This window comes from Callospermophilus lateralis, chromosome 15 (assembly GCF_048772815.1).
Source record: "Callospermophilus lateralis isolate mCalLat2 chromosome 15, mCalLat2.hap1, whole genome shotgun sequence".
NCBI lineage: Eukaryota > Metazoa > Chordata > Mammalia > Rodentia > Sciuridae > Callospermophilus > Callospermophilus lateralis.
In genome coordinates this window covers 42,092,404-42,163,204 of record NC_135319.1, presented here as the reverse complement: position 1 = coordinate 42,163,204, position 70,801 = coordinate 42,092,404, and the positions used below count along the sequence as shown (strand labels likewise).

The 70,801-nt window shown below is 53.8% G+C and overlaps 1 non-coding gene and 1 pseudogene across 1 annotated transcript; both read left to right on the top strand.

The window, feature by feature from the left end:
• Positions 1-10,764: 10,764 nt before the first annotated feature.
• Positions 10,765-12,082, top strand: LOC143382974 (vesicle-associated membrane protein-associated protein A pseudogene; annotated as a pseudogene).
• A 6,774-nt stretch (positions 12,083-18,856) lies between these two features.
• Positions 18,857-18,930, top strand: Trnaa-cgc (transfer RNA alanine (anticodon CGC)). Its single transcript has one exon. It is a non-coding gene; the product is annotated as a tRNA-Ala (tRNA).
• The last annotated feature ends 51,871 nt before the right edge of the window (positions 18,931-70,801 follow it).

The following is a 70,801-nucleotide window of genomic DNA, read 5'->3' as shown; positions in this document are numbered from 1 at the left end:
GGTATAGAAAGCCTGACCCATGTAGATTGGAACAATAAAGATTCATATGATTGAAAACGCCAGAGGCCGGTCTGGTTTCAGGCGAGGCTTGATCTAGAGTGCAATGGTGTCATTAAGACTCAGTTTCTTCCTTCCTTACCTCCCTCTTTTTCCTCTTTTCTACCTTTCTCCCTCCCCCTCATTTCCCCTCCTGCTTCTTCCTGAAAGGCACCATCACTTTCAGCCCCATTTTCCAGTGGTCTCAAGATGATCCCCACAGTTCCCAGAGCTGAAGGCTTTCCCACTGACATCCTGCCACCTTCCCTCAGCACCATGAGCAGAAGTCCTGAGAGCCTTCCAACTGGGCTAGCTCAGGTCCCATGTCCACACTAGACCAATCATTGGGCTGGAGGAGGGAACGGATCCCTGGCCTGGAACGAGGACAGGGCCCATTCTCCCGAGCCACTGTCCTAGGGCAGAAAATAGAGCTATCAGGAATGGGTTCCAAGGGACCACCAGTCAACCCTGCATGTTCCATGGTGCTGTGGACCCATGACCTCTTGATCAGTAATAACTCATTTAAATACCTCATTAATGGCCGAAGTTCTGTGATGCCTCACAGCGGAGGTACCGTTATGGAGGCTCCCAGGACTCCCTGCCGCCTGCCTATGGCTGTGGTAATGGCTGATTTTCTCCTCCGTGGTGTGGTGGGTGCTTTGATTTTCACTACACCTCAAATCTTCACACCTTGCTCCTGGCACGTACCCCAGATTCCCTCTGAGAATCAACCCACCTTCCCGCTCTGGCCCTGGTGATTTGAATGGGGCCACGTGACCTAGGATTAGCCAATCGGCGCATCCCAGTTTCTTGGCCTCAGTGATTGGTTCAGAGAGAGACACATGATCCGGTCTGGACCAATGACCGCCAGGCGCAGGAGGAAAGGTTCTTGCTCCCTGCAGCTGTGAACCCTGGAGGGAGTAGCCTGGATCTGCCGACAGCTTTGTAACCATCCTGTGAGCGTGGAGACCGCGGAAGGGAGGAGGGCTGAGAATGGACCAAGACTGCTCCCTAGTGACAGTTTGAAATCCTGGGACAAGCGTCACCTGAAGACAGAGCTACCCTGGACACCTAAGGAATACATTCAGGGATTTCTCTCTTGGCTAAAGCCACAGGAGCTGGTTTTCAGGCCTCGCAGAGGGCTGACAGCTGATTGGTCTGTGCACAGCCTGACTTCCAGCGAGGAGGCCTTTTCCCTGCCAAGTGCTTGTGCTTGAGCGTGTTGAAACTGGCGCCCGCTAAGAAGCAAAGCTGTTGTCTGTGGCGGGTCAGAGTCATCCTGTCTGGCCATCTGTCCTAGCCAGGGAGGAGCAAGGGTCCCTTCTGAAGAATGGGGAGAAGGAGGTGCTCCAAAGGGAGCAGAAGCCAAAGGCAGGCAAGGTCACCCCCTTACGAAGGCATCATGGGGGCGCTACGTAGGTCACTCCCTGGGGAAATTAAGCCAGGCTGTGGGGAATGTTTCCCAAGAGAATGTGCACAGCGCGGCTGCCCGTTTCCTCTCGAGTCCTTCCTCAAATGGCTAAATAATCCAAAGGGCTTTGCTGTGTGTTTTTCATTCCACATACTATTTACCCGGCCTGTCTGTCCAGCCAGCCAAGTTCAGCCCGATAGACACATTCTTCTTGTGGAATTCAAGTTCATGGAATCCCATAACTCGGGATGACCACGTGTCAACTGTCCCACTGATCAGCAGATGTCCCTGAGCAGCTTCTCCATCCAGCACATCCAGGAGTACCCAAATTTGTTTGGACACTCTTGGAAGGGTTGCATCCTGATGCGATGCTTGCTTCTCAGAGATCAGAACTGGGGAAATTAGGGTACTGAAAAACAAGCTATTATGCAGGGCCGAGAGGAGGAAGAGGAGGAACCTGCCCGTGAGGAGCTGGGGGAGAGGGGCCAGCGGGGGCTGGTCTGGCAGCATCCACAGGGGCCTGTCTTGGGGCTTACCTTCCAGAGCTGAGGAACTTCACTCCAGGGAGAGGCTGGAAGGCTTTCTGGGCAGAGGACACGGTGCAAGTAGAGACATGCAGTGATAGGAGGCCTGTGTTTGTCCTTCCCTGTCTTCCTCCAACTGTTTCCATTGCTAAGTTTCTACCTCTGAAGCTCACAGGGGGTTATGAAAATATCACACTCAAGGGGTGAATGGTTGAAACTGGGCCTTCACAATCACATTATGGCTCTTATCTTTAATTACGTTCTTGTTCTGGCCAGGATTCTCCTTTCTTTGAGCCAATCCAATAAGCTCAAAGCAAAACCGAGAACTGTATTTTTGGCAGCCACGCAGAGGTTTCTGAACCATCCTTCTAGGGGAAAACCTACTGGCAGCCCACACTTTATCTGTCACAATTGACCACGCTAGATTATATGAGTTCACAAGCGGGGCCTGTTAACCGTTTCCATGTTGGAGGGGGCTGGGGCATGAGCACAAGGGGTTTGAGAAAGGAAGAATGAGTCTGTTTCCAAAGGGAATAGTGGGGTGCTGGGAAGTAGGAGGCATGAGCTAAATGAAGATAAGGAAGGAGACAGGGTGCTGAAGAGGTGACGTGGCCTTAGGAGCTCTAGATAAGAGCATAGAAACGGAGTATTATATTGAAACCTGATAACTTCACTGTGTGACTTGGGACTGCCACTCAACATCTCTGTGCTTCATTTAGAAGGGATAAAAACATCGAAACCTCTATAGCGAAGAATGAGGTATTAGTGACTGAGAATTGAATCATGAATCACCCAAAACTTAGTGGTTTGAAACAGCTATAATTATTCATGATTTCTCATTTTCTACACAGGAGGAATTTAGCAGAGACCAGAGTTCCTGCTTGCGGTCTCCTATGAGGCTGCAGCCAGCTGTCAGATGGGACTAAATTTATCTAAGGCTTGGCGGGCTGGAGCCACTTCCAAGGTGTCTCTGAGGCTTTTGGTGACAGAACTTAGTTATTTTGTAGTGGGCATCTCCACAATGCTGCCAAATCTCTTCATGACATGGCTGCTGGCTTCCCCAGGACCGGGATCCAAGAGACCAAGGTGGAGGCTGCAGCATCTTCTGCAGGAAGATGATCGACCCTCAAAAGCCACACTGGTCACACAGGTCAGCCCCGGTTCCACATGGGAAGGACCACCAAGGCACGCAGATCAGGATGTGAGGGCTATTGGGCGCCATCTTGGAATCCAACTTCCACAGTGCTGCCCCTGGTCCCTGGTGGTGCATGACCTGCCCACATGCAAAAGAATACTCACCCTTCTCGAGTTCCCGAAAGTCTCATTACAGTGTGTGCTAGCTGGAATGTCTCTCAAAGTCCGCGTGTTCAGAGGTGGGGACTTGGGGAAGTGATTGGATCATGGCCTCATGGGTGGATTACTGCACTGATGACTGTGGACCACTGGAAGGTGGCACCTAGTTGGAGGAGGCGGGTCATTGGGAGCATGCCCTTGGGGATTCTATCTTGGCCCCTCCCTCTCTGTCTCTCATGAGATGGGGGACTTTCCTTTTCCATGCCCTTCCACCATGACGTTGTTCTCTTGCCTCAGGCCCTAAGCAATGGAGCCAGCCGTGGACTGAAATCATGGAAACCCTGAGCAAAAACAAACCTTTCCTCCCCCAAGGTCTTCTGGTCATGTGTTTTGGTCACAGCAACAAAATGCCGACTAACATACAGTGTCAGCTCTGTGCAGGATCTTGTCACCACCAGCAGGCACGGGGCAAGGACGTTCCCCATCTGTTTCTGCAGAACAGTTCAGCTGAGGATGCAGGGGCCTGAGCAGGTGAGGAAGGGCCAAGGACAGGGGCTACCATTGTCTTCCAGAGAGTGGCCGGCGAGGCGCCGAGTCTGAGGGGTAAGGAGGCCAGTGTGGCCCAAGAGGGTGCTTGCCAGCAACTGTCACCGAGTACAAAAAGGCACATTTTCTATCTCCAAATGGGTCTCAATTCACTCGTCTGTTTCAAGTTCTTTTTCGGAAAATGAGAAAAATGAAATAGTAACCCAAAGTTATTCCCTGAATGTACAGAAAATCACCCCACGGCCCCAAAGCCCAGAGGCTCTTGTGGTCAGATGCATTGTGCAGAATGTTGATACCCACCGTGCAAACCAAGGCTCACTCTCTAGTGTCAAAAACAAACAAACAAACAAACAAAAAAACCCATTTTTTTTTTGTTTTGTTTTTCTTTTTGTTACCATGGATTGAACCCAGGGTGCTTAACCACTGAGCCACATCCCTGACCTTTTTTATTTTTTATTTTGAGACAGGGTCTCACTGAGTTGCTTATGGTCCCGCTAGCTTTGAACTCATGATCCTTCGCCTGAGCTGCTAGGATTACAGGTGTGCATCACAGCGCTCAGCTAATTCATGGCCTTTTAAGGCAAGAAAATGGTCTAAGACATTTGAAAAAACACACTCAGAGGGCAGGTGGTAGTAGAAAGGACCAAAACATTCAGGTGAGTATAGGGTTCCTTTTTTTTTTTTTTTCTTTTATTGGGAGTCAGGGTCACTCTATGTTGCCCAGGCTGACCTTGAATTCCTGGACTCAAGTGATCAGTCCTCCAACCTCAACCTCCTGTGTGCTGGATTGTAGTGCTCACCACCACACTCTACTTAATACACAGTGCCTTCTCCAGACAAGCATCTGGCTAAGAACCAAAGAGCAGTGACCTGGGGACCCTGCGATGGGCTCTTTCCTACAGAAGGAGATGAGGCACGAAGTCCAAATGACTGGTGAACGCTGACAGAACTCCCCCCACTCTGGGTGGCCAGGGGCTCTCCCCAGCCTTGTCCCAGCCCACTCTGCCACGGCAGGTCCCCGAGCCCCACTTCTCTTCTCTTTCCCTGCATGGGTCCCACTCATCTTATAGTCCCTCGAGGTCCCCACTGCTTCCTCCTGCCTGGGGCAGCAGAACCACAGCCACCCTTCCCTGGGCCCTGCCTGCCGAGTGGCTCCTGTGCGCAGGGCTGTGGGAGAGTGGGAGGATGGGGACGTGACCAGGGCGTGTGATCCCTGAAGCCACCTCTGTTCTTTGTACTTCCAGGCCTCCTCTGCCACCGTGGGAGCAATGCAGTCACATCAGTTGGATTCCCTCTCCTTTTCCACGGTGGCATCCAGGCAGCCAGTCTTCAATGTCGTCTGCCACGTCTGTCACCATGGTGTCCTTGATCACAGATCCCTGCAGGTTGCTGTGGAGGTGGCCTTTGTCCCTTGGCGAGCTTGTTACTAATTTGTCCTTTTTGTCTAGTTTTGGGCAGATCTTGGGAGTAGCATTTGGGAAATCTCTGCAAGGCTGCCTAAGACTTTGCTTCTAGAACATTCTACAGAGCCATTCCTTTCCCTGTGGTCTTGGCACTCCCTAGGGCTCTCTGGATAATGGGACCCAGGTCTCTTCATTCTCAGATCCTCCAAAGTTGTCTGGAACCTTCTGCCTGAACCCATTACCGTCCACGCTCCTGTGGCATCTGGCCCTCCCCCAGCTCCCTGCCCCAACCCCTAGGAATCAGCTCCTTTGAAAACTGCGTGATGAACACATCTCCCCTGCTCAGTTTCCCTCCGGATTTTGCTAGAGTTCCTTCTGCTGCCTTACCCGCCCGACACTTTCAACTCAAAGCCAGAGACACCTTGCTCTGCCTGCTGGTGTCACACCCCTTCCCCAAGCCAAGACAAAATGTGGGTGGGGTGAGAAGGAAGGGGCAAAGTGTGGGAAGGGGAGATGTCACCCAGTGAAAATATTGATAAATACTTCAAGACTTGACCAGAAGTGCCCCTCAGTTCCCCTGAAACTCATACAGATCCTGTAACGATAACGCCACTTGTCACAGCCATGTTCCAACTGAGAATCTGGACCCTGGTTCTGTTTGCCAAAATACAGAATTGGATCACCTCTTTGATTTGTGATTCTGGACACGGAAAGGTATGGGGCGGCTGGGTCTGGAAGGAAGCCATCTCTTGGGCACACCGATGACAGCCAGGATGCCAAAGGGACCTGACACCAGGATGGAGGGGGGTGAAACTGGCAGGACCCCAGCGCCATCAGACGGTCCTGGGAGAGGAAGAGTGGCACGAGCCCTGGGTGGGGGCAGTTCGCTGAGCACCCTTCCAGGAATTGTGGGAAGCTCAAGAAGAAGGGGACCTGGGTCGTGGCTGAATCTGGAGGCTCAATTGTTGCCTTGGAGAAAATGTGGGAGGGAAAGTGACCCTGGGGAGGTGCCAGGAAACCCTACCAGAGGACAGAGGCCGGGAGAACCAAGAACACTTGTTCTAGAGGAGAGACTCATGTCACTGAAGGGCTGTAGGACAGGGGAAGGCCTAGTTCTGGGATGTCCAGTAGGACCTGAGGGACACGGAGTCAGGCTTCAGCGCCACCAAAGCAAAGTCTTAAGGATTTGTTTGAAAATGGAGAGACTCTGTAGGGAGAGTTCCCTGTGAGTGGTGCTGAGGCAGAGGATGGGTGAATCCTTGATGGTAAGAGACACTCCTGGGTAGAACATGGGATGAGACCCCGCATGTCCCTGGCTCCTTGGGATGTGGGGGTTCCTCTCGCCCACCTCATTCATTTCCATCCCACTGATTCATACCTTGTGGCAACTCAGACAGGTGCTGTCTGGAGACATCACCAACCATGAAAAATGAGCTTGCAGAGAGAGAGTACGTGGGACACGGGGGCCGGGCTGGCCCTGCTGCGAGAACACACTGTCTCCCGGCCTCCTTCATATGTAAGCAGTCACCTGGAAACTGACATCACTGTTCGCTCAGCCACTGCGACCTCGCCTCCCCCTCTTTCCAAGAAAATCCAGGCCTTCAGGTAGGAATTCTCAGTTCCCAGGCGTCCTCACCCTCAGGTCTTGACGCAGCCAGAAGCATCCCATCTCCCGCCCCCTGGCCTCAGAGCATGTCTTCCGTTCAAAGCCAACCACCCACCTGTGTCCTTGACCTCTGGTTCTCCTGCCTCCTCCAAGAGGCTGCCTCATCCATCATCCTTCCGCCCCTAGATCCTCACCTCTCCCAGCCCACAGGCCGCCTCTCCCCTGCCTCAACAGACACTCAGCCTGGTTATATCCCAAAATCTAAATCTTCCCCGTCTTCCTCTAGCTTCTGTCCAAGTTTCCCTTCTCCCTTTCTCCTCCAACCCTCTCAAAAAAGCAGTCCACACCTGCTGGTCCCACTTGCCCGGAGCTCAGCCGACTGCACACTGGTCCATGGGAATTGCTCTTCGTTTCTCTTAATGACCCCAGTGACCTCGGCTGATAAATACAATGGGCATTTTCCAGTCCTTAGCTACGGGTTCTCACTGTTGCATTTTTACAAACTCTTGACTGTTTCTCTTCTGGAACTCTCTCTTTTGACTCCTGTGATACCAGGACCTCTGGGCTCACCCCAGGCCTTGTGTCTTCTTTTCTGTCCACCTCAAGGGCTCCATCATAGCAGGTTCCACCATGTCCCCCAAAGATGTCCACTTCCTGGAGTTCGCCTCGCACGATCCCCTCCCACATTGCACCAGGGTTCAGGAATGCCACCAAGAGAAAGCAGTGGAAGTGACAGTATGTCACTTTCAAGATAAGGCCTTCAAAGACAGTGAGATTTCTGATCAAAACATCAGCTATGGGGGATCCAAGAAGGCAGGTCAGAGGGAGGCAGCGTTCTGTGTGGCTCTGTGACCTGCGACTCAAGTTGTGAGAATGCTGCTTCTCTGCCAGCGATATTCCTGCCCGGGCTCAGGAAGCACCGAGCCGGACAGGGCTCCAGGCTCAGGTCAGAGTAGGTCTCCCCACTCCTCGTCCACGTAGGACTCCCGGGTACCCAAGCGGGACCATCAGCGGTGGCAGCACCCGCAAGAACTATCGGCCACCAACCTGAGCAGAAATCACGGATGCGACTCCCACAGGACACTCCGCAGCTTCCCATGTGCAGGAACTCTGGCTGCCACTCCTGCGTGGACCCCCATCTACCAACATGGGGCTCCCCTGGCCGCTGCCGTCTTGGGACTCTGCAATGGAGATAGTCCCCTATGAGCAATGACTGCCTGCCTGCACCCGGGAGCTTCACACAGGCTCTGAAGTCAGCTGATAGCCACACACTGCACACCCCAGAGCTCCTCTCCGAACTCATAATCCAACACCATCGCCTGGCTCCCCCCTCCTGACCTGACCCCCCACTACTGAAAACAGTCACCTCCATCTTGGGCCACCTTCCTCACCATCTTCAGTGGGGAGCAACTCCTAAGTCAGAACTCCGGCTGGCCAGGTACCCAGTTTCCCACTCCCCCTCTCCCCAGCAGCCGCTACCCAGGCACAGTGACACCCTGGTAACCTTCACCACCCTGAGGGTAGAAATACCCCACCTCTTGGATAAGAAGGGAAGCAGGAAAGATACTGATCTCCAACCAAAACAATCTGTTTCCTCCTTCAAGATTTTTTCCCCTCTCCCTCTCTATTCTCCCACCTCACATCCCCAACGTATGTGAAACCAAGTACTTTGCATGAGTTAGGATTTTGAGGACTGGGATGTCTGAATAGTATATTATAGTTGTGTTGTGTATTCTTTTTTTCCCATCAATTTCTACTATTTTAACATTTTTTAAATAGATATGTGTGTTTGTTTTATGTTCTCAACTGCCTTCCCACTTACTTGTCTACCCAAAATTACTTCCTCTCTCTTCTCCTGCTACTAATCTTTCTCTTTAGATTTCTCTTTCACACTTCCTAAGATATAACAACTCTATATCCTCACCTCCTTCTTCCTCAGCATATCATCCTACTCCTCACCCCTAGTTTTTTGTCCACCATCAGAAACTATAAACCTTTTTACAAACCTACTGAGTATATTGTAGATAAAAATTGAATTTAAAATTTCTGTATATTGTGACCAAACTGTAAATGTATTATTAGCAAACATTGTTTTTAGGATGTATATTGTTTATATTGGGATCTAATAACATTCTCTTTTACCTCAAAGGAGAGGTATTGCATCCCTACAGGGGCACTTTAATCCTATAGGGTAAAAATGGTAAAAAATGCCTCAGATCTACAGTGCTATAAAGGAAGATACACAAGCAATATGAAAAGACAAGGGAAGAAAATCCCCCCCCCCAAATCAAGATACCACATTATTAGAATCCATGGCCAGCACAACAGAAGAAATTACAGAGAAGGAGTTCAGGATGTACACAATTAAAATGTTCTGCAAATTAAAGAATGATATAAGAAAGCAAATACAGGCAGCAAAAGATCATTTTGACAAAGAATTACATAAATAAATACAGGAAGCAAAAGATTACTTCAATAGGGAGATAGAGGTTCTAAAAAAAAAACAAACAGAAACTCTTGAAATGACAGAAACAATAAACCAAATTAAAAGTTTAATTGAAAGCATCACCAATAGATTAGACCACTTGGAAGACAGGACCTCAGACAATGAAGATAATATACATAATCTTGAAAAGAATGTAGACCACACAATGAAAATGGTAAGAAACCATGAGCAGAACATTCAAGAAATATCGGATAGCATGAAAAGACCAAATTTAAGAGTTATTGGGATGGAGGAAGGCATAGAGTTCCAAACCAAAGGAATGGGAAATCTATTTAATTAATAATATCAGAAAATTTTCCAAAGATAAAGAATGAATTGGAAAACTAAATTCAAGAGGCTTATAGGATGCCAAATATACAAAATCACAACAGACCCAAACCAAGGCACATTATAATGAAAATGCCTAACATACAGAATAAGGAGAGAATATTAAAAGCCACAAGAGAAAGGAATCAGATTACATTTAGGGGGAAACCAATTAGATTATGTTCAGATCTTTCAACCCAGACCCTGAAAGCTAGAAGATCCTGGAACAACATATATCAAGCTCCAAAAGAAAATGGATGCCAACCAAGAATCTTATATCCAGAAAAATTAAGCTTTAGATTTGATGATGAAATAAAAACCTTCCATGATAAACAAAAGTTAAAAGAATTTACAACTCAAAGGCCTGCACTACAGAATATCCTTGGAGAATATTCCATGAAGAGGAATTGAAAAACAACAGTGAAAATCAGCAAAGGGAGGTATTAACGCTAAAGAAAAAGCTAATCAAAGGAGAAACCAAGTCAAGTTAAATACCAAAAATAAACAAAAATGGCTGGGAATACAAATCATGTCTCAATAATAACCCTGAATGTTAGTGGCCTAAACTCACCAATCAAAAGACATAGACTGGCAGATTGGATTTTTTTTTTAAAAAGACCCAACAATATGCTGCCTCCAAGAGACTCATCTCATAGGAAAAGACATCCACAGGCTGAAGCTGGAGGGTTGGGAAAAATCATACCACTCTCATGGACTGCAGAAGCAAGCAGGAGTTTCCATCCTCATATCAAATGAAGTAGACTTCAAGCCAAAGTTAATCAAAACTGATGGAGAAGGATGTTTCATACTGCTTAAGGGAACCATTCATCAACAAGACATAACAATAATAAATATATATGCCCCAAACAATGGAGCATGTATGTTCATCACACAAACTCTTCTCAAGTTCAAGAGTCAAATAGGGTGGGGTTGAGTCAGTTGTGAGACTGGAGCTGCGGACCTAGCGCCGGCCACCGGAGCTGCGACAGGGCGACAGGCGTCGAGGCCCAGGCGCCTGGAGCTGGCCCCATCCTAGCGCAGCCGATGGGTGCCATCATCCTGCCCAGCAGCTCGCCGCTGCCATGGCGCACCCCCGCTCTGCGCTGCCTCCGATGGCGTCCGCCTCCGGGTCCATGGCGAAGCAGGAGCAGATCCTGGTCCTCACCCGCCCACAGACCTCAAATTCAAAGGCCCCTTCACAGATGTAGTCACTACGAATCTTAAACTCCGAAATCCGTCGGATAGGAAGGTGTGTTTCAAAGTGAAGACTAGGGCACCTCGGCGGTACTGTGTGCGGCCCAAGAGTGGGATCACTGACCAGGGTCCACTGTGACTGTTTCAGTGATGCTGCAGCCCTTTGACTATGCTCCCAATGAAAAGAGTGAACATAAGTTCATGGTGCAGACGATTTTTGTTCCACCGAACACTTCAGACATGGAAGCTGTGTGGAAAGAGGCAAAACCCGATGAATTAATGGATTCTAAATTGAGATGTGTTTTTGAAATGCTGAGTGAAAACGACAAGTTGAATGATATGGAACCTAGCAAAGCTGTTCCACTGAATGCATCTAAGCAAGATGGACCCATGCCAAAACCACACAGTGTTTCACTCAAGGATACCGAAACAAGGAAGCTCATGGAAGAGTGTAAAAGACTTCAGGGAGAGATGATGAAGCTGTCAGAAGAAAATCGACATCTGAGGGATGAAGGCTTGAGGCTCAGAAAGGTAGCACATTCGGATAAACCTGGATCCACCTCAACTGCGTCCTTCAGAGATAATGTCACCAGTCCTCTTCCTTCACTTCTTGTTGTAATTGCAGCCATTTTCATTGGATTCTTTCTAGGGAAATTCATCTTGTAGAGCGAAGCATGCAGAGTGCTATTTCTTTTTTTTTTCTCTTGACCAGAAAAAGATTTGTTTACCTACCATTTCATTGGTAGTATGGCCCGCAATGACCATTTTTTTGTGTGTACAGCGTCATATAGGCTTTGCCTTTAATGGTCTCTTACAGTTAGAAAACACAATAGAAACAAACTGTTCGGCTACTGGACAAATTGTACATTACCAGATCATCACTAGCAGATGTCAGTTGCACATTCAGTCCTTTATGAAATTCATAAATAAAGAATTGTTCTTTCTTTGTGGTTTTAATAAGAGTTCAAGAATTGTTCCGAGTCTTGTAAATGTTATTTTAATAATCCCTTTAAATTTTATCTGTTGCTGTTGCCTCTTGAAACATGATTTGTTTAGATTGCTAATCCCACTCATTCAGGAAGCGCCAAGAGGTGTTCTGTGGGAAGTGGTGCCTCTTAGTGTAAATTTCCCTCTACCTTTGCTAATATCATGGCAGAACTTTTCTTATCCCTTGTGAGGCAGTTGTTGACTGAGTTTTTCATCCTTACAATCCTGTCCCATGGTATTTAACATAAAAAAAATAAAACTGTTAACAGAAAAAAAAAAGAGTCAAATAGATCACAACATAATAATTCTTGGTGACTTTAACACATCTCTTTTACTACTGAATAGATCTTCCAAACAAAAGCTGAACAAAGAAACTGTAGAACTCAATAATATAATCAATAACTTAGACCTAACTGACATATATAGAATATTTCATCCTTCAATGAACAAGTACACTTTCTTCTCACAGCACATGAGTCCTTCTCTAAAATAGACCATATATTATGCCACAAAGCAACTCTTTGCAAATAGAAAAAAGTAGAGATATTACTCTGTATTCCATCAGATCATAATGAAATAAAATTAGAAATCAATGATAAAATAAAAATTAAAAGCTAGTCCAACACCTGGAGACTAAATAATATGCTACTGAATGAACAATGGGTTGCAAAAGACATCAAGGAGGAGACTAAAAAATTCTTAGAGGTGAATGAGAACACAGATACAACATATTGAAATCTTTGGGACACTATGAAGGCAATACTAAGAGAAAAGTTCATTGCATGGAATTCATTCCTTAAAAGAAGAAAAAGTCAACAAATAAATGACTTAACATTACATCTCAAAGCCCTAGAAAAAAAAGAAGAACAAATCAACAACAAAAGCACTAAGAAGACAGGAAATAATTAAAATCAGAGCTAAAAATCAATAAAATTGATAAGAAACAATTGAAAATATTGACAAAACAAAAATTTGGTTCTTTGAAAAAACAAAGAAAATTGACAAACCCTTAGCCATGTTAATGAAGAGAAGGAGAGAGAAAACTCAAATTACTAACATCTGTGATGAAAAAGAAAATATCCAACAGATACTACAGAAATACAAAAGATAATTAGAAATTATTTTGAAAACTTATACTCCAATAAAATAGAAAATATCAAAGGCATTGACAAATTTCTGGAGTCATATAATTTGCTCAAATTGAATCAAGATGATATACATAATTTAAATAGATCAGTTTCAAGCAATGAAATAGAAGACCCCATCAGAAGCCTACCAACCAAGAAAAGCCCAGGACCTGATGGATACACAGCCAAATTCTACAAGACCTTTAAAGAACTAATACCAATACTCTTACATTTATTTCAGGAAATAGAAAAGGAGGCAGCACTTCCAAACTCATTCTATGAGGCCAATATCACCCTGATTCCAAAACCAGGCAAAGACATATCAAAGAAAGAAAACTTCAGACCAAAATCTGTAATGAACATAGATGCAAAAATTCTCAATAAAATTCTGACAAATTGAATACTAAAATATATCAAAAAGATAGTACACCATGATCAAGTGGGGTTCATCCCAGGGACGCAAGTTTGGTTCAACATACAGAAATCAATAAATGTAATTCATCACATCAATAGACTCAAAGATAAGAATCATATGATCATCTCAATAGATGCAGAAAAAGCATTTGACAAAATACAGCAGTTCTTCCGTTCAAAACACTAGAAAAACTAGGGATAACAGGAACATATCTCAACATCATAAAGGCTATCTATGCTAAGCCCCAGGCCAACATCTTTCTAAATTGAGACAAATTGAAATCATTCCCTCTAAAAACTGGAACAAGATAGGGATGCCCTCTCTCACCACTTCTATTTCACATAGTTCTTAAAACACTGGCCAGAGTAATAAATTAAAGAGGTACAGATAGGAAAAGAAGAACTCAAATTAGCATTCTTTGCCAATGATATGATTCTACCTAGAAGACCCAAAAAATTCCACCAGAAAACTTCTAGAAGTAGTAAATGAATTCAGCAAAGTAGCAGGATACAAAATCAACACCCATAAATCAAAGGCATTTCTGTATATCAGTGACAGATCCTCTGAAAGGGAAATAAGGAAAACTACCCCATTTACAATAGCCTCAAAAAATAAAATACTTGGGAATCAACCTAACAAAAGAGGTGAAAAACCTCTACAATGAAAATTACAGAAGACTAAAGAAAGAAAGAAGACCTTAGAAGATGGGAAGATCTCCCTTATTCTTGGATAGGCAAAATAAATATTGTCAAAATGACCATACTACCATAAGCACTCTACATATTTAATGCAATTCCAATCAAAATCCCAGTGACGTTCCTCATAGAAACAGAAAAAGCAGTCATGAAATTCATCTAGAAAAATAAGAGACCCAGAATAGCTAAAGCAATCCTTAGCAAGAAGAGTGAAGAGATGGCATCACTATACCAGACCTTAAACTATACTACAGAGCAATAGTAATAAAACAGCATGTTGTTGGCACCAAAATAGACTGGTAGACCAATGGTACAGCATAGAGGACACAGAGACTAACCCACAAAATTACAGTTTTCTTATATTAGACAAAGGCACCAAAAACATACATTAGAGAAAAAAATAGCCTCTTCAACAAATGGTGCTGGAAAACTGGAGATCCATATGCAACAAAATAAAATTAAACCCCTGTCTCTCACCATGCACAAAACTCGACTCAAAGTGGATCAAGGACTTAGGAATTAAACTAGAGGCCCTGCATCTCATAGAAAAAGTAGGCCCAAACCTCCATCATATCAGATCAGGCCCCTCCTTTCTTAATAAGTCTTCTCTAAAGCACAAGAATTAAGATCAAGAATTAATAAATGGGCTGGATTCAACCAAAAACTTCTTGTCAGCAAAAGAAATAATCAGTGAAGTGAATAGAGAGCCTACAGCTTGGGAGCAAATTTTTATCACTTGCATATCAGATAGAGCACTAATCTCTAGGGTATATAAAGAACTCAAAAAGCTAAACACCAAAAAAATAAATAACCCAATCAATAAATGGGCCAAGGAATTGAACAGACACTCCTCAGAAAAAGATATACAATCAATCAACAAATATATGAAAAAATGTTCAACATCTGTAGCAATTGAAGAACTGCAAATCAAAACTACTCCAAGATTTCATCTCACTCCAGTCGGAATGGCAGCTATTAAGAATATAAAAAACAATAAGTGTTGGCGAGGATGTGGAGAAAAAGGTACACTCATACATTACTGGTGGGACTGCAAAATGGTGCAGCCAATATGGAAAGCAGTATGGAGATTCCTTGGAAAACTGGGAATGGAACCATCTTTTGATTCAGCTATCCCTCTCCTTGGACTATACCCAAAGGACCTAAAAACAGCATACTACAGGGACACAGCCACAGCAATGTTTATTGCAGCACAATTCACAATAGCTAAACTGTCGAACCAGCCTAGATGGTCCTTCAGTAGAAGAATGGATAAAGAAAATGTGGTATATATACACAATGGAATATTATTCAGCGTTAAAAGAGAGAAAAAATCATGGCATTTGCAGGTAAATGGATGGAGTTGGAGAATATAATGCTAAGTGAAGTTAGCCAATCCCAAAAAACCAAATGCCAAATGTCTTCTCTGATATAAGGAGGCTGATTCATAGTGGGGTTGGGAGGAGTAGCAAGGAAGCATTAGACAAACTCTAGATAGGGCAAAGGGGTGGGAGGGGAAGGGAGGGGGGATGGGGGTAGGAAAGATGGTGGAATGAAATGGACATCATTACCCTACGTACATGTATGAAGACATGGATGGTGTGACTCTACTTTGTATACATCCATAGATATGAAAAATTGTGCTCTATATGTGTAATATGTCTTGTGATGCATTCTGCCGTCATGTATAACAAATTAGAATTAAAAAAAAAGACAGTGAGATTTCTGCCTTGGTCTTTTTCTCATTTGGACTTTCAGATCATTCCTCTGGGAGAAGCCACATGACATACACTGAGGACCCTCAGGCAGCCTAAGGAGAGGCCCCCTTGGCAGGGAATGGAGGCTTCTAGCCCCTAGCAGGGAGGAATTGGGCTCCAAGCAACGGCTGCATGCGTGAGCCTTCTTGCAGGTGGATCCTGCCCTGGATAAGGTGACCACAGCCCCTCTCAGTAGGCTGACTGCCCCCTCGGGAGACACCTTGAGACACAACCAAACGGCTAAGCTGTTCCCAGATTCCTGGCCCTAGGAAACAACGAGAAAACGAACCACCAATGCTTGTTGCTTTAAACTACTTAGTTTGGGGGCAACTTGTTACTCACAAACCTGACCCCCTTTCCTTCACCAGATTCGTGAAGCTCCGTGAAGGGTCGCTGTTCCCTGGGATTCTCTGGTTTCTCACTCTGGCGCTCCTGGGGCAGGGCAGACACCATGGCTTGCCTATCCAGTAGTCTCCCAACCCCCTCCCATTCCTCCCTTGCTAGAAAAGTCCACCTCCCGCAGCTGAGGCTGAAACCCTCGGTCAGCTACTCTACCAGCCTCTCTTGCAGCTAGAGTGTGGGCACAGGGTCCAGTCTTGGCCCCTCCTTGATAAGAGGAAATTAAGGAAAGCTCTCGTGTTGTCCTCCAGCTTTCACGCGTGCTCGTAATGCCTGGAGCTGCATTCGCCATTCTGAGGAGGGCACCCTCCCGGCCACTGTCCTCCTTGGCCTCTCATGAGTGACCACTGGTGAATAGGCCCTTTTTGGGTGTTGAGCAGTTTTACCAGCCTGTTTCCAGCCTGTGCAATTTTGAAAGCCCAAAAGTTCAACCTTGAACAAAGGCCTCTGATGTCCAAGGTTGTGATGTTCCCCCCGAGTGTAACTCCCTTAAAGACGCAGCAATCTTATTTATTTGATTCTGGACACCTCCAGATATCAAGAGTCACATTCATGGTTTTAATTTTAGAAACGTATTTTACATTTTCTGAATTTCTCTGTTACCTCCTTTGGTCCCATTCCCTATCAACTGCTAAGTTTTTGGGGTAACTAAACCTAACAGACTTAGGTGGGAGGGCCATTCCTTCAAGTTTGTTTGTTGGTTGGTTTCCTGAATCACCATGTCTAAGTAAAAAGATTTGCAGCTGGGTGCAGTGGCACACACCTATAATTCCAGCAGCTGGGGAGGCTGAGGCAGAAGGATCTCAAGTTCAAAGGCAGCCTCAGCAAATTAGCAAGGCCCTAAGCAACTCAGTGAGACCCTGTCTCTAAATAAAATATTAAGGACCCCTGGGTTCAATCCTGGTAAGAAAGGAAGGAAGGAAGGAAGGAAGGAAGGAAGGAAGGAAGGAAGGAAGGAAGGAAAGAAGGAAAGAAAAAGAAAAAGATTTGCTTCAGTCTGTTCAGAGTTTTCAACGAATGATATGATAACCACACCATCAGTTTGATCCTGGCCACAGGCTCACATCTTTCTCTGGCTATATTTGAAGGTTTTGCTTCGTCATTGGTTTTCTGGGCTGGTGATGTAGCTCAGTGATAGAGCTGCTTGCCTAGCATGGCTGAGAGCCTGGGTTCAATCCCCAATATTGGAAAAAAAAAATTTTCAGCACCATTGTGAATTGCCTTGGTATGGTTTTTTTTTTGTTTGTTTTTTCGTTTGTTTTCTGGCTGAAATCATTAAGTTGTTTTTAATCTGTTGGATTATAGTTTTTCACCAAATTTGAAAAATAATTGGTTACTAGATTTTCAAATATTTTTTTTGTCCTCCCCAACACACAACTCTTTCTCTTGGATTATAATGTGTTTAAGGCCATTTGTCCAACAAGTCTCTGAGGCTCTGTTAATGATCTTCTCAGATTTATTTTCCTCTCTGGGCTTCAATTTGTCTTCAAGTTCACTGACTTTTTTTTTTTTTTTAAATGTCTGATTTGCTATTAAACCTACCAGTGAGATTTTTATTTCCTAAATTTCTGGAATACACCTGTATTTTTCAGTTCTTAAAGGTTCTGCGTGACCTTTATATATATATAATGGTCATGTATTCCTTTAAATACTTGAGTCTATTTATAATAGCTATTTTAAGGGTCTCTTCTGAGAGTTCCATAAGTAGTCCCTGGGTCTGTTTCTATTGCCCAGTTTTTCTTTTGGTTATGGGAACCCTACTGCTTATAAGTAGTAATTATTGATTGGAAGGTAGATATTTTAAATATCATGATGACTGAGTGTTGTTATGTTTCTTTGAAGAGTATTAAGTTTTATTCCAGCAATTGACTTGGGGATGCTTGATCCTTTCAAGGCTTATCTTTAAACTGTGTTAGGATGGGTCTAGGATGGCCTTCACTCCAGGGCTTGCTAGTTGAGCTTGACTCCCATGGTGTGGCCATTCTGTTTCTACTGGATACTCTGGGCACCCAATGAGATCTCTCCACTCCGATTACCCTAAATATGCATACATCCCAACACTTAAGTTCAGAATATTGTTCAATTTACAACTCTCCAATAATGATTCTTTCCCCAGAATTTCTTCTTTGCCTGACCCCACAGACATGGACCATGAACAGAGACATAAAACTCATCCTGTACATGCACAGCTGAGTATCCGCCAAAGGCTCCAAATCACTCCTACGCTGTTTCTGAAGCTCTTTCTCTGCATAGCCCCTTCCTCTCCAGTATTCTGCCCTGCAAATCCCAGCTGCGTCCATTCTCTGAATTCTGATCTTTATCTCCTAAAACAGCGAGAGTTCTGTTCTGTCGTTCCCATTCCTGGAGCTGTGGTCAGCTCACTGCCTCTAGGCACACAGATTGGTCAGAGTTCATTTTATTTGTTCTCCTTTTCCTTGGGAACAAGGCCTAGTTCTTCTGGTTATCTAGTATCAGAAGCCAGATGTTTCCTATATTTGATCCATCTTCCTACTTGTTAGGGTGGCTGGGGGCTGGCTCCATCAGAGTTTAAAGCAGAGATGTCCACAAGGGACCAGTGTTCACCAGCCTTCCTTACGGACAGCATTCCTCAACTGTGTCTTTAACCACTTAGGTTAAGAAGTAGCCGCCTTGCTGGGGATGTAGCTCAGTTGGTAGAGTGCTTGCCTCGCATGCACAGGGCCCTGGGTTCAATCCCCAGCACCTCACACTCAAAAAGGTAGCTGCCTCTTCCACCCCCACAGGTACTTGGTAGTGGATCTGTGGTCTCTCATCCCTGCTGGCTAGGCAGCCAGTTCTTTCAAAAGCCCAATCCTTTGTGTGTGGGTTTGTCAAATTGTAACAAATTGTTTTCTCACCTCCTCCCCAAGACTGCCTTCCCTGTTACCGCAGGACATACACTTACTGATGAGTCGAGGTGGCAGATATATACAGATCTGGATTCATTCGGTAATGTGTTAAAATGATAAAGAAACCTAGGACCCACGTCAAAAAAAAAAAAAGTAAAATAAATAAATGTCCTTATCCTCAGACATTTATTTACTTCTAAGTGTTTCTGTTCCCTGCTGCCTAAGACATCCTGATGAACCGTGGTGCCACACCCACTTCTGCGGTTTCTGAAGTCCAAGGCTTTGTCTGCAGCCTGGATCTTCCTCCTCGGAGGCGAGCTCAACAGGGCTGCCTGCTGGTCCTCCCCACCCAGGGCCCACCGCCCCCCAGGCACACTGGCCCTCCAGATCCAACATCCAACACGGATCTTAATGCTTTCCTCCTTCTAAGTGGCCTTTCCTTAGTCGGGGGTACTACCTTCCATTTTCTTTCTTTTTTTAAAAATTATTTTTTAGTGATAGTTGGACACGATATCTTTAGTTTATTTATTTATTTTATGTGGTGCTGAGGATGGAACCCAGGGCCTCACACGTGCCAGGTGAGTGCCCTACCCCTGAGCCACAACCCCAGCCCCACCATCCATCTTCTAACCCACGCTGTCAAGTCTGGCTGACATTCTAGAATTCTCCCTGTCCTTCTCCTTATATCCATAAGTCGCCAGCCCACTGTCTTCTCTGCCTTCCTCCTGTCCCTCCCTGCCCTAGGTCGGGACCCTGATCTCTCTCTCTCTCCTGGTCTCCGCCAGCTGACTCCTGCTTCCAGGGCGTCCTCCTGCTCTTTCTGCGACACAAATCCATCTGCATCGCTTCTCTGCTTGAACAACCCAGTGCCCCTCACTGTCCGCCCTGAGCAAAGCTCATGGGTTTCTGGGGTGGCCTTGCTGCCTGCCCCAGCTCCGCCTTTGCTGCTGCCTGGCTTCCGGTTCCTTCCCACATCAGCACTCTCCAGTCTATTCATCCCCTCGCTTCTCTCCTTCAGGCCTTTAACCATTTAAGCTCATTGCAGAGACGCCTCCTTGACACCCTGGTCTTAACCCCAGCTTTTCTCCTACAGCATCTCTCAGTGCCCCAGCAGGGAGTTCCCGGTGACCCCCCTGCTCCCCGCAGTCATCCTGGTCCGTGCCCAGCAGCCTCACACCCGCCGTTCCTGTTATACCTCTCTGCACTTGGCTTTGTAATTATGGTTCAGTACCCGCCCCTCTCCAGTCCCAGCCCACAAGGGCAGAGGTGGGGACTTGGCCTTGTAGCTGGGATGACAGTGCCAGGCGCTGTGGCGCATGACTGTCATCCCAGCTACTCCGGAGACTGCGGGGGGGGGGGGGGGGGGGGGCGAGGACCAGGAGCAAGTTCAAGGCCATCCTGGCAACTTAGCAAGGCCCTGTCTCGAAACAGAACATTAAAAAAAGGCTGGAGATAAAGCTCAGTGGTAAAATGCCCCTGGGTTCCATCCCCAGTACAAGAGGGGGTGGGGAGGAAGGAAGGAAGGAAGGAAGGAAGGAAGAAAGAAAGAAAGAAAGAAAGAAAGAAAGAAAGAAAGAAAGAAAGAAAGAAAGAAAGAAAGTTGAGTGGCTGAATCAGTTACCAAAGCATCCCCTGCAGTGGGTCCCCTACAGACCTTCCCTGTGAAATGCTTAGTGGTCAGCTCTCGGGAGTAAGTGGATTAACTTAAAAATAATAAAGCTTGTGTTTCCTTCAAATAGTTTTCCCACCCGTCTTTCCCTTTAATTAGCACGACCAGGGAAGGCTGTGTTTGGGGTTTCCATGGTACTTGTCTCTGAAGGCGGGTTGGATTTCTGGAAGCCAGGAATCACGGCTTAGAGGGGAAAATGTGAAAAGAGCATGACGTGCCTCTCAGGAGCCGCTGGGAACTGTGGCCACGCCGTGGTGCTCAGGCTGGGCCACGGCACGCGAAGGGGTGGCCGGGAGTATGGGGCCTCGGTTGGTATCTGATGGGCCCTTCTCCGGGTGGTGTACTTAGCAGGATGCTGCCATCCGAGAGTCACTCCTTCCAGCCGCCCAGTCCCCTGGAAGGAGATCCCTCTCCTTCCAGGGACTGCTTTCCAGGGACCCCTCCTCCTCCTCTACCCCAGTTTGTTGTATTCTTCCAAAGGTAGATGGAATTCCTTCCCTTCCATGAAGCCTCCGTGGGTCTTCTGTGGGAGATCCTGAGCACCTAGAGATCAGAAAGTGTGTCCGGATCAGTGACTCCAGGTGCCTGCTGCAGAGCCTGGCACAGGGTGTTGAGCAGATGACAAGTGAACTGGGCCTATGAGCCTTTCTCTGCCCTCTACCTTCCAGAGGCTTCGTCAATGCTGTCCTCTGGCGCTCTGGCAACCCCCGTGCCTCTGGAAGGCCTCCTGTCATTCTGTTGAGGTGGCCGTACGAATGTGACTCGTGAACACTTTCTAGTTTTTTCACCTGGGTGGGGGACTCTGAGCCGGCAGGGACTGTCCTTTTGCCTTCTTAGACTCCCCTGGGGCATGAGGGGTTGGGAGGCGCTTTGCAGATAGAAGTTTCTCAGTGGATCAGAGGGTGAGGGGAAGCCCTCCTGCCTACGCTGTGGGGGGCGCCATTTACGCTCTTACCTTTGGGACCACGGGTGAGACCTGCTCACGGGTGCCGACTGAGTCAGCTTCGGCATCGTTGTGACCCAAAGACCTGACCAGGACAACTTTAAAGAGGAAGAGCTTATCTTGGCTTATGGTTTTAGAGGCTCAGTCTGTGGCCTGCTGACTTCATAATGCTGGACACAAAGTGAGGCAGAGCATCTTGGCCAAAAGGTGTCGAGGCGGAAAGCAGCTCAGCAGGTCAGGACATGGCGACCAAGAAGGAGAGAGAGACAGAGACAGAGAGAGAGAGCCGCTAGCTCTGCTCAACCAGGGACAAAATATAAAGCCCAGAGGCACACCTCCAGTGACCGACTTCCTTCAGGCACAACTTAATTGCTTACAGGTACCACCCGATTAACCCACATCTGAGGATTAATCCACTGATCAGGCCCCACCTTTCATAATCTAATCCTGACAATAATCTGAAAATCCTTGTCTTCTCTCGCAGGAGATTTGGGAGGAAGCCTCATGTCTAAATCATGACCTTGCAATGGGTAATAGAAACAGACGGGGCTCGTGAAGGCCACTGACCCTGGAGGCCATCCTGTCTGGCCTGATGATCAGTCCATAACGGGCGAACATGAAGTCACGGGTCAGTTAGCCCGTGTTGGCGCCTGCCCAGGAGGATGGAAAGGTCTTGCTCCTGGTCGAGGTGTGCCTCGAAGCTCCCAGGCTGTGGAACATGGCGCTCAGAGAGGTCTCTTGCCAAGTGAGCATCTGTGACTCTTCCCCACACTCAGGTCCCCAACATTCCCCCATTCACCCGTTCCCATGGCCTCTGGCCTTGGGCTCTGGGCGAGTCCCTGCTCACCCCGGGCCTGGTCTGGAACCCTCTTCCCCTCAGGTTCTTCCACCTCCCGACCTGTGCCCTCCTCCCAGGTGGAAAGCAAAAGGGTCTAACTTCTGGATTAAAAGATGCAGAATCAAGAGGCAGGAAGACACAGTCCACCACTGTGAGGCGTTGGCAAGGAATGGCCCTAGCTCCTGGTCCTCAAGGCCGCTGTGCCTTGCCGATGTCTCGTGGAGGTGCAGCGTTTTGCTACCTCTTCACTCTGGGCTTGGTCACATGACTTGCTTGGCCAACAGTCTAGGACAGAAATGAAAAGGCACCAGTCACTCCTGTGCTTCTGCTGTTGTCATAAAAAGAACATGTCCATGTCCCTTGTGCTGGAGGGTGAGAGACACCATGTCTCTGGAGGCAGAATGTCCCCACCCACAATAAGAAATGGCCTGAAGCAGAGTCACCCATGCCAAGCCTAGCCCAGATCAGTTGAGCCTCAGCCAACTTCATTGAGTATAAATGATTGCCATGTTAAGCCACTAAATCTGGGGTCATTTGTTATGCACCAGTGTCATGGCAATAGCTAACTGATACACCTTCCTTGCCTAAAAGCCAGAGTAAAGCACTTAGTAGGTGCACAGCACATGATGGGTGCTTAGTAATTGCTTATCAGCTGAGACTTGCTGGCAGGCACTGATTCCAGAACATCAGAACTGTAAAGTGCCCTTGAGGGAGGAAGGCTGGAGAGCCTGTCCCTAAATGGAGCTGTGAGTTGGCCAAAGTAACCCAGGGAGTTTGCCAGGGAGCTTAAGCTAGGGCTCAGGGCGGGTGGCTCCTCATACCATGGCTCTGGCTTCCCCGCTCCTCTGGGCCAGGCCTGATGATAACCATGTCCTCCTCTGCTTCCGCCTTGGCCACGTGTGTGCGTTGCCTGTCCTCACGCTGGAACCTTGACAGTGTGCAGTGGTGGCAAGGGACAAGCAGCCGCAGGAAGACAAGGCAGGAAGGAGGTTTGGCCATAGACAGGACTCCAGATGCAAACGGGGATGTTTTGTCTGTACCCACATCTCCCTCTGTGCCAAATGTCCCGCAGCGGGACCCCCAGCCCAGACCCCAGTCCGTGGCCAGCTTCCGCAGCCTGATCCCGTAAGGGGAGCGTATTCTTAGTGCTCACCTGTCATCGTTAACCTCTGGCTGCCCCAGGACTCAGGAACAGCAAGACAGCCGAGGAGATCTGCCAGAGGGCGGCTGGGAAGGGGGGAGTCCAGGCTCAGGGAGGGCGCCTCTGCGCCCCAGGTTTGTGCCTCCCCGATGTCACGCCCAGCCCCAGGGCCTGCAGGGCCACCTCTGCACACTCTGATTTATTTGGTTCAGATTGGACCTGCCTTCTGAAACTCTTCCTGGGGGACAGCCCAGCAGTCTCCCTGCTGTGCCAAGAGCTAGAGAAGGAGGGGGCCTGAGACCGGACATAAGGGACGTCTGTGAGTCCATCCATCAGTAAGTCCAAGCAAAACAGAGAAGCTAGGGGACCAGGCAGTGTGCCGGCGGACTCGGGGTTTAACGCTAACTGGACATTTTATCAGCCCCCCATGTGACTTTGGCAAGGAGGAGGAGGAGGAGGAGGAGGAGGAAGAGGAGGCGGCCTCAGTCTTCCATTCTGTCAAATGGCCATATTGGAATAAGTGCCTTAGACAGTACCTCCAGGCCTGAGCCCAGCATGGTGCTGTCTGTCCCCACTTCTCCCTCTGCGTCAAATATCCTGCAGGGGGACCCCCAGCCCAGACCCCGGTCTGCGGGCCAGCCTCCAAGCCTGATCTTTTGAAGGGATCATATTCTCAGGAGTTTATTTATTATTTATTTATTATTATTTCCTACGCAGAGTGATGACAGGTCCTATTTATCCAACCCTCGTGTGTGAGTACGCGCCTGGCACTGGACTCAGCATCGGCGCATATTAGCTCAGTTCAGTTGGCAGCGATCCTGTGGCGGGGCTTCCCGCCATTTCCATCTGACATCTGAGGACGCAGCTCAGTGGGGCTTAGGCCCCTGCTCTGGGCCACCTGGCTTCTCAACATGGAGCTGCCGTTTGGCCAGGCTGCCTGGCTCCAGGTGCTGCCCTCCTAGCCTCTCTGAGGTGCCCCCAGTGAGAGCTCTGGCTCTTCCCGTGGCTCTTCGTCCCAGGTGCCCCTTCCCTGTCCACTTCCACAGGCAACGAGCTCCGGGCCACAGGCTGCAAGAACACAGGTGCCAGGAAGAACTGGCTTCACTGGTGGGGCCGACCCGAGGCTGGCCCTGCTTCGCTGACCTGGGTGGGGAGGACTCGGTATAGGTGTGGGGAGGAATAGAGGATGGTCCCTGCTGTGGGGACAACTTGCTGACAGCCTGGCTCAGGACCTGTGACTGACCCAGGTGACCTCATGCCCCAGTCATCTTGGACAGAGCCTGACGGGCTGGGCTGTAGGTGGCTTGGGACTTCATGCTGGGAAGATGGAGGACCTTGCTGTGTGACCTTGGTCAGCTCATTTCCCGTCTCAGCCTCCAGACTCACAGGGTCAGTGTGGCCCTGGAGCCAGCCCCCCTGCGCCACAGACAGCCAGGGGCACAGCAGGCCGGGGCCAGCTCTCTGGAGGCTGGCGGGTGTGGCTTCCACCCCCAGGCACCCTGTGGGTTGCTGCAGAGGCTCCATGAGGCACCTCAGGCCCCGCTGTTGGCGCTGACCTGCAACCCAGGACGTCCTGCCTGGCATGGACGGTGCTCAGAGGAGGAAGTCAACTTCCTGAGCTCTGGTGCGTGGTGGCCTTGCAAAGCCTTGACTTCATTCAGGGAGCCGCTGGACCCACCCTGAAGTCTGGGCTGTCTCCAGGCCTGCTCGGGGCCTGCCCATCTCTGGTGACAGACAGTGAGTGCATCCTCCTGCTGTCCCCTTCTTCGTATCCAAACCTGCCCGTGGAGGCCACCCAGAGGGCTAACTGAGGTTCAAGTGTGAATGACTGATATGGTGGGGCTCTCCACCTGGCGGGGGGCCACATTTTGAAGAGAAACACAGCCACAGTCGGCCTGAGTAATTGGGTGGACCTTCAGGCATTGGAGGTTCCTTGTAGGTTCAGGGACCTTCCTGGACAGGCAGAAGACTCCGGGGTTCCTGCTCCTCTTTGATGCTTATGAGAAAATCCGCCCCACAGGGTGCCTGGGGGCAGGGGGGACTCACTCTGGCAGGAAGGCCCTGAGCCCTGGCAGGCCCCAGGCGGCCCCAGCCTCCCTCTGGACTCCCCTGGTCCTTCCTTCTGGTAGCACCTGGATCCGCTGGGGCAGCTGTTTCAGGGGCTCTGAGGAGCCACCCAGCCCAGCCCCACCCCAGCGTCCTCCCTGTAGCCTGTGTCCCTTGCTCCTCACAGAATGCCATCTCCCTGGGCTTCAGAACGAGGAAGCCGATTCACCCTAAGAGCCCTGTGTCTGCACCCCAGGTGCTCTACACTTCAACAAGGAAAGGGAAAGGAAAGAAGAGAGACGGGAAGAGACCAGGAGGGAGACTCGTGCTTTAGCCAAACCCAGATGAGACGTCGCCCTTTCTTTTTTCTTCCCCAGCTGCAAACTCACCAAGCCCTGGGGGCGGGGGGGGGGCAGGGCTGCTGGGATCAAGACCTTGGGCAGGCTGATGAGGCCACCAGGTGTCCCCCTGGTCTCCACAGGGCCCCGTCCACATCCTGGACCTCCCGTGACCTCCTGGCTGTCACCCCTAACCTAACCTGCTGCCCCCCAAAATCACAGAGAAGGGAGGAGAACGGCAGAGCGCCCACCACAGTGCCCATGTGCTGGTTCTGTGCTCTCAGAAGGCAGCTCCATGGGGACAGGAAGGGAGCCTCCCCCACGATGGCCCTGAGGCACCCGCGGCAGGGCTGGGCTCTGGGACTTGAAAGAAGAGGTGGCAGCCCGCCTGCTGTCCTCAGCTCACTGAGCCACCGCCACCCTCTGAGGTTCTGGCATCAGGTCCCCTCGCACACGCACCCCGCCACGTGCACACACGACACACACTCAGGTGCACACTCACAGGATGCGCTGAGATGGTGCAGTGCCCCGGAGCTCACACGCGGGTGCCCTGGGAATGGCCCTGGGGCTGGAGCCCTCCACTCAGGGGCTTTGCCTGAAGAGAAAAGTGACAGTTTCCCTGGGGACCCTCAGCTCGGATAGAAGGCCCAGAGCCACCTGAACATCTGTGTCCCTCCCAAGGAGCCTGGCCAGCCAGCGGCGGAAGGAGAGCCCAGGGGGCGACCCTCTCCCTACTCCCCAGACCGCGCAGCTCTGGTGGCCAGGCTGAGGACAGACCCCGACACCGGGGCCAGGAGGGGCAGCAGGGCCAGCAGCCTCAGCGCTGCCAGCACCCTGGCTGCCTCTGGCTGCCCTTGGCAGGAGGACAGCGTTCAGAGGACAAAACAGGGTCTGTGCCAGGGCCTGTCTGCAGGCGGTCCCACACCAAGAAATCCCGAGCCAGGAGGTGTCTGCGCCGGGGCAGCTCCGAGACGAAGGTGGGGAGGCCCTGCCACCTGCCCCTCTTCCTGACGGCCCCTGCACAGCCCCGGGTCCCCCTCATGCAGGCCCCACGTCCATGGTGGCGCTGGGACCGCCATGTGAGTTATTTCAAATCCTTTCAAAGGGATCGTTAAGAGGGATCCTCTACGGACTGGGCAGGAAGAGAGCCATGTCACATCGTGCAGCATCAAGGGTCAATAAGTTAGTGAACGGCCAAGTCTGGATTCCAGCCTGAGCCAGCTGCACCCCTGGGCCGCTCTCCCTCCTGGCTCCACCCTCGGGGCGGAGCCTGCGCAGACGGAGCTCCACCCCCCGCACAGGCCACGCCCACCCCAGGCTGAGAAGGCGCCTGGGAGAGAGGTCCCCGCCTCGGTCCCCAGGCCAGCCCCACTGACCCCAGGAGGCAGACAGAAAGCAGCCTGGTGGCCCGGCCTGAGAAGCGCAGGTTTTCCAGGTCTGGAAGGACAGCGGGTGACGCAGACAGACCGGCATCCACCCACCTCTAGGTCCCACCGCAGCCTGGGCGTCCCAGAGACCCACTCCCCAAGGAGGAGGGCCACCATCCAGGGAGAGTGCTCGGGAGAGTGCCCGGTGCTTCCAGGACGGCCTTCCAGAGGACCGGAGCAGTGGCAGCAAGGCTGGCCTCCAACGCCCGCTTCCTTGGTCACTGCCTGGCCTCAGTTTCCCCACCCTTAAAGGGAGGTGGCTTCTCTGTGTGCTCCTCAACCGCCTGTTCAGCTCTGAGCTAACCACAGGCTGACCCCCGCCACACACACCAAGTAACATGTGTTCTACCTCGGGAGCATCTGTTTTCCCACGTCAGTATGTCTCAGGCACGCTGTGCTCATCTCCACCAGGAGGAAGGAGGGCAGGAACCAAGGAGCTCATGCTAACAAACAAAGCAGACAGATGTCCAGAGAGGTGATGTGACCTACTCAAAGTCACACAGCAGATGCAGCCCCAGAACCTAGCCTTCCTTTCATTGCCTTCCAAGGGCCACTGTGGCTCATTTCAAACTGAACAGTGGGAGAGGCCACCATGGAGGATCAGAGAGAGACCAAGCTCGACAGTGGAAGTCATGTTAGGGAACTGAGCCATGTTCCTGTCCCCCTCCCCAGGGCTGGTGGGGGGCTCCCTAGTTATGTGGGGGAATGAGAGAAGGCTGGGCAGCAGAAGAGTCCCTGGGTCTGAATCCCAGCTGTCACCACGAGCAGTGAGCACAGAGTGCCTAATGACTCCCAGATGTTCTGGAACATTCTCTGGGCCCCAGGGAGCTGCGGGGAGCCTGGCTGCTGTGCACAGCAGCTGTGTGAACTGCCTCTCAGCAGCAACCGCCAGGGACCAGAGCCACGGGGCCAGGCAAATGGGGCCAGGGGAGGCCAGCGGCTGCCTTCCTCTGCACAGGTCTCCAAGTCGGCAGCCAAAGGAAGGGGCGGGCACAGCCCCCTCCCTCCCCACAAGCCAGAGGAAAGGAGCCATGGAGGACCAGAACACTTCTCCCTGCTCCCTCTAGGAGGCCGTGGGACCCCAGCAGGTCTCAAACCAAGAGGGGGACTCCTATCTGTGAATGCCCTGCTTCTTCCTATCAGCAGTTGAGTGCTCAGGCCTTGACGCTAACCTCAACACTGTCATTTAGAGCTGTGTGACCTTGAGCAAGTTACTTGACTTCTCTGTGCAGGATGTTTAACCTCTGAGGCAAACACCTACCATATAAGATTCTTATGAGTTTTAAATGAGTGAAGGCTCAACCAGGACCCTAGGTAAATAGTGACTCTTGTTTGTACTGTTTCCATCAGTCCCCTGCCCTCCTGCTCCCCTGTCCCCACACCCCCGTGCCTGGTCTCACTGTCAGTCCACTCTTGGTGGCAGACACATGACAGGCAAAGCCCAGGTGTGGCCAGTGCATCCAGCACAGAGATGATGAGCTACAGAGTATCCCTCCTGTAGATCGTGAGAGGAAGAGGGGCCACCAGTCCCATCTCCCGAGGGTCTTCGTCCCACGTTCCAAAACAATGATACCCAAATCACGGGCCCGGTGGCCTTGATGTGACACATCACTGCCCAAGGGCCAGGTCTGGACCACAGCTGAGCGGCTTTACAGTCACACAGACCCGGGGGTGCCCAGTGGTCTCCCCTCGGCCTCCAGGGCAGATGGGCGGGCAGCGGAGGTGCCTCCCAATCTCCCCTCCCCGAGCGTCAGGTGCTGCAGCCAGACTCTGCCAGCCATGGCCAGGTGTCCACGGTGCAGCCTCCATGGATGCAGAAGCTCACCAGGCGCCTGGGAAGAGCGTCCCCACCCTGGCTGCTCACCCTGAACGCTCCCTGGGCCCCCCGATGGTCCTGCGGCCACCACAGCCCCTTGCTGCCTGTGAGGGGATTCAGCCAGGAGGGACAGGCGCGCAGGCAACCTGGGGACCGGCAGGTCATGACTGGCATCTGTTGGGGGCGGGGGACGAGCAGTGGATTCCTGTGGGACTGATTCCTGCGGGGTCTGTCCTGACTCTAGGTAATCGGGTCACCCCGGGCTGTAGGACCTGCGGTGGGTGCCGAGAGCTGGGGACAGTGCGGGGCGACCCACGGATCTCATGTCAGAGAGTGAAGAACACAGAAGGACCCCCACGGGCTCCCCAGTCCTCCCGCTAGACTGAGGCCTCGTGGCCCCCGGAGCTGGCCGGGCCACCCCCTGGCTGACCCTGTTCTCCACCCCCTTCCTCACCTGACCCCCAGGATCTCTTCCAATTAGATGCCACACACCCGTCACCTGTCCCCGTCTGGCTCTGCGTCCACTTCAGAGGAAGGCCTGGCTCTCTGTCCACTTCAGAGGAAGGCCGACCCAAGACAGTGCTCCCCGCTGCGGGGTGGCGGGTCCTCCTTTGCACCATGGGCTAACAGAAAGGTGAACCAGGCCCAAGACACCTAGGCACTTTAATTTTTATAATAAATTTATTTGTTTTTTTGCCATTACATTAAAATTTATTTGTTTAGAAAGATACAAATCCACTTTGGGAAGACATTCCCAGCCACAGGGGAGGAGAACGGATCCCCTTCTCCCATGTGGAGAGTGACAAAGGGGAGGAGAAGGAGGAGTGGCGGGAGGGGTTGGTGCAGTCGCAGAGGGCTTCCTGGAGGAGGTGACAGGGACAGCACCGTGGGGATGGCCGGGGAGGAACCTATGGTGGGTGAGCCCTCAGGTGTCAGGGAAGCATGGGTCCCTCTGCAGGCAGGAAGGAAGGGGAGGAAAGGGCTGCGGGGCGGGGGTCTCCGGAGGCCCCGCTGTGCTCTCCCTGGCTGGGTGAGGTTGGGCAAGAACTCAGCGTCTCTGAGCTCCCCTCCCCATCCATCTTCGCCTCAAGACCTGAGAGCAGAGAGCCAGACCTGCAGGCTGGGACCAGGGCCTTCGCTGCTGCGGGTCCAGTGTACGAGGACCCTGGTGGCCCAGGCTGACACTGTTCCCACGTGGACTGCAGCCTGGGAGGTGCCACATGGCCCCCGAGAGGGACCCGGTGCCACCTCTGCTCGCGCCCAGATCCGGGAAGTCCCCTCTCCTCCAGGAGCCCCAGGACCTGCCTCTGCAAAGTGGGATTCCAATCTCAGTCCACCTTCCCCCCAGCGCCCTGGCAGAACCGGAGGGACAGGGAACAGGTGGGGACATGGCTTACCAACTGTCAAGTGCTGCCACTTTGCAGAGATTAGGAGGAGAGCAGAGGTGTCACCACGGGGCAGGAATTCCTGGACACCGCGGGCTGCACGGGATCTAGACAGAGCCCCTCGCTCTAACCTTCCGCCACCCCCGCGTCCCGTTTCACAGACGCTCAAAACAAGGCCCGAGGCAGAGTGAGGCTGAGCCTCAGGCTCTGAGGCCGATGCCCAGGGCACCCTCCCCGGCCCACAGTCCTCAGTGGCTGCCAGGGGCACCGCCTTGCAGGCACCCCCACCCCACTTCCACCATCCACTCTGTCTGTCCAGGGTTCCCGTCTGTCTGGCTGTGCTCTCCGGCCGCCTCTGACCCCAGTCCACCCACCCACGGTCTGCATCCGCCCTGCTTCCTGGTCCCACCTAAGGACTTGGCTCCGGGGTGCTACTCTGGGGGACGCCGCCCTGGTACGGCCCAGTGTGCAGGACGCCCCCCTGGGCTCACCGGGGTTCCTCCGGCTGTGTCCTGTCTGCCCTTCCAGCTGGGAGCCGATCACGGTCCTTCCCCCTGGGTGCCGCAGCTGCTCCCTGGGGCTCTGACCTCCGCACGCGGCAGCCCCGGGTAGATGCCACCAGCCAATCCACATGGTACCCGCAGGGACTGAGGGGACCCAGCTGTGTGCCTGGGAGTAGAAGGTTAGCAGCTCTCATTCTCACCAGGAGGGTCACCACGAGGGTCACGGCCACGACCCTAAGAGAAGGCCCGTCCCCTGCAGTCCCCCAGCCCCGCTCCGCAGGGACCGTGCCAAGGTCTTTTCGGGGGGCTTCTTGCCTGTGCCTCCTGTGGTCATTGCTAGATGAGGATGATGAGGAGATTCAGCTCAGATTCACGCAGCACGTGGTGACGGGGCCAGGATTCTGTGTGTCTCCAAATCCTCAGCTTTTTGTGGCGGGGGAAGGGGTACTGGAGATTGGACTCAGGGACACTCAGCCACTGAGCCCCGTCCCCAGCCCTAGTTTGCATTTTTTTTTTTTAAAAGAGAGAGAGAGGTAGAGAGAGAGAGAGAGAGAGAGAGAGAGAGAGAGAGAGAGAGAGAGAGAGAATTTTAATATTTATTTTTTAGTTTTCGGCGGGCACAACATCTCTGTTTGTATGTGGTGCTGAGGATCGAACCCTGGGCCGCACGCATGCCAGGTGAGCGCGCTACCGCTTGAGCCACCTCCCCAGCCCCTAGTTTGCATTTTATTTAGAGACAGGGTCTCGCTGAGTTGCTTGGGGCCTCGCTTTTGCTGAGGCTGGCTTTGAATTTGCCATCCTCCTGCCTCAGCCTCCCGAGTTGCTGGGATCACAGGTGTGCGCCACTGCGCCTGGCCAAATTCTCTGCTTTTAATCACTGTGGTATCAAATCACTCTGCTGATCTCCACGTGTGACCCATGCACCAAATGCTGCAGCAGAGGGGTGGCCAGGGGCGACCTCGATCCACAGCCCGGCCAGCTCTACCCACCCTCACGGGACCAGCAAGCCCTGCACCCTGCCGGCTGCGAGAGCTGCTGTCCCCAAACTCTGATTAGGGAGATCTCAATTTTTTCAGCCTTTTAGAGGACATTTTGGCACAAGTCAGCAAAAATTTAAAATGTCACACTCTGGCACAGCTGGTCCCCTCCCTAATCGGACGCTCAGGGGTGTTCACTTGGCACGCACCGTGGGTGCTCGGTACACATGCGGTGCCGTGCTCCTGGTGACCACCGTGGGTGTGACACTGCTGCAGAGGTCCCTGGGACAGCCCCTGTGCAGGTCAGTGTGGGGAACGGTTCCACGAGCCCGTGCATCCGGGGGTGGCAGCAGATAAAGTCAACAGGCTCATTTCCATGAGCTGCGGTGGGCAGGCCTCCAGGACATGTGGCTGGCAGAAGACGGCCACCGGACGCTATGTGAGGTGCGTACACGGTCCCCCCAAACAGAGCCAAATGACACATGTGTGCAGACAGAAGCCAAGAAAACAGGCCGTGGTGACACACCCTGCTGTAAACAGCAGTCCCCAGGGAGAGACCGGGCTTCCCGGTGGAGGGACAGGGGGCTCGTCACTGTCCCCTCTGTGTCCTGACGGGTGTGTTTCCTCAGGAGAAGGTGCGTGTGACCCTCTTGCACTAGTAAAACACAAAGCCTCACCGGCCTGAGGCTGCTCTTGGTGGAGGTGACTTGGTGGCAGGAGGAAGGAGGCTGGATTTCCACTGGGACAGCGAGGACATGAGCCAGAGACGGTCTGAGCCCTGGGGAGCCCCTGGAGTGTCCCCAGAGAGACGTCCCCAGGGCAGCTGCCGAACGTCCCTGCTGCGGGCGGTAGCGCCTCCCTCCCGACAGGCCCACGGTCCTCGGGGACCTTATCAGCGGGTCCGCACGAGTGTCGAGGAGATTATGAGGCCACTTTGATGGATGGGTGACTCAGAATCCCAGCCAACAGGGCAGTGCCTGGGGGAATCGGGGGACCCAATCCCACCCACGGAAAAGGAAGTGGGTCTCAGGGACAAGGAGGGGACGCAGGACCTGCAACTGGAAAGAAAAGGGAGACCTACGTGGGAGGGAAGGAGCACAGGCCCGGGCCTGGGAAGAGAGCCCTTCAGCCGAGCCGGGCAGAGCCTCCAGAGGGACAAGCAGAAGGACTTCCCTCCCAGTGTGGGCTGGACAGAGTGCCCCGTCCAAGAGAGCCCCTCCTGGCTGCCCAGCTTCACGGGGCTTAGTAAGCACTGAACCTAGAGCTCAGTGGTAGAGTGCTCACCTAGCATGTGAGAGGTCCTGGGCTCCATCCCCAGCACGTCATTGTCCCACCGGGTGATACTTTTGCAGCAAAATGCATGACTCTTCACAGCAAGGGGATGAAGAAGTGCAGCAAACCGTCTCGGGTCGCCTCCAGCCCAGGCTTTCCCATCAATGAGTTACAGAAAGCCTGGGCTCTCTGAGCTGGGGTCTGCCTGTTGTAGATCAGGGATTGTGGGTGGGCTTTGTGAACCCCTTATACACTCAGGTTATTTTTCTGCTCCCGAAGTAGCTGTTGTTGTGCCAGAACAACTCCAGGAAAAAAAGGGGGGGGCATTTTTATCACCACTTTATGGATCCAGAAACACATGCTCAGAGAAGGGATGTGACTTGCCTAAAGTCACACAGCAGCGAACTGCCAATGTCAAGACTTGGGTAGGACCTGGCATCTAAATTTCTTGAGAAGGAAGTGAGCACTTTGAACTCCCTGGGCCCAGCCCAGCAGCCAGCAGGTGCCGCCTGTGGCTTCTCCTGGAGCTCCCGCACGCTAGCTCCCGGTGCTGGGCTCCAAGGTCCGCCCCCTCTGCAGGTTTCAAGGATGACAGTAAGGAAACTGTCAGGGAGGAGAGCTTCCCCGGTCCATGTGTTTTCGCTTCGGAGAACAACCAAGCTATTTCCTGGCATCTGGGTTCAATTGCAGGAGGAGGGTGCGCTGGTGGCCGTGGGGGAGGAGGGAGAGGACAAGGCAAGGGCTGGGCTTCCTGGTCCCGCTGCGGATGTGCCCAGAGCTACGACATGCCCGTGCCCTCGCCCTCTCCGGTCACCGCAGCCAAGTCCAGGAGGACAGCGGCGTGGAGCGAGGCCAGCCGATGATGCGGACAGCTGGGTGGCGGGGGGTGGGAATAAATAACCGGGGACGCAGAGCTGGGCCCTGTGGGTCTGTGTGGGATGATCGCTGGGGACAGGCTGGTTCTGCAGCAGAGGGCTGGATCCTGACCTAGCGACTCCTGGGCAGAGACTCCTCTCGCTACCCATTGGCCTTGGAGCCTCAGGAGAGCTGTGCTTGGGTCTCTCTGGGGACTGGGCAGCTGGTTCAGCAAGACCTGCACTCCCCTGGGAAACTGCTGCAGGCTCAGAGCTGAGTCTGGGCTAAAAGCACTGGTTCTACCCCAGAGGGCAGCTGAGCCTCTGCCCAGGTCTCTTGTCCCCCCACCATAGCTGCCCCCCAGTCCACAGAGCTCAGGGGTAAGGCCAGCTCACTCTGGGAGGCTGTGTCTGTCTTGCTTTACTATAAAACCTTTGACCCAGTGACCCTGAGCCACGGTCCTTACCAGACTGTGCACACCTGGCCCTCCTCGTCCTGGAGTGGGCCCCCCAGGCCGTCTAAGGCAGATGGTGTGCTGGACGCAGGCACAGGCTCAGCTCTACTGACCCGAGATCCAGGCCTGACTGCATCCTGCACTGCCGAATGACCTTGAAGTCACCTTGGTCACTGGGCCTGGGTTTCAAGTGGTGATAGTGTCCATCAGAGGCTTGTGGGAGATAAATGGAGACTGGACGGCAAGTTCTGTATAGATAGGAGCTGTTACCAGAGAAGCCCCAGCTGCAAGAGCCCCTGGGGTGGGATGGGTCACCCCCTCCTGCAGCTGCCCCCTTGGGATCGGACAGGGGAGGCAGAACAGGTGAGGGCCCAGGCTTCTCCCGTCCCGCCTGCCCGGGCTGCTCACCCACCCTTTGGCTCGGGCCTGTCTCTCTCAGGTCTGGGTTCCCCAGAAAAGTCACAACATGAAATGAGAGCAAGGGAGCAAACTAGTCTCGGAAAAAGTGTCCTCTTCAAAAAGTATGTAGATATACAGAGATATTCAATATGTCTGCATAGGCAAAGTGAAACGTCTGGAAGGAAATAAGCTCCATTTCACAGAAAGTGAACACCCAAGTTTTATTTCATATTCTTTTGTCAGGGTGGATCTTTTCCTCTGTTTGTTCCAGCTTTTAAGATATGTGATAGACAAATCAGAGACATGGCGTCTGATAGAAGAAAAAGTTGGCTACGATCTACATACTGTGGGGTCGGGCTCCAAATTCCTCAATAGGACACCCATAGCACAAGAGTTAATAACTAGAATCAACAAATGGGACTTACTCAAACTAAAAAGTTTTTTCTCAGCAAAAGAAACAATAAGAGAGGTAAATAGGGAGCCTACATCCTGGGAACAAATCTTTACTCCTCACACTTCAGATAGAGCCCTAATATCCAGAGTATACAAAGAACTCAAAAAATTAGACAATAAGATAACAAATAACCCAATCAACAAATGGGCCAAAGACCTGAACAGACACTTCTCAGAGGAGGACATACAATCAATCAACAAGTACATGAAAAAATGCTCACCATCTCTAGCAGTCAGAGAAATGCAAATCAAAACCACCCTAAGATACCATCTCACTCCAGTAAGATTGGCAGCCATTATGAAGTCGAACAACAACAAGTGCTGGCGAGGATGTGGGGAAAAGGGTACACTTGTACATTGCTGGTGGGACTGCAAATTGGTGCAGCCAATCTGGAAAGCAGTATGGAGATTTCTTGGAAAGCTGGGAATGGAACCACCATTTGACCCAGCTATTCCCCTTCTCGGTCTATTCCCTAAAGACCTAAATAGAGCATGCTACAGGGACACTGCTACATCGTTGTTCATAGCAGCACAATTCACAATAGCAAGACTGTGGAACCAACCTAGATGCCCTTCAATAGACGAATGGATAAAAAAAATGTGGCATTTATACACAATGGAGTAGTACTCTGCATTAAAAAATGACAAAATCATAGAATTTGGAGGGAAATGGATGGCATTAGAGCAGATTATGCTAAGTGAAGCCAGCCAATCCCTAAAAAACAAATGCCAAATGTCTTCTTTGATATAAGGAGAGTAACTAAGAACAGAGTAGGGACGAAGAGCATGAGAAGAAGATTAACATTAAACAGGGATGAGAGGTGGGAGGGAAAGGGAGGGAGAAGGGAAATTGCATGGAAATGGAAGGAGACCCTCAGGGTTATACAAAATTACATACAAGAGGTAGCGAGGGGAAAGGGAAAAATAATACAAGGGGGAGATATGAACTGCAGTAGAGTGGGTAGAGAGAGAAGAGGGGAGGGGAGGGGAGGGGGATAGTAAAGGATAGGAAAGGCAGCAGAATACAACAGACACTAGTATGGCAATATATAAATCAATGGAAGTGTAACTGATGTGATTCTGCAATTTGTATACGGGGTAAAAATGGGAGTTCATAACTCACTCGAATCAAAGTGTGAAATATGATATATCAAGAACTATGTAATGTTTTGAACAACCAACAATAAAAAAAATAAAAAAAATATAGCATAATCTCCAAAAAAAAAGATATGTGATAGATAGATAGATAGATAGATAGATAATAGATATTGTTACATGATAGACACAGTTAGGCTAGTAGAGATTATAACTAGATGATAGGGATCTAAATAGATAAGTAAATGGACAGATAAATGATAGATATAGGTAGATGTAGATAGTATTAGTCAGATTTTTGTTACTATAACAAATAACCTGAACTAAACAATGTATAAAGAGAAAAGGTTCATCTTGTCTTATAGTTTTGGGGATTTCAGTCCCTAATCAGTTGGCCCCGTTGTTGTTAGGCCTGTGATAAGGCAAGCATATTTTGGCAGGAACATGTGACTGAGCAAAACCATTCACTTACCTCATGGCCAGAAAGTAAAGAGGGAGGGGAAGGGACTGGGCGTCCCCAATTCCTTCAAGGGCACATCCTAGTGACCTGAAGACCTCCCACTAGGCCCCATCTCCTAACGGTTCCCTGACCTTTCAGTGGCACCACACCAAGACCAAGCCTTTAACACACGGGTCTTTCGGGGACACTTGTCCAACGTTTGCCGTTGGATAGACGATACACAGACAGACAGACAGACAGGATGCAAAGCTCTAGAAAGCATTTGGGGAGCTGGTCGTTGACGCTCAGCTCACTGGCACGGCCCAGAAGCCTTGGGCTGGCCTTGGCTTTGGCTTCCTGCTGGCTCACCTGCTGGGTGGGTTCTCAGGGCCGACCTGGCCAGAGCCGGCCAAGCTGCCCACTTGGGGCACCCATTCCTGGAAGGTTCTGGAAGACACGGGGAGACCTGAGAGGCCTGGAGAGGCTGCACCTCCCCAGCCATGTGACTCGCAGCCACTTGTCACCGCGCCTGGGACCACACCCAGAGGAAGGCATCAGAGGTGTCTGCAGGGCCACTCCCCAAGGAGCCATTGGTGTCACGGCCAAAGCCAGGCACAGGGGAGAGACTGGGGAAGGGTCTGAGGAGGAGAAGCAAGAAAGAGCCGGAGGGAGAGGAAGGGCTGGGAGCGCCTGAGCCACGCCGGAGCCACGCCGGAGCCACGCCGGAGCCACGCCGGAGCCACGCAGGCTACCAGCACCTGGCTTCAGGTGGCCTCTGGCTGGGGAAGGACGCTCCCTCCAAACCCGGGCCATCTGTGGGCTCCTCCCTGCCACCTCCCAGGCGCAGCCCTGAAGCTGGGTGACCTCCCTCAGGGTCCCTGCTGACTCCCCTCACCTCCTCCAGGACCTCACATCTCCCTTCCCCGAGGCTCCCAGGCCTCCCTCGCCCTTCCTCCAAGATTTCCCCAGAATTGACCCATTTATTAGTCACCTCTGTGCTCCCTTGTGGGTTTGGCCCAAGCCCAGCGCCTTCAGTTTACCTTTTTCTTTGGGAATGTCACTTACTCCCGGCCTTTTCCCCTCAGGGAGGAAACAGGTCCAGCGTCCTCCTCGCAATGGCCACCTGAGCCCTCTCTTTGTTAGGTGGAGACCCAGAGCTGCTCCCTGCACACTGGCCCAGAGAGGTCTCACGGCCCCCACCCAAGGCCTCGGGACAAATAATTTCCATGCTCATGTGTCACAGCCCCAGCCCAGGAGACACCCACTCAGACCAGAGCCCGGGGAGGGCCAGCCCAGGAGACACCCCGCCTGGGTCCGTGGACAGAAGAGGCCAAGACTGGGCCTGTGGACAGAAGAGGCCAAGACTGGGCCTGTGGACAGAAGAGGCCAAGACCGGGGAGGGACGTGGCAGAGCCAGGTGGGGCGGGGCCCCAAGAAACAGAGAGACCTGCTGTGGTGCAACTTGCAAATATCAAACAGCAAGGCCAAGGCCACCTGGCCGCCCGGCTGGCCGCCCTCTCCTCTCAGTGCTGGCCTGCTCTGTAACGCACCTTCCCACGTTAGGAGCCCGTGGGGATTCTGCCTTCCAGAGGCCGCAGCAGCTCTGGCCCCTGTGTGTGAGGTGCCTTCGAACCTAGAAATGCAACCCACAGAGCCATGCAATGATTTCCATGTCACTTAGACGTTGGGTCTAAATGTTCTAGAACATTCCACAGCAGCCCTTTTCCCTGACTCCTCCCAGCAGCCACACAGTCCATAAAGGGTCCTTGTTCACAGCCTGCTGCTCCTGGACCCCCTGCGCCACCGTGGGGGCTGTCTCTTGACCGTGAAGCCAGCACCTGACTTTGCCCGGAGGAACTTGGATCACACGTGTCCCACTGGGCTGCCACAGTGCCCTGACACGTGACTCGTGCAGCCAAGAGGGGCAGCCGTGTCTGGGTCTGTGGGAAACTGAGGAAGCAGCTCCATGAGCTCCAGTGTTCTGCCCCACGAAGCTGTCCCTGGGGTTAGGGAACTAGGGGACACACTCCTAGTCGCTCTGTGTTCATGCTTGGCCACTTATTTTGAATATTACCATTATTACACTGGAAAAATATTTTCCCTTTAAATATACAATTTGGCTTTGGGGGAAAAAAATGGTCCTTTCATTACATCTTGGATTCGAAAAATTTTCCTTCCAGAGGAATCCATCTCTAATGGGACAATTAAAATCAATGAAAAATTAGGACTCAATACGCAGACACTGAGTTCAAAGCTGATCTTCCTCCCCACATCTGTTACAACCCCACCCCGCCCCGCACACCCCGGTCACTCTCCAGGGCCTTTGGCCTTTAGGGCCACTTTACAGCTCGGAAAGACAACCATGAGATCTTTCTAGAGGAAGACGCGGGGGGACGTCAGAGCTCACGACTGTAAATGCAGCCAGATCCCCAAGACTTGGACCAAGGGGCCCGGAGCTGTCAACCCAGAGCCGGGAGGGCCCTGGAAGCTCACCCCCTCTAAACAGACGACTCATCTGCTTTCTGGAATATTGTTTCTCTCCTTTAAGTCCTGCAGGGCTGGACACACCACGGGTACCAGTCCTAGAGGTCGGCGGTGGCTCTGCGACCTACGGCAACCCCGCACCCGACTCACCCTCATGACCAGGGTGGCCAGATGTGACCAAAGCATAAAAATTAACAGGACGCCCAGATGTATTCTAATTTCAAATAAGCAATAAACAGAGTATAAGAATCTCCCAAATACCCCATGCACTATTTGGGATATTTGGGAGATTCTTCTCCTTCAGTCGTTTGTTACTTATTTGTGATGCACCTTTTAAAAATCTGTCCTTTTCAGTCACACGTGACAGTGGAGCGTACTTAGACGTCTTCACCGTCCCCGAGTGCAGCTCCCCACTCCTGTGGCTGTGCATGGAGGTTCACTGTGTGTTCACATGTGACCTGGGAAAGCCGGGTCCGTCCTTCCTCTCTTTCCCCTTCCCGCCCCCTCCCTTCCCTCCACCCCACGTGGTCTAATCCAGGGGACTTCCCTGCCCCCCCCTTGCTGTGAGTCCGCATCTGCAGTGACAGGGAAGACCCCGCCTTTGGTCTGGGGACTGGCCTATGTCACGGAGCATGACAGCCTCCGGCCCCAGGCTCTGGTGACAGGTGTCTTGAATCCTCTCTGCCAACCCTGCCCTTGACCCTGTCGCAAGCCGTTGCTGACCACAGACCGCGGGCTGTGATCCCTGCTGTGAAGCAGGACCTGTCCTCTGTGACTCAGGAGGACCCCTCCCGGCCCCAGGAGAGGAGGTGTGCAGGAGCTGTCCCCCAGGCTGGAGCAGCCCCCTCCAGTTGGGGGGCGTCAATCAAGTGTGAAGGCCAGGTCCGATGGCTGCTCGCCGTCCCCTGTCAGGAGGGGATGGGACAGGGAGCCCCACCCATGAGGGAGACACAGCAGCCAGAGTGGGACACGAGGCCCTGCCCTCTGCGCTGGTGAGGACGTTCCGCGTGGGATGGCCGACAGGCCTTCCCAAGCCAGAGCAGAGGCTGCCAAGGTGGGTCCGGCAGAAAGGGCCGGGGCTGGTCTCCAAGTGAGGCGGGAAAGGATGCAGAGGTGGGGGAGAAGGGGCGGGGAGGGAGCTGAGCCCACCCTTGGGCGGCTTGGTGGGTGTGAGGAATTTCAGAAGCAGAGTGTGGACACTGCGTGGCTGAGAAGGTCAAAGGGGCCCACGGGCCTGGTGGCTTCCCAGAGCAGCATGGGGTGAATATGGCTGGAGGAGCAGAACCGGGCAGGCTGGGCCCCACAAGAGGACATTGATGCCCAAACCAACAACGGCTGTCAGAGGCCCTCTGGCCTTTCAGGGTGGCCAGGATGGCTTCCCGGGAGAGACGAGGCTGGCCCTTCTCCAGCCAGTGAATCAGAGTTGGCTTCCGGAAAAGGCAGAGGAGGAGACGGGGGTCTAGGAGGCCTCCATAGGAGGAAATGCACCTTTTTTCGATTAACACTTTATGTATACATTTGACCACAGGCTTAGTCAGGATTCCCAGCTGCCTGTGGAAGAAACTCAAGACAAACCGCAAGGAGAACTCGCTGCCGTTCAGGAGCTGACAGGGCCGGAAAGGGTCTGCTCTGGTCAACCTGGGACGGAGAGGGCCAAGCAATGTCAACTGGACATGGCTCCCGCTCTGGGCTCCAGGATCTTTCCTCAGCATGTTGCCTCCTCAAACTACGGCTCCCTGCGGCTCCGGCTCGGCTCGCGGCAGGGCGGACACGCGGATTCCCTGAGCTGGGGCCAGTGTGCAGCGGGGGTGGTGCACAGCAACCCAGGGACTGACTGAGTGGCTTCTCAAAGGGACAGTGGGTACCAGTGGCAGAAAGGGAGAGGGGAAGAGGGGCGCAGAGAAAACTCCTGGTGTCCCCGGCCACCAGACTCTGCATCGAAGCTCATGTCGCAGGCTCCTTGCCGTCGGGGACGCTGGGTGCAGACGACTAACTCGTCTCATGGGGAAACTGAGGCTTGTGACTTAGTCAACGTCAGGGAGCAAGGTGGGGGACGGCAGGATGAGGACTCAGGTTTGCAGGTGTAGACGGGACCACGCTGAGAGCCGGCCCAGAGATGCCCTCCCAGTAGAGACGTGAGCTCTTGGGGCTCCAGCAGCCAGTGCCCACCACGCCCGGTCACCCAGAGGCCTGGGAGCTACTTCAGGGAGGCCGAGAGGTTGGTGGGGAGAGGAGAGATGGGACCAATCTGGGGACACGGAAGCTGGTCACTGCTGGGATTCTGCAGGAACACCTGAAGCCTGCACTCTTTAAAACTTAGAGAACTGCAAGGAAGACCGCAGGCCCCCACCCAAGCCCCCTGGGCGCTCTTTCCCTCTCCATCTCCCCACTTCTGTGAGGACCTCTGCAAGTGTCTGGCACAAAGCAGGTGAGTCCCACACACAGGTGTGTTTTCTTTCTGTGTAAATGGCGTCTGCAGCAGACATTGCCACTCCCCACCCACCCCACACAGCCCCAGGAAGCCCTTCTCAGCCAGCAGAAGCTGACACTCAAGGACTGGGCAGGAATCTCTTGGTACCCGGCAGAGAGACTCCCTTGCCCCATCACTAGAGAATGGGCTTCATGATCTCCCCTCTTCACTGGGCACGGTGGCACACGAGTGCTGTCCAGCTGCTCAGGAGGCCAAGGCAGGAGGATCGCAAGTTCAAGACCAGACGGGGCAACTTAGTAAGACCTCGTGGCACATGCCAACCTAAAAAGGCTGGAGATGCAGTTCAGTAAGAGAGCGTCCTGGGATCAATACCCAGCACTGTGCAAACTAAAATGAACAAAAACTTCTCCGTTCCTTAATGAAATGGTCTAAAGATTAACAGATGACCCGGTTCTTGCTAATGAGATGTTGGGGGAATTCTGTGGAGGACTGCCCTTACCCAAGGGAAAGACAAAGAAAGCTTTGTGAACAGAAACCCTCTCACTTCCCCCTCTTTCTACATTGAATACTGATGTCTTGGAGGCTGGGCTGTAGCTCAGTGGCAGAGCGCCTGCCTAGCATGTGTGAGGCCCTGGTTTGATCCTTAACACCCCGCAAAAAGAATTAATAAGCAAATGTGATGTCTGGAGCTGCAGTAGCTACTTCATGACTATGAGGCAATGAACAAAAGAGAAAAGCCAATCTCTGAGGCCTATTACTGAGCAGCCATCCCAGTTCCAGCAGTTGTTACTTTTGTTATTTGAGAAAAAGAACTTCCTCCTCATTTAAACTACAGTAGGTTGAGCTTTCCTTATTTACAACACAAGGGACTCTGTGAGCCACCTGTGAGAGGGGCTGGAGATTCATGGAACCCGCCTGAGGGAGCTCGTGCTGCCTTCCACCTTGGGCAGGAAGCGCCATCTCGGAAGCCGAGAATCAGCCCTCACCAGCCCTCACCTGCTCTTGCCTTGATCCCGCACTTCCCGGGTTCCCGAGTCTCTGAGCGGCAGATGTGTGTGGCATTTGTGACAGCCGCCCGAATGGACTGTTTCAGGGGAGAAGCTCCATTTCAGAGATGATCCTGGGTGCCCCAGGAAAGGAGGAAAGGCACAGAAGGGGTCACGCTGTGGGGGCTTCTCTCCCTCGGGTCACGCGGATCCGGGGGGCGGCTGCGCTGGTCCAGAGGGCCTGGGGCAGCTCTCAGGGGGCACCATTCCTACGTTCATTTTTCCTGCCTCTCTAGGTTTCCCCTCCAGAGACCTCAGGAGCCCCCTGGGGTCCCACAAACCCCCGTCTCTTCCACTGGGGGGTCATCAAACTTCTCGGCAGGAGCTCCTCCTCTTCCTCCTGTTCTCCCCACCCCTCCCTAGGACAACAGCTCAAGGACCTACTGAGTCCCGGGCTTCACAGGCAAAAGCCCCCAAGTCGGGCCCGTCCTCTCACTTCTGCTTTTGGTGCTGCCCATGAGTCACCCTGAGTGGCCTTCCCTCCTGGGCCTGCTCTCGGCCCTCCCTGGGGAGACCAGGGCCAAGACTTGTGCGCTCACAGCTCCGGGAATCCTCCGCCCCGTCCCTCCTCGGCCCCGGATCCGCTGTGTGACCTTGGGTGCGCTGGTTGAGCTCTCTGAATTTGGAGGCTTCTGCTCTGGGAAGTGGGGTGTCTGGTCCTGACGGCCCAGGAGGCCTCCTTCCCTGGGGTGACCAGAGGCCTGGGAAGGGAAGCCCGAGGGCGAGAGCACAGGGTGGGCAGCAGTTCCTGCTGGTCCCAGCTTTTCCTGGGCAGAGTGAGTTTTCTAGTGGGCTGAGACCCAGGTCCTCGGCCTCATCTCCAAGGTGAAGTTCATGGATGGGTCGCACCCAGCTCCCTCCTGCAGGACCTCGCACACACCTCCCTGTCTTTGCAGAGCTGTTTCTTCCTCCCTGTTGCCCAGGCAGTGCACTGTATCCACGGCAAGCTCCTCGGCACCTTGACTTCCAGCCGCCCACCCCATGGTGAACGTCCTCTTCCTCAGCACCCCTAGGCCTGTGCAGAGCCGAGTCCCCAGCCAGGCAGCTGCTATTTGTGGATCTTTATAAAGTCTTTAAGCTCAAGGCGGTGTTCTCCCGTTTTCAGACAGTTAGTCTCAGGAAGGTCAAGTCCACATCTTGAAAGTAATAGGAGCAGGTTTCAGTCCAGAAAGCCTGTCCAGGGTCCATGTTCTGTGACATCTCTAAGATTCTCTGAAGTTGGCAGAAAGGGTGGATGTGTGGCCAGTCTTGAAAGGCTGTGTGACCCAGGATGAGATGCTCAACCTCTCTGGGCTAGCTTCCCCATAGGCACAGCAGCCGTGATCGTGATAAATGGCCTTTCTCTTTGGACCTACGTGGTTCATATCCGCTGCAGGATGGGAGAGGGTGTTGAAAAGACTGCTCAGCCAGACTCCTGTGTAGGATTCCAGTTCACTGGCAGAGCAGAGGCCCGCCAAGGTCAGGCTGCGTTTCCCCTGGTCCTCCTGTATGTCTGGAAACAAGCAGGCCGTGGAGGCCAGCCAGGCCGCTGGTGAGGGACCTCCTCCCTCTCTGTCAGCGCCCAGGTGTCCTCACATTCTGGGGGCAGCCTCAGGCCCTGCCCAGAGGCGTCCACCATCAGCCCCGCTATCTGCTACCTGGCTGGTGAGTGGGGAGGGAGAGGGCGCCAGGCACACACCCTACGAGGGCCAGCCGGACCCCAGGAGGCTGGGCCAAGGAGGAAAGGAGGAGGCCTGGGAGCCCCGGGGGGTGCCAACCAGGGTCGGTGGCACAGGCAGACGGTGGGAGGCCATGGACCTGGGGGACAGGCAGGTGCCTGTGCAGAAACTGCGGCTGGCCCTTCAGGGAGGTTTGAGGAAGGGCGCCCCCTCCTGTCCCAACGGCAGCTCTGCATGATACGCAGCTCAGGGACGGGACCCCACTTGCACTTGATTTGGGGCACGGTCGGTCCCCTCCCCCAGCGACCATCTCATTTTATTCTGTGGGTGACCGTGCGAGGAAGGCACGGCAGGGGACAGTCCCCACCTGGTTGGAGTTGACTGGAGACACTGGCGTGCTGGGTTCAAAGAGGTCGCGGTGTCGAGAGGGCTGTGATTGATTAGTGATGTCTGCAGCGGGTGTGGGCACAGGGAGGGGTGGTGCAGGCGTGATGGGAGGCAGGCCCCGGGAAAAGGCCGAGGCCCCAGTGTGAGGCACGGGCCTTGACAAGGACACGTGGGGTGGTCTAGGTCTCTGGGCTCTTCCTGCCCACGGTGAACACTGGCATTCCCATCTCGGGGCGATGGGTCCGGTCCCCAGGGTGGTGGAGCCATCTCATCCCCCAACACTGGGTTAATGATGGGATTCTTTATTCTCCTCAAAGCGCCGTGTCCACTCTGTGAGCAAGAGAGAACCACAGAATGTCCATGCTGAAAGAGGACCTAGAGGTCTCCAAAACGGCCCAGAGAGGGAAAGTAACTTTCCCATGATCACACAGGGAGGGCCAATTCCTTGCAGGGGCCCGCGGCTTCCGACGTGGAGGTGACTGGGTGATGGCACTGCAGGCTCTGGGTCTGTCCAGGGAGGCGGGAACACTGGGGTTTAGAACAAGAAGGTGGGGGGGTGGTGACTGGAGAGTCTTGGGCCAGCCCCCAGCCCCAGCCCAGCGCCTCACCCCGGGGCAGTGTTCTCTGGCTGTCCCCCTCGGTCCAGCCCTGTCCCTGCCACCCACAAGTGACTCCTCATTCATTTATTTTTAAATATTTTGGGGTTTGTTTTCCGTCCTTTGTGTTTACAAGGAAAACTACATAAACAGTCCCCGAAAGAGGCCACCAGCTCTGACCAGCTGCTGGGGCTCAGGGTTGAAGTCAATATTTTTGGGAAATGGGTCTCTGCTCCCTCCCCCTCCCCAGCTGGCCGAGTGGAGGCCCCGCTGTGTGGTGTCACAGAGGGGCAGGAAGGGGGGCAGGATGGTGCTCCCCGACCCAGAATAACCCCTTGCCCCCACCTTGCCGGAAGGGGAGCCTTCTTGCCTGAGGCCAAGGGACTGCAAGCTGAGGGGAGCGGTCAGAGCAGGCAGGGGAGCTTGCTACTTTGACAAAGAGGCGCCTGAAATGGAGGGGCAGGGGGTGAACTATGGAGGAAGAGAAGGGGGAGTCGGAGCCACTGGTTCCTCCAGAGGAAGCCACTCCAGGCTGCTCCCGGCCGGGGCTGAACTCAGGGAATGGTGTGACATGAACACACACTCGGAGGTGCCCGCACGGCTGGCCTGAGCACCTCCAAGGCTTCCTCACGTGGGGATCGACCCCGGGCAGCCATGCAACCAGGCCCAGTCCCCAGCACACCAGTGCCCCTGGCTGGGAGCTGGGCCAGCCCGGCACAGCCCCTGGGTGTGGGAGGGTTGCCTGCAGCCCGTCCTGACTTATCGTAGCCAGGAAGAGCCTCACTTGCCCTTTTTCTAAAAAAAAAAAAGATTTATTTGCTCTTTCTAGATATACGTGAGTGTCTTTGGACACATTACACATACATGGAGCGTGACTTATTCTAATTAGGATCCCGTTCTTGTGGTTGTGCACAATGTGGAGTTTCGCCTGCATTCACACGTGAACATAGGAAAGTTATGTCCGATTCATTCTCTTTCCTATTCCCAGCCCCTCTCCCTTTTCTTCATTCCCCTTTGTCTAATCTCCCCACCCCCATATTGTGAGTCAGCATCTGCATATCAGAGAAAACACTGGCCTTTGGTTTTTTGGGATTGGCTTAGTTCACTTAGCATGATAGTCTCCAGTTCCATCCGTTTGCTGGCAAATGCCATAATTTCGTTTTTCTTTATGGCTGAGTAATATTCCATTGCATACATATACCACATTTTCTTTATCCATTCGTCTGTTAAAGGGCACCTGAGTTGATAGCTTAGCTATTGTGAATTAAACTTCTATAAACATTGACGTGGCCATGTCACTGTAGTGCACTGGTTTTAAGTCCTTTGGGTATAAACCAAAGAGTGGGATAGCTGGCTCAAATGTGGTTCCATTCCAAGTTTTCTGAGGAATCTCCATACTGCTTTCTAGAGAGCTTGCACCAATTTGCAGCCTAACCAGCAATGTATGAGTGTGCCTTTTCCCCTACATCCTCACCAACACTCATTGATATATATATATATATATATATATATATATATATATATATATATTGACCCCAGGGGTGCTTAACCACTGAGCCACATCCCCAGCCCTTTTTGTATCTCATTTCAAGACAGGGTCACACTGAGTTGCTCAGGGCTTCCCTAAACTGCTGAAGCTGGCTTTGAACTTGCCATCCTCCTGCCTCGGCCTCCCCAGTCAATGGGATTGCAGGCGCCACTGGCCCTGTTATTACCAGTACTATTGATAATTGCCATTCTGACTGGAGTGAGATGAATATGACCAACCGTATTTCTTCTGTGACATGCCGGTTCAGTTCCTTTGCCCATTTATGGATCGGGTTATTTGGCTTTGGGGTGAAAGGATTTTGGGGGTTCATTTTACTTGCCCTTCTTAAGTTCCTCCCTTTTCCTTCTCGGGCTGCGCACTGGCCTCCGCAGAGGAGGAAACCGAGCTGGAGGGGGCGTGGCTGATGGGAGACCCCGCCCACCGCGAGTCTTGATTGGTCCTCGCCCCGCCCTAGCCAGCCAATGGCTCCTTTAGTGATATCCAGAGCGCTTCCGGCTTGAGGTCTTCCCTGCCGGGTTGGGTGGACTTGGACGCCTTGGCAGCTGGGGTGAGGTGGGCGGCCAAGGTTTGCTGCACGAATGAAGGAAAGATGCCTGTCACGCCCAGGTCCTCGGGGCCAGCAGTCATTCCTGGAAATAACCCCGAGGCCAGCATGAATGCCCCTTCGGGTTTGCAGGTTCGCGGCACCGTGTCCCCTTTACCTATTCAGGTGCCTGTGCAGACATCACTAGTTGATCTTGGCGCTGTCTCACTGAGCGCAGGATCCTTCTCAGGCCTCCCCTGGCAGTCTGGTGCGCTGGCCTGTGAAAGCCTATGTGTCCCCTCTGGCCTGGAGAGCCCCGTGGTGGTGTCGCTGACTGCCCTCAGCGTGGGAGTCCTTGGAGAGGACTTGTCCTCTTGTCCTCCCACTCAGCCACAGGGGACCCCACTGGAACCAGGTACCAGGGCCTCTTGGTCAAGGGTTGAAGCAGGAGTCCCGTTGTTGAAGTGAAGACCAAGGCAGAGAGGGCTGTCCACCCGTCCTCAGAGCCTGGGCAGGTTGGAAGCCGTCTCCTTCAACTCTCTTGAGCTATTGGAGAGCTCAGAGAGGCAGGTGACGTAGGCAAACCTCATGGTACTCTGTAAGCCCTGACCTCACAGTGCAGTGTCCAGCATGGCCAGGCATGGTGGGGCCGAAGGAATCCAGCTGCCCAGCCTCACCCAGTACCTTGCTAGGACTCTACTCTGCCACCCCTGCTCTGACATGTGGGGGCCAGAGCGCTGTCCATCTTTCCCAGGCCTCCTAGACTCTATCTGCTGGGGGACTTCAGCCTGTCCCCTGGTGTTGGAAACGTCATGTCTTTCCAAGGAGTCTCCCAGCAGAGGGGTAAGAGGTGGGGAAGGCCGCTCAGGCTCCCCTTGGGGGACAGTACTTGGCAATTTCTCACAGGCAGCCCAGCCCTGCTCTGCCCTCCCGACCTGAGTAGAGAATACCTCTGTCCATATCCGAAGTCCCCGAGGTGATTCTTGGGTGGTCTGGAGGAGTGGGTCCAGCTACCTCTCTTGCAGCCTGGATGGGATTACAGTGGCTTAAGTTTAGGCCACTGGGCCAGCTGTGGATGAGGCCCAGCCTGGGAAGGCAGGCGTAGACGGGAAAGTGGGGGGCTCTGTCCTCACTGCCCTTGGCACCCGGGGTTTGCCAGCTGCTGAGTCAAGTGCTCAGCTCCCCCATGGCCGCCTTCAGCAGCAAGCCAGCCCCAGCTCCCACAGTCCACCAGGAGCTGAGGGAGCCAGCCCAGGGAGGACGAGACGGGCGGCTATTCAGAGCAGTGGTCAGGGCCCGAGCTGCCCAGAGTGACCTCTGGATGCTTTCCGGAAACCTCTGGCAAGTCCACTGTCCTCTCACATTGCACAGCTTCAGCTGTTTGGGGAGGATGAGGGGTGGGGGGGGCACAGCCGGAGACGTTCCCCTGGAGGGTGCAGTCCTCACCCCTGCAGAGCCGGGCAGCTGTGGGCGCCACGATCTCAGCAGAAGAGCAGCGGTGCTGGGCCGAGCAGTGGGAGGACTGGAGCAGTGGCCACTGCCATCGGCCAACAAAGACCCAAGAAGATCCAGCAATGTCCATCATCACAAAGCAAACCTGGGGGTCAGTCTGGGCTGGCATGGGCTTTTGTACCATCCACCAAGAATTTGTAGAGCTCAATTAGGATTCAGCAGGTTCATAGCGGGCTCTGAACCACCTTGGCACCCAGAAGCCACTAGCAGAAGTTATTTGGAGCAGGGCCGTGGGGCCAACTGCAGCTATTGGAACCCCTCAGAAATCCTGGCTGTGTGACCTCAGACAACACCCTTGACTTCTCTGGGCCTTGTTTTCCTCATCTATGAAAAGGGGAAAATATGATAATGCCCCCATCACACAGGGGGATGAGAATTAGCTGTTGTGATATGTGAGAGGTACTGAGAGTGTCTGGCACCCGGTCAGTGGGGCAGGAACTAGCTATTGTCATTGCTGTTTTATCTTTGATACTATGAAGACAGACTGGCCGACCCCTCCTCACCCTCCTGCCTACCTGTACTTGTCCCCAGAGTCTCGCATGCTCACTAAAGGGACAGCCGTGGCAGTTTTGCTGGTGTTGAGTTCTGCCACTGCAGATCTTTGGGGGCAGTGAAGTGTACCGATGGAGCTCCACGTCCAGGCGGAGAGCTGGGTCTCCTCTGCCCCAGGAACCTCCACTCCACCTTCAGCACTGTGGGCAGGGGACAGGGAGAGACGGGCAGGGCTTGGTGGTGAGGGGTCGGCAGCTTTAGCGGAAGCTGGAGAGAAGGTTCCTGCCAGGTCCCTGTCCCCAGGCGTGCCAGGGGACAGGTGTGGGGACCACAGGCCACTGTGGATTGACTGCAGGGAGAGAGGAGGGCAGTTGGATGACCTCATGGCTGGGCCCTCTCAACCTGCAAAAGCCTGGGCAGTTGTCCCACCAGGAGTGGCCTCCGTGGAAAGGGCTGGCCTCCAGAGAGCAAGCCCAGAGCCTTCCAGCCCGCTCCAGGCCAGGTCAGGGGCACAGGCCAGCCCTCGGCCACAGCTGCTCGGCTGGCCAGCCCCCAGGAGATGCCGAGAACCCGGTCTCTCCAGCCCTGTCTGTGGCTCACTCTGGAGTCCACTCTGTTGCTGGCCACTTCCTGCTCTCAGTCTTGGCCCCTTGTTTGACCCAGCTTGGTCTCAGACACAGGGCGAACCCTCGATGGCTTGCGCCAACCTCCAAGTTCTTTTCAACAGGGGCATGTGCAGGGCAGGGAGCCGAGCCAGCAGGGCCATCAGGCAGCATTGCTCCCTCCTTAAAACCATGTCCCCTTTATCTATTCAGGACCCTGGACTGTGGGACAAGCAATTCACCTCTTGGTGCCTTCTGGACCTTACCTCTAAAGTTAGGAAGGGACTGCTTTTGTTAGGAGGGGTAGACTTGGAGACAGATAGCTAACGTCTTTAAAAAAGTGAGATTAGGACTTTAAAAATAAGCTGATCATGCCAGGTGTGGTGGTGCATACCTGTAATCCCAGCAGCACAGGAGGCTGAGGCAGGAGGATCACAAATTTGAGGCCAGCCTCAGCAACTTAGCAAGGCCCTAAGCAACTCAGCAAGACCTTGTCCCTAAATAAAATATTAAAAAGGGCTGGGATGTGGCTCAGTGATTAAGCACCCCTGGGTTCAATCCCTGGTAGCAAATCACCATCCTCCTCCTCCTCATTATCTGAACATGGGGGCCATGGACCACAGCTTTTATTGCCTCCCTAATTACCACATTCCCAGGCACCTCCGAGGTGCATGCATCCATACCGCGGCCTTAGCTACAACTCTGTGCCTTAGCAGGGAAACTCAAAACTCTTTGCTCTCTGGTATTGAAAAGTCGAACTGAATTGGCAAAATTGAAGGAATGAAAGGAAAAGCAGATTAGTGTATGTGCTGTGTAGGTGCGCGAGCGCGCGCGCGCGCGTGTGTGTGTGTGTGTGTGTGTGTGTGTGTGTTGCGGGCTCCGAGGCCCATGGGGGGCCTTGGGTTCGTGTGTCTGTCCTATACCGTTTGTGGGACTCAGCCATTTGCTGAGCAGCAGAGCTGACCGTGTAAGCCTCCTCAGTTACCCCTCTTCCCTTCCAAGTGGGAGAATGAAGAGAAAACCAAGGATTTTTCTTGAAATGGTCCCAAAGAGAAACTCAGGCACAGAGGGGATCTGTGAGTGGTCTGAGGTCACCCAGCGAATCAGATCTCACTCGATGCCTGGGAAGCCAAAGCCGAGGGCCTCCCCGGGGCAGTTCCCTGCAGAAGGTGGGGGTTCAAGGCCACTGTCACCCGCTCCTGGCTGCTCCCCCTCTCCTCCCGGGGCATCTCGGAGGAGTTTCCCCTTAGCCTCTCAGGCCCAGGCCGGCTATGCATCCTCGTAACAGGCCTGCTGCCGAAGCCCAGGAAGCCTTGGCCTTGGCACGGTCACTTAAGGGGACCAGGGAGACCACAGTCCCCAAGGCAAACCCCCAGAGAGTCCTAGCCTCATCTTTCAAGAACAGGCGAGACCCCTCCATCCCGCCATTGGAGGACAGAGCCTGGACCCTGCTTGCCTGTGACTTTCCCAGCATCTGGGACTGAAGCCTGGAGGTGACACATTGGCCCCGATCTTCCCTGGCTGGGGTGGCAAGACTGGGCTGAGCCCTGTAGGACGAAGGTCCAGGGAGCCATGGGGGGTGCCTTCCGTCCAGCACGGCCAGGTGGGCCGTTGGGACATCACACAGACCCTGGGGCCCAGCTCTTTGGTCCCTGTGCTGCTTTGTGCAGCCCAGCCAGGGGCCGGGGGAGCGGCTGGAGGAGGCCCAGCCTTGGTCCAGATGGCCACGGGACAGCCTCCTGGGAGGCCTCTCCAGGGGCCGGTGGTCAGTCTGACAGCACGAGCTGTGCCCTGGCCTCTCTGGTCAGGACCACCCACCTGTTTGTCTTACTCGCCGGAAGCTGAGGTGAGGTGGCACATGGGGGTCCCACACCCGGCAGTGACCAGCCCTGGCAGACCCAGCCCCCAAGGCTCAATCAAGAGCTGCTTCTGACGTCCAGGCCCCTCGCTGTCCCAGAGAGAAGGGAGCCCGGGCCCAAGGACAAGCCTCTCCTCCCATGTGGTGCCTCAGCGTCCCCCTGTGGAGACGGAGCCAGGTTTTCCTGTGGGCGGCCTGTGGGTGCTAGAAATGGCTTGTTACCCGGCCCTGGAGACCCTCCCACCTCCAGAGACACTCCCGCCGCGCCGTCTTTGTTTAGTTCCTCTAACCCGAGCTCAGCCAGCGCAGGTCTTCCTCCCGCCGCCCCTGCTGCCTGGGGCACCCTTTCTGGGAGAGGAGCCGAGTGTGTCTTTCCAGGAACTCAGAGCCCAGGAAGCTCCCCACTCCCACCCCTGGCCCTGGCCCCTCCTCCCCTGCCCCTCAGGGCCTCTGTTGAGGGGGCACAAACTTCCTGGTCAGCAGAACGAAGGGGGCAGGGTAGGGTGGGCTGCTGAGCTTTCTCACTAGGTTGTCAATGGCTGCTGTCCGGCTGCTCTGGAGCTGGGATGAGGGGCGGGGAGAGGCCGCAGCCTGGATGCCCCCGGAGGGCAGTGGGGGAGGGCACAGCAAGTGGGGCTACCTGTTACATGGGCTCCAAGCATGGCCCTGTGCTGCCCGCCCACCCCGGCAGGCCTGAGGACTCCCCTAGCCCTGGGAGGCATGGGCTAGGACCAGTCAACATCTCAGCCTGTTTCCAGGCCCCAGAACTGTCCCCTGTACACTGCTGCCGCTAGCTCTCAGGGTCCCTGGCTCAGCCTGCGAGGCTCAGGCTGGGGAGGGAGGGCCTGAGCCCGGCTCCTTTTCCTCCCCGTGTAAATAGATGACTTAAAGGCCCAGGGGACAGAGAATAAATAGCCTGCTGGCCACAGCTCCTTCTACCCCTCGGGAAGCGGTCCCTGGTCTTGGAAGCCCAGGAGCATTGGCACCCCCAGCCGTCCACCAGCCTGGGAGGAGGGGCTAGCTTTCTTCCCGCTGCGTCTGTCTCCCAAGTTCCAGTGGGGAGAGAGGAAGGGCCACCACCACCGCTGTGCAAATTCTCCATATGCAAATGATGTGGGGGGAAGAAGGGGACCTGGGATTGGTTCCCAGAAACCCTTGGGAGTTGCTCAGGGGCCAGGGCTCCTGGGTGAAACTGACCTGGCCACCGTAGCCTGGCCTAGTCACCCAATCTTTCTGTGCTTCTGTTGCATAAAGAATGGGGACAGTCATGGTACCGGCCTCATGGAGTTGTTGTCTGAGTTAAATGAGATGATACATGCAAAGCACAGAAAGGTGAGAAAGAAAGAAAGGAAGGAAGGAAGGAAGGAAGGTGCGTGCCCAGTGAACGGCAGCTGTTATTGCCGATGCCACCCGACTGCTGCCCTTGGGACCCAAATCCCACCCACTGAGGCCAATCAAGTGGGGACCACACCTCCCCCCATCTTCGTGCTGACACCATCCTGAATCGTGAATGAGATCCACCCCTTTCCCTCCACCCAGATGTCCTCTTGGTGCTGACGCCCAAATCGAGCTCTGAAAACATCTGCATGGTGGGTCTTGGCGCTCTGTGCAGCCCAGATGTCTGGACTCCCTTTTCTGGCCTCCCTCAGGAGCCAGGGGCTCACGTGTGGTGAGGAACATCTGTGGTTGCAGGGAGCCCAACCCTGCTTCCCTAATGCAGGGCCTCACATGGGGGGGGGGACAGTCACCCAGCCTCTGCTCCGGGCATTGCCTGGGGGCTGGCCCTGGCCCCGGCCCGACAGAACCCAAGGGACAGCTGGCCCCTTGCTGGGGAGCCAACAGGGCCAGCGAGGAGGCCTCGGGCTGGTGGGGGCAGCAGAAGGCACAGGGATCTCTGCAGACCCCAAAGTCGGGGACAGGGAGTGAGGAGGCCTGGGTTCTGGCCCTGGAGTCCCAGGCAGTCACTGTGTGACCTGGTCCGGACACTCCTGCCCTCAGCCTTGGTTCCTGCACTCATCAGCTTGGGCCTCTGGCTGCGTGGACCTCGGCACCAAGTCCGTCCAGCCTCAGGAGCCCCAAACCTGCCAGATCCCAACCGTCCTTCCTGCTCACTGCCACCGCGGAGATCCCCGGTCACCAGATCTGGGCTCAGGAACCCGTTCTGGGGATTTTTAACAAAGGACCCCTAAGATGGGGTTCAGGGATGAGCACCCCTGGCCCACAGCTGGGGAGGAACCTGCTGGCCTCTGGAGCTCTGTGGCATGTGACAGCCCTGGTCCTCACGGTCAGCAGGCTGATGCCAGCCCACACTGACCTTCAGACCCGCACAGGAGCAGAGTGACAGCCACAGGCCCGGCCCAGCTGGCAGCGTTTGGGAGGGGCGGGTGGTGCCAGTGGGCCTGGGTGTGCGGGGCTGAGGGGAGAGTGACTGCATGGGGAGCTGAGTGCGTCTGTCCAGGAGCGTGTGTCTGGGTGTGCGTGTCCTCGCTGTGCGTGTGGCCATGTGTGTCATCGGTGTGTGTGTGTGTGTGTATGTGCGCAGGGCCTGGGTGTGACTGCATGGGGAGCTGAGTGCGTCTGTCCAGGAGTGTGTGTCTGGGTGTGCGTGTCCTCGCTGTGCATGTGGCCATGTGTGTCATCGGTGTGTGTGTGTGTATGTGCACAGGGCCTGGGTGTGACTGCATGGGGAGCTGAGTGTGTCTGTCCAGGAGCGTGTGTCTGGGTGTGCGTGTCCTCGCTGTGCGTGTGGCCATGTGTGTCATCGGTGTGTGTGTGTGTATGTGCACAGGGCCTGGGTGTGACTGCATGGGGAGCTGAGTGCGTCTGTCCAGGAGCATGTGTCTGGGTGTGCGTGTCCTCGCTGTGCGTGTGGCCATGTGTGTCATCGGTGTGTGTGTGTGTGTGTATGTGCGCAGGGCCTGGGTGTGACTGCATGGGGAGCTGAGTGCGTCTGTCCAGGAGTGTGTGTCTGGGTGTGCGTGTCCTCGCTGTGCATGTGGCCATGTGTGTCATCGGTGTGTGTGTGTGTGTGTGTATGTGCGCAGGGCCTGGGTGTGACTGCATGGGGAGCTGAGTGCGTCTGTCCAGGAGTGTGTGTCTGGGTGTGCGTGTCCTCGCTGTGCATGTGGCCATGTGTGTCATCGGTGTGTGTGTGTGTGTGTGTGTATGTGCGCGGGGCCTGGGTGTGACTGCATGGGGAGCTGAGTGCGTCTGTCCAGGAGTGTGTGTCTGGGTGTGCGTGTCCTCGCTGTGCGTGTGGCCATGTGTGTCATCGGTGTGTGTGTGTGTGTATGTGCACAGGGCCTGGGTGTGACTGCATGGGGAGCTGAGTGTGTCTGTCCAGGAGCGTGTGTCTGGGTGTGCGTGTCCTCGCTGTGCATGTGGCCATGTGTGTCATCGGTGTGTGTGTGTGTATGTGCACAGGGCCTGGGTGTGACTGCATGGGGAGCTGAGTGCGTCTGTCCAGGAGCATGTGTCTGGGTGTGCGTGTCCTCGCTGTGCGTGTGGCCATGTGTGTCATCGGTGTGTGTGTGTGTGTGTATGTGCGCAGGGCCTGGGTGTGACTGCATGGGGAGCTGAGTGCGTCTGTCCAGGAGTGTGTGTCTGGGTGTGTGTGTCCTCGCTGTGCGTGTGGCCATGTGTGTCATCGGTGTGTGTGTGTGTGTGTATGTGCACAGGGCCTGGGTGTGACTGCATGGGGAGCTGAGTGTGTCTGTCCAGGAGCGTGTGTCTGGGTGTGCGTGTCCTCGCTGTGCGTGTGGCCATGTGTGTCATCGGTGTGTGTGTGTGCATGTGCACAGGGCCTGGGTGTGACTGCATGGGGAGCTGAGTGTGTCTGTCCAGGAGCGTGTGTCTGGGTGTGCGTGTCCTCGCTGTGCGTGTGGCCATGTGTGTCATCGGTGTGTGTGTGTGTGTATGTGCGCGGGGCCTGGGTGTGACTGCATGGGGAGCTGAGTGTGTCTGTCCAGGAGCGTGTGTCTGGGTGTGCGTGTCCTCGCTGTGCATGTGGCCATGTGTGTCATCGGTGTGTGTGTGTGTATGTGCACAGGGCCTGGGTGTGACTGCATGGGGAGCTGAGTGCGTCTGTCCAGGAGTGTGTGTCTGGGTGTGTGTGTCCTCGCTGTGCATGTGGCCATGTGTGTCATCGGTGTGTGTGTGTGTATGTGCAGAGGGCCTGGGTGTGACTGCATGGGGAGCTGAGTGTGTCTGTCCAGGAGCGTGTGTCTGGGTGTGCGTGTCCTCGCTGTGCGTGTGGCCATGTGTGTCATCGGTGTGTGTGTGTGTGTGTATGTGCGCGGGGCCTGGGTGTGACTGCATGGGGAGCTGAGTGCGTCTGTCCAGGAGTGTGTGTCTGGGTGTGTGTGTCCTCGCTGTGCGTGTGGCCATGTGTGTCATCGGTGTGTGTGTGTGTATGTGCGCAGGGCCTGGGTGTGACTGCATGGGGAGCTGAGTGCGTCTGTCCAGGAGTGTGTGTCTGGGTGTGTGTGTCCTCGCTGTGCGTGTGGCCATGTGTGTCATCGGTGTGTGTGTGTGTGTGTATGTGCGCAGGGCCTGGGTGTGACTGCATGGGGAGCTGAGTGTGTCTGTCCAGGAGCGTGTGTCTGGGTGTGCGTGTCCTCGCTGTGCGTGTGGCCATGTGTGTCATCGGTGTGTGTGTGTGTGTGTATGTGCGCGGGGCCTGGGTGTGACTGCATGGGGAGCTGAGTGCGTCTGTCCAGGAGCGTGTGTCTGGGTGTGCGTGTCCTCGCTGTGCGTGTGGCCATGTGTGTCATCGGTGTGTGTGTGTGTGTGTATGTGCGCAGGGCCTGGGTGTGACTGCATGGGGAGCTGAGTGTGTCTGTCCAGGAGCGTGTGTCTGGGTGTGCGTGTCCTCGCTGTGCATGTGGCCATGTGTGTCATCGGTGTGTGTGTGTGTATGTGCACAGGGCCTGGGTGTGACTGCATGGGGAGCTGAGTGTGTCTGTCCAGGAGCGTGTGTCTGGGTGTGCGTGTCCTCGCTGTGCGTGTGGCCATGTGTGTCATCGGTGTGTGTGTGTGTGTGTATGTGCGCGGGGCCTGGGTGTGACTGCATGGGGAGCTGAGTGTGTCTGTCCAGGAGCGTGTGTCTGGGTGTGCGTGTCCTCGCTGTGCGTGTGGCCATGTGTGTCATCGGTGTGTGTGTGTGTGTGTATGTGCGCAGGGCCTGGGTGTGACTGCATGGGGAGCTGAGTGCGTCTGTCCAGGAGCGTGTGTCTGGGTGTGCGTGTCCTCGCTGTGCGTGTGGCCATGTGTGTCATCGGTGTGTGTGTGTGTATGTGCACAGGGCCTGGGTGTGACTGCATGGGGAGCTGAGTGTGTCTGTCCAGGAGCGTGTGTCTGGGTGTGCGTGTCCTCGCTGTGCGTGTGGCCATGTGTGTCATCGGTGTGTGTGTGTGTGTGTATGTGCACAGGGCCTGGGTGTGACTGCATGGGGAGCTGAGTGTGTCTGTCCAGGAGCGTGTGTCTGGGTGTGCGTGTCCTCGCTGTGCATGTGGCCATGTGTGTCATCGGTGTGTGTGTGTGTATGTGCACAGGGCCTGGGTGTGACTGCATGGGGAGCTGAGTGTGTCTGTCCAGGAGCGTGTGTCTGGGTGTGCGTGTCCTCGCTGTGCGTGTGGCCATGTGTGTCATCGGTGTGTGTGTGTGTGTGTATGTGCACAGGGCCTGGGTGTGACTGCATGGGGAGCTGAGTGTGTCTGTCCAGGAGCGTGTGTCTGGGTGTGCGTGTCCTCGCTGTGCGTGTGGCCATGTGTGTCATCAGTGTGTGTGTGTGTGTGTATGTGCGCAGGGCCTGGGTGTGACTGCATGGGGAGCTGAGTGCGTCTGTCCAGGAGCGTGTGTCTGGGTGTGCGTGTCCTCGCTGTGCGTGTGGCCATGTGTGTCATCGGTGTGTGTGTGTGTATGTGCACAGGGCCTGGGTGTGACTGCATGGGGAGCTGAGTGTGTCTGTCCAGGAGCGTGTGTCTGGGTGTGCGTGTCCTCGCTGTGCGTGTGGCCATGTGTGTCATCGGTGTGTGTGTGTGTGTGTATGTGCACAGGGCCTGGGTGTGACTGCATGGGGAGCTGAGTGTGTCTGTCCAGGAGCGTGTGTCTGGGTGTGCGTGTCCTCGCTGTGCATGTGGCCATGTGTGTCATCGGTGTGTGTGTGTGTATGTGCACAGGGCCTGGGTGTGACTGCATGGGGAGCTGAGTGTGTCTGTCCAGGAGCGTGTGTCTGGGTGTGCGTGTCCTCGCTGTGCGTGTGGCCATGTGTGTCATCGGTGTGTGTGTGTGTGTGTATGTGCGCGGGGCCTGGGTGTGACTGCATGGGGAGCTGAGTGTGTCTGTCCAGGAGCGTGTGTCTGGGTGTGCGTGTCCTCGCTGTGCGTGTGGCCATGTGTGTCATCGGTGTGTGTGTGTGTGTGTATGTGCGCAGGGCCTGGGTGTGACTGCATGGGGAGCTGAGTGCGTCTGTCCAGGAGCGTGTGTCTGGGTGTGCGTGTCCTCGCTGTGCGTGTGGCCATGTGTGTCATCGGTGTGTGTGTGTGTATGTGCACAGGGCCTGGGTGTGACTGCATGGGGAGCTGAGTGTGTCTGTCCAGGAGCGTGTGTCTGGGTGTGCGTGTCCTCGCTGTGCGTGTGGCCATGTGTGTCATCGGTGTGTGTGTGTGTATGTGCACAGGGCCTGGGTGTGACTGCATGGGGAGCTGAGTGTGTCTGTCCAGGAGCGTGTGTCTGGGTGTGCGTGTCCTCGCTGTGCGTGTGGCCATGTGTGTCATCGGTGGGCAGGACAAGGTGGGCTTAGAGGCTTGGGCTCCTGCCCCACAGGTGGAGGCCGGCCCACACTGGCAGCTGCAGCCTCGGAATCTGCCCACCATTTATGGGGCTGATTTTAGCCTGAGCATGACCTACCCGCTTTCTTTTCCCCAAAATGATGGCAGCGTGGACACACACACACACACACACACACAGACACACACCCCTTGCTGGTGAGGCCTAACCCAGGATATCCTCCTTTAAGATTCCATCTCAGCTCCTAGCTGCCTCCCACTGGGGGATTCTGAGGCCCTGGTAAGGCTTCCCACGCAGCCAGACGTGGGCCAGGTTCAATAGAAGGGAGACCCCAGGATCCTCCTTGGAGATTAAGCCAATGAGAACAACAATTCGCAACTCGGCCAGCATTTCTAGGTGCCGGGCACCTTTGAAGCACTTGACATGTAATGACTAATTTGACCTTAAGGACACCAAGAGGTAGGTACTATATTTATTCCTATTTTGCAGGAAGTGAGTGAGGCCAGAGAGGTGAAGCAACCAGCCCAAGGTCACACAGGGAATAAGCAGGGACAGGATGCAGAGCCGCCACGCACGGGCTGAAACACTGAGTCAGGCTGCTTGCCAGCACTTTCTGATCACTGAGCGCCAAGAATCTGCCAAGCTCCGTGCTAAGCACTTCCCATGGCCTTGCGGATGGTGTGACAGACCTGCTTCTTTAATGACCGGCATTGGAGGAAGGGGAAGCAGTGGGAAAGGGCAGGATGAGCAGTCTGGGTGGGCGCCACGGGAGCCCAGGAGGGCTCGGGGGTTGGCAGCAGTTGGCAAGCTCTTTCTAAACAGGCCAGATAGTGAGTATTTTAGGCGTCTCTTGGCAGCGACTCTGTCCCGTGGAAACAGCAATAAACCAGGCGGAGGTGAGGCGCGGTGGCTGCGTTCCAGTAGAACATTATTATGGCGCCCAAACCTGCATTTCATGTAGTTTTCACCTGCCACTAAATGTCCCTCTTTTGATTGCTTTCAATCATTTAAAACTGTGGCAGTCATTCTTAGCTTGTGGGTCACACAAAAACCAGGCACGGGGCTCCACCGGGCCACCGGCCTAGGACTCGCCAACTGCCTACAGGTTCAGCTCACAAGCACCGCGCTTTGGACTGCTGGACCCGCCACGCCGCAGCCAGGACCTGGCTCCCTTCCCAGAGCTGGACAGGGGTAGGCCTGCTCCCGAGCCGGCGCCCAGACCTCAGTCAGGCATCTGGAGGAGTCTGAGGTTTTGGCACCGCAGTTGCCTGGCTGATCTTGGGATTCCCTTCAGATATAAGAGACAGAACTTCAACGAAGAAGGAGATTTCTTGGCCCTGGTAATTGAGAAGTCCAGGAGCAGATCCAATCGCTTCAGGTACAGTTAGATGTAGGTGTTCCGAAGGCGACTGGACTCTGCCTCTTCACCTCTTGGGGCCATGTTTCCAGGCTGACTGCATGCTCAGTCAGGGTCATCCTAAGGGGTGGCAGAAGTGGGCACCTGCAGCTAAACACATCCTATCTGCTTAGCAATCCAAGCTGAGAGTGGACAGCTTCCGAAAACACTGGGCAAACTCCCAGAAGATGCTCCCAGGCTCTGGTTGGCCAGGTCTGGCTCATAGAACTCCCATGGAGCCGGTCACCACATCCAGGAGAAAGGGCTGTCTGGTGTGGCCCTGGGGCCAAGGGCCAGGGTGGGCCCCCCGGGGATCAGCGGGCCCTGGGAGTCGGGAAGGAGGCTCCCGGGGGAAACCTGGGAAACCGCAGGAGGGCACACGGAGGCTGAGCAGGCGCCAGCCGCAGCGGCTTCTGTAGAATCTGGGGCTCAGTGTTCTTCTGTTCTTAGAGGGGATAATGACACCACCTTGTCATCAGTGTGGCAACGGGTGACAAGAGCCCCGTGACAACCCTAAGCCACTATGAAGAGGAAGGAGGCAGCAAGGTGGGTGTGGTGGCCCTTCATGGGGGACCTCTGACGTTGGTATTGTGGCCTCTGCTTCCAAGAAAGCCCCGTGGAGGGACAGAGGCTGAGCCTGCGGAAACCAGGAAGGCGGTTTCCCCAGAATTAAATGTAGACCCCCCACGTGCTCAGCCAGCCGCTCCTGGAGAGGAGCCGAGACAGACGGGTTAGACCCACCTTCATGGCAGGGTCGGTCACAAGGGCCAAGGGGTGAAAGCAATCCAAGGCCAAGCAAGAGGTGGACACAGACACCCAGAGTAAGAGACTTTGCTGTAAAAAGGAGGGCGAGTCTGACTCATGCCACAACATGGGCCTGGGGGATGGTGCCCTGTGTGGGGCAGGCCAGCCTTGGACCGGCAGACACGGTCAAGGGCACCTGTATAAGGTTCCTGGGGTCTTCAGTCCACAGGGACAGAAAGCAGAATGGAGGTGGCCAGGGGCCGGGGAGAAGGAATGGCGGGTTATTGCTTAATGGGTTAGGAGTTCCAGGTTTGCAAGATATAAAAGGTGTGCAGGTGGATTTTGATCAACGTGAACGTGCCAACCGCCATAGAACCGCGCACCTTCAATGGTCACAATGGTGAATTTAATGTTGTGTGTGTTTTACCACAATTTTTAAAGAGATGAAGAGAAGAAAAGCCATGCAAAGAATAGTATTTAACTAAACGGTGCTTAGATCAAAACAACTCCTTCTAGATGCCATGGCAAGCTGGTGGGTACGGCATCACTAGGACGGAGCCTGCCCCAAGCCCTTAAGTAAGGCCGTGTGAGCAGCCGTGTTTGCCTCCTTCCACTCTGTCTCCCCCTCGCCACACACTGCTTCCTGGGGCTGCATAGTGAAATATTAGCATATCAACTTTACCACAGGCTCTGTTTTTGAGAGAGCTCTGGCTGAAGCATTCACCTTTGCAAAACCAGCATCATATTTAGCAAAAACAAGTTCTGAAGAATGTTTGATGGGTGGATGTCCATTTGCAAATGGATGGATGGGTGGATGGATGCATGGATAGATGGAAGGATAGATGGATGGATGGATGGATGGACGGATGGATAGTTGGATGGATGGATGGATGCATGCATGGATGGATGGATGGATGGTTAAATACATGGGTAGATGGATGGATGGACAGATGGATAAATGCATGGATAGATGGAAGGATGGATGGATAGATGGATGGATGGATATATGGATGGAAGGATGAAAGTCTTTCTAATGGGATGCAGTAAGGAGCGCTCTCTTTCTCAGGGATGTAAAAGCAGACACCCACCTGCTGAGAACACTGGCGCTCAGGTGGGGAAGGTGTCCTCACACATGCCACCCTCCCAATACTAAGGTCTTCAATTCAGTCGCACCCCCTGCTCTGGGTATAGCTCTGTCCCTCCCAGGGCAAGCTTCTTGTGAAGTAAAGAAGACCCTGATGGATGGAGGAGAGTCGCCACGGGTAGACAGCACACCTGGAAAACAAGAGCAGAGGCAGAACTCACACTCGCCGCCAAACGCTGCTCACTGAGTCCTCGCAGCCCCTCGGAGGCAGGGCCACGGCTCCTGCCAGCTGTGGTGCCTCATCACGGAGGAGGAAACCGAGGTGCCCAGAGGGTGAGCGCCTTCCCAGACCCCCCCAGGCCAGGAAGGGGCCGAGAAGGGGCTTGGACCCAGCAGCGCGGGGCTCCGGCGGCCAGGCTCCTACCCAGCAAGCTCGGCCACAGGGGACCGGCGCTCTCCTTCTCACCGCCCTGACCCACATCCCGGAGGGGTGGTCCCGTCCTCCCAGCCAGGGGAGCCTTCCAGTAAGTGGCCTTCCTCCCTTCTGAGGGGCCCTGCCATGTGGCATGGCTTCACTGGGAGCCCCCCACACATCTCCTCACCTGAGTCAGTCTCTCTCTCTCTCTCCCTCTCTCCCTCTCTCTCTCTCTCTCTCTCTCTGGGTCTGTGGAGGGGGAGGGGGAAGAGCTTCCACCTGCAGTGGCCTGGCCATCATCCAAAGGCAAGGCCATGGGTGAAGGGACACAGAGCGAGGGGGAGGCCAGGTAGAGAGAGGCCAGACCACGCCAGGCCTGCAGTGAGGAGGCCCGGGGGGCTCCGGCCCTCATCCACTTGCCATTTGGTGATGACTCCAATGTCCCCTCCTAAGAGATGCCTTCCCTCATCACAGCTTAAAGCAGCCCCTCACCACCCTGCCAGGACCCCCGACCCTGTCCACATGGCACTTACCACTCTTGGACGTTGCCTGAGTCTCGTCTGTCTCCTTGAACCAGAGGGCACTCTGAGAGCAAGGACCTCGGTCTCAGCTGGTCCCAGCACCTCTGTGGTGACTGCCCCACTGTCCACCAATGGCCAGGAATGTCAGCAAGCCCCAGGCAGAAGAAACTCCCTGTAGGTCGGCCTCCCAGGGCCGGTGATTTTGTCGTGTTATTCTGTTGTTGATATTTGATGCTGTTTTGTTTCCTACTTTGCATAAACTCAAGAGATGAGACACTAGGGCCACCCTCTGATCGGGCAGATCAGAAGCAGGCTGGATTATGTGGTTGAACAGGCTGTGCACTGCTCAACTCTGGAAAATACCGGTCCCCAGAGTTTTATACAACATAATCTGTGTCCCCGAATGGGCCGCTGTGACAGCTGTCTACAGAGAGGGAGCTGTCTAGACAACAGGAAAGGAGAAAAAGAGAACTCCGTTTAGGGGCGAAAGCATTGGTACAGACGAATTTGGTTATCTGTTTCCCCTCTTATTTTCAAAAATTTTGATTGTGGTACATACACATAATGGAATTTACCAGCACATCCATTTAAAGTGTACGCTTTATACTATGTGACTCTATGAATGATCGCACAGTCATAAGGTATTAACGACACCCTGTACATCCACGTGAACACCACCCGTCTGCACAAGTCTTCCCGTCTTGCAAAACTGATTCTCTAACTTATTAGCCATACAGCTAGCCCTGGTGGCACACACCTGTAATCCTAGTGGTTTGGGAGGCTGAGGCAGGAGGACTGCGAGTTCAAAGCCAGCTTCAGCAACTCCGTGAGGGCCTAAGTAACCTGGTGAGACCCTGTCTCTAAAGAAAATACACAAAAGGGCTGGGAGTGTGGCTCAGTGATTGAATACCCCTGAGTTCAACCCCCAACAACAACAACAACAAAACCCTAATAACTTCCTCCTCCCCCTCGCCCAGCCCCCAGCAGCCCCCATTCTGCTTTCTCTGTGAGTTTGGCCCCTCCAGAGGCCTCCCACCCGTGGGATCGCACAGTCTCATATTTGCCTTTGAACTGTCTTATTTCGCTTGAAGTGACATCTTCAAGGTCGATTCACGTGGTGACAACTGTCAGAATCTCCTTCCTTAGGAGGCAGAACAGTATTTCATTACATGTATTCTTCCTCTCACTTCATAAGAAAGGAAAACAAGACCCTGAGAAGTACAATAACTTTATAAAGGAGAAACAAAGCCGGCCAGAGCCCCCTGGGGCCCCCATAACGTCAATGCCTTTGGGGTCCTGGTAGCGTACTCAGTCACCCTACGAGCGAGCGGCTACGGGGACCCCTCACTCCAGGCCCTGCTGGGGGTGTGGGAGTTCACAGTTCTCAGGGCAGGACAGGCTGCCATGAGCCCACGCCTGCCCAGTTCAAGGCCGCAGCCCTTCCGCCCTGCCCACGTTCAAGGCCAGTGTGAAGCCTGCGGTCAAACAATAGCAAGCTTCCTGGGCCTTCCCCTGCCACGGATGTCCTGAGCACTTCACCTGTGGAACTCGGGGAGTCCCCGCAACGCCCTGAGGATGTGGGTACCCTCATCATCCCCATGGGGAAACTGAGGCACTGCGGGTACAAGTAACTCCAGCTGGTCACCTGTGACAGCATCATTGGGTCCTCTGAAAACGTCCCACCCAGGGGCCTCAGAGGGCACACAGTCTGGCACCCTCACGCGGCAGGTGACCTGCTTAGCAGGTGACAGCCACACAGCAGTGCAAGGGGACAAGGGGCTCCTCTCCCTCCCAGGTGTCCCAAGGCGAGACAGGACTGGAGGGACTGCGGCCTGTGGGGAGGTGCAGTTGTTGGCTATTCTGGAGGTGCTGAGTGCGGCGCCCACTCACACACAGCGGCTCAGCTGACAGGAAGAGGAAATGCCTCGCATTTTCCAGCCCCTTGTCCCCAGGCCAAGCCTAAATACCAGCCCTAAAAATACTGCCTGGACCAGAGCTGTGCTAACAGCTCCCTCCTGTCTCTGTCACCACCCCCCCTGTCCCCTCAGGTTTATTTTTGAATGAGGACTCTGAAAGTAACCTGATGCCCTGAAACCTGAGCCCTTCTCCTTCCCGCTCCTTCCATTCAGGTTTCTAGAGAGGGAAAGGAGGGAAGGAAGGACGCCGGGCGGCCGCTGGTCCCCGAGAAAAGCAGAGGGCATGGGCCAAAGGTGCACCTGCAGACCCTCTGGGAAGGACTCCGAGGCTGGTGGGCCAGGGGAGTGCAGCTGGGCACCACACCAGGCACGGCGTGGGGACTTGCTGTCCTGCCTTCTGGGCGCCTACAACCTCCCCGGGGCTCCCACCAGAGCAGCAGGAAGGAGGGGGGAAAGACCCAGGGCAAGTCCGGGTCTTCCCACCTGTCCTGCAGGGACACCCCTCTGAGCTTTCCAAGGTGAGTAAAAGTGAAGAAAGAAAGAGTGGAAACATGCTTGCTCCCCGTGCCTGGAGACAAGGCAAGGATGGCCAGCTTCCTCTCCCTGTTTGACAGTGCACCGAGTTTGAAGCCAGAGCAATAAGGCAAGAAAACGAATTGACAAACATCCAGGTCGGAAAAGAAGAGGCCAACCTGTCATCGTTTGCAGATAACGTGATAGTCTATGTCCAGGATCCCGTTGAAACACAGACACACTTCTAGAATTAATAAGTGATTAGAAAGTTCTAGACTTCAAGATCAAAATACAAAGATTAATAGAATTTCTATGTACGAGCAACGATTTGAGAAACCAAAATTGAAAACACTAGCATTTATAGTTGCATGAAAAATGTGGGAAATATTTAGGGATAAATTTGACAACAGAAGTGTAAGACCTGTCTACTGAAAACTGCAGAGAGTCATAGAAGAGATTAAAGGACCAAATCAATGGAGGGATGTGCTATGCTCATGGTTAGAAGACTTAGTTAACTTCAGGATGTCAGTTTTCCCCTAAAATAATGTGTATGGATTCAGTGGAATCCCAGCAGGCTTTTTTGGTAAAAATTGACAAATGTATTCTAAAATTTTATGGAAATACAAAGGATGTAGAGTAGCCAAAGCAATTTTGAAAAAGAGTAAAATTGGAAGTCTTACTCTGAGTTTATTAAAGCTATAACAAGACAGTATGGTAATGTAATAAACACAGACAAAGAGATCAGTGGAAAGTAACAGAGTCCAGAAGTAGATTCACGTGTGTATGGTCAACAGATTTTTGACAGAAGTGCCAGATAATGGGTGGAAGTTCATCTTTTTAGAAAATGTGGCTGAAATAATTAGATATCCATGTACAAGAAGCAACAGAGAAGGAAAGAAGGGAGGGAGGGAGGGAGGGGCGGAGGGAGGAAAGAAGGTCTTGGATTCAAAACTTGCACCATCTACAAAAATCAGCTCAAAGATCTTTGACTTCAACGTAAGCACTGTACATACAAAACTGCTAGAAGAAAACATAGGAGAAATCTTATTTAGTTTGCATTCGGCAAAGATTTTGTAAATATGATGCAAGGAAGCACAAACTATAAAAGAAAAAAAATAAATGAAGTGGGCTTTATCAAAACTTTAAAAGTTTGCTATTCAAGAGCTACGGTTACGAAAATGGAAAGGAAACCACACTCTGGGAAAGATATTCGTAATACATTCATTTAGCCAACAAAGGTCTTGTGTCATAGCAATTTTATTTGTAAGAGCCCAATAAAGAGCTCTTTAACTCAAATAAGAAAATAAGAAACAACCCAACTTTTTAAACGAACAAAAAATGTGAACAGACCCTTCACCAAAGAAAATACATAAACATGTGAAAAGATACCCAACCGCATTTGTCATTAAGGAAATGCAAAAATAAAAGCAAAACAAGCCACTGCTCAGCCACTGGAATGACTGACACTGGCTTGAAGGGACAAGCGTCGGTCAGCGTGGGAGCCACTGGACCGCAGAGCGCCACTCAGAGAACAAAAATGGTGCAACTGCTTTTGAAAACAATCTGGAAGTTTCTTTCTACCATTAGATATTTACCCAAGAGAAATGAAAGCACGTCTTCACAAATAAATATTCTCAAATGTTCATAGTGGCCTTATTTATTGGAGCCAAAGACTGGAAACAACTCAGATTCAACAGATGAGCAGAGGTATAAATGGTGGCGCTTCCACACAATGAAAAATTATTCCACAGTAGAAGTGCTGAACTATGGACATACAACTCAAAGGGTTATCACAATAATGAGGCTGAGTAAAAGAAAACAGACCTCCAAAGAGTACCGGCCGTGTGGTCCCACTCATAGAACATTCTAGAAAAGGCAAACTCATCTATCTATAGGAATAAACAGCAGCAGATGGACTTTTCAGGGCAATGGATAAGTTTGATATCTTGATTGTGGCGAGCGTTTCACAGTGTAGACACGTGTCAAAATGTGTCAAGTTGGACATTTTAAGTTGTTTACCAGTTATATCTCAATAAAGCTATGACAAAAAGTGTTTAAAACAAGTTTGGCAAAGATTCTAAACTATTAGAGAATCTGATGGGCACCACAGAAAATCAGACACGCACAAATCCCATATCATTCCAGGTGGGTTTGTGGACCCCGGAGACTGTAAACCCTCCTCAGACTCCACGTTTCATATACCTGCCCTACAGTAGCCTGGGCCACTCACATGTTAATATGATGATTCTCCACCCAAAATAATGTGCAGCCCCTTCTCCTCAGTATCAATCACACTTGCCTGGTTTTTTCTGGACCAAGAACACGCATTTACGGGACATCTGGTAGAGATTTCGGGGAGCCACTGCATCCTGAACTTGGGCCCACGGGGGAAGCAAGCCCTGCCGCTGACTTCTGATGTCCTGGGTGCTGATCCCTGAACTTTTGGCCTCTGCCTGCTGTGAAAGGTTTCCTGGGGAAACCATCCCGCCATCCTCTTCTGCCTGGGCCCCCCAGACACAGCCCCCTTCACGGTGGCCAGATGCATGGCCTGGACCTTGAGTGAGATGGCCTTATCTACTGGGGCTCACCTGCTTACCTGGACCTTGGACCAGGGCTGACCCTGACCTTGTAAGAATAATGCCAGCCTCAGCTGCAGCCGGCCCCAGCCCAGCCCCAGACTGAACGCGAAGCCCCCTCACTGAAGATCCTGGACCGTAGAGCACTGGGCCCCACAGGGAGTCCAGACCAGGAACTATGGGTTCTCAGAGCGCCGAGCCCTTCCGGGGACACAGCCAAAGCCTTGCTTCAGTCCTGTTCCCTCTGAGCACCAGCCACTGCAGGTCGATGCTGATGGCTGTGGTCCAGGACAAGGTGGGAGAGGCAGGAGGAGCCTCCGTGTGACTGGAAGGTGGGGAGTTGGTCCCCTGCTACCTCCCACCCATCTGACCTTCAGCTCTGTGGACCCTGGAATCAGGAGGCAGAGAAGAGACACAGAGCAGCCTCCCTGGCCCTGCCCTGCCCTGCCCTGCCCTGCCCTCCCCTCCCGTCCCCTGCCCTGCCCTCCCCTCCCGTCCCCTGCCCTGCCCTGCCCTGACTGTTTGGAGGAGGTTTAAAGGAGCCTTTGCCTGCACCTCTGAATCCTGGTCTTCTCCTGCTGGGAACCCCCAGGGGAGAAATAACTCAGACCCTCCAGCAGAGGGCGCACTGTGCCTTCTGACGGCCCAGCTGCGTTTCCTGGGTGCCAGGGTGGGAGTCCTTGGCACGCTGGCACCCAGCTGGGCTGGGGGTGGGGGGGCTCCTGGTAAAACCTCTCCTTGGGCCACCCCCCTGGTCCTTCCTGTGCTCTGCCTATGCCCTGGGCTGGGAGAGGTGGTGGGCTGGAGATGCCTGACACTGGGTCCTCAGGGCTGCTCTTGTCTTTCGACGCCCTCCAGGTGCCTGACCCAAGGCTGTGGTGCCTTGGCTTCTCTGGTCTCCCCCTTGCCCCTGGAGTGAGGTCCCTGTCCTCCAAGAACTCCTAGTTGAATGGCCCTCTTCCACATTAAAGACACACCTGGGGCAGGGGGGGCAAGGGTCTGGCCCAGGAGCTCGCATCCGTCCCCTGAAGAGCTCTGTCAACAGCAGAGCCCGTCCCCCACCTGCGCCCACAGCGGAAGGAGGTGTGGTGTTCTGGGCCTTTCTTGACTGGGCTGCCGGAGACAGACCAGAGACGCTGACCCATGAACAAGTGTTGGCAGAAAGGGGACAGCTGTGGGACATTGAACAGTGGGTGACCCGGAGGCGGGTGTGTCCTGGAGGCGTCTGGACCAAGGTGGGATTTTAGTATGAGGAGCCACACTGGGGGTGGGGGTGCTCAGCAAAGGCCCAGGGGAGGATGAGCATGTGGCACGTTGGGGACACAGAGAGGAGGCAATCAGCGGGCGGGGGGCTGCTTGGGGGGGAAGGAAATCCACCTGCAGAGGGGACTTACGGCCATGGCGGGAGCTGTGACTGGCAGAAGAGTTGGGATTTTTCCTCTAGGCAAAGGGGAGCCATTGAAGATTCTTGAGCAGGAGAAGGGCCTTAAATAAAAGCTTTGAAAATAAATCTGGAAATGTGTGGGGAGGGCTAGAAACAGAATGGTCCCATCATCCCAGGAAGAGTGAGCAATAATGAAAACACTAATGAGAAAAAGAAGAGCCACACGTTTGGGTGACCGCTCTCCCCGCCATGGTTCCGAGTGCGTGTTCTGGTGACAAGTGGAGTCAGTGTTTGACGGCTTTGTGCTGCTAGGCTCCCAGGACCCACCTTAACCAGCAGCTCAGAGTCCCCGAAGCCCCTGTTGTTAAGCTCATCGAACGTCACCCTGGTGGAAGACAGACCTTTGTCAAGTCCATGTGCAACCACAGCACGGCCCAGGAGCTCAGCCCATGGAGCCTCCGCCCCGCTCCGGGTGGACGGGTGAGCAGGAGCCATGCCTCCCTCCGTTTCAGTGAAGATTAGATGAGACCATTAATGAGGTGTGCTTAGCAGTGTCTGCCATAAATGGACCTAGGATCCCTTGGCAGAGACCTAAGGGAGGGTTGACGCTCAGGACTGGAGCCTGGGTGTCTCATCTGCTCCACTCGAGACCCCCAGACCCCCAGACCCCTAGATCCCCAGGCCCCTAGGCCCCCAGACTCCCAGACCCCCAGACCCCCAGACCCCCAGATCCCCAGGCCCCCAGGCCCCTAGACCCCCAGACCCCCAGATCCCCAGGCCCCCAGGCCCCTAGACCCCCAGACCCCCAGATCCCCAGGCCCCCAGACCCACAGACCCCCAGACCCCCAGACCCACAGACCTCCAGACCCCCAGGCCCCCAGGTCCCCAGATCCCCAGATCCCCAGATCCCCAGACCCCCAGATCCCCAGGCCCCCAGACCGCCAGACCCACAGGCCCCCAGACCCCCAGATCCCCAGACCCCCAGGCCCCCAGTCCCCCAGACCCTCAGACCCCCAGACCCCCAGATCCCCAGGCCCCCAGGCTGCCCACACCCCCCACGGCTGCATGGAGACCCTCCCCATCCTCTTTGTGGAACCCACCCTCAAAGACAGACTCTACTCAGGTTGGATCCTCCCGTCTTCCAGCCTTCCCGGCTCTCTTCCCTGGATGGACTCCTATTTGCCCTTGAAAACCTAGTTCAGTGAA